The sequence below is a fragment of the Castanea sativa genome, chromosome 12, assembly GCF_040712315.1.
Source record: "Castanea sativa cultivar Marrone di Chiusa Pesio chromosome 12, ASM4071231v1".
In the NCBI taxonomy this organism is placed as follows: Eukaryota; Viridiplantae; Streptophyta; class Magnoliopsida; order Fagales; family Fagaceae; genus Castanea; species Castanea sativa.
The window spans coordinates 736,088-801,751 of NC_134024.1; the positions used below are offsets into that span (position 1 = coordinate 736,088).

Below are 65,664 nucleotides of genomic sequence, written 5' to 3' on the forward strand. Positions count from 1 at the left end.
TCAGTTTGAAGCTAACAGATAGGCACTTTTCAAGTCAAACTCACCCTTGGTAGAAAATTTCCAAGCCAACTTATCATTGCTCCTTGTCGCAATAGGGACTGGCACTACTTGAATATCTGCTTTAATCTCAGTAGGCAGCTTAAAGGGAAGCTTAGACCAATTCCAACCATAAGGGGCAATCAAATCTTTGATGGCGAGGTTGACCGAATCTTAAGGGAGGGGTCCTTGAATCCTCAATCTAATAGAGCCACGATCAGACCAACAATCAGACTAGAAGTTGAGGTTGCTCTCATGTCCTGGCATCCATTTAATCCCTTCCCTAAAAATAGCTTCACCTTTCTTCAATCCTTTCTAGATAGGAGAGCTTGAGAGCTTGGACTCACTTCTATTATTAACCCTTTGCTTGGTACAATACTTGAACCTGAGTACTTTCGCCCATTGAGCTTCCTTCTCGGTGTGAAATCTCCAATTCAGCTTAGCTAATAATGCCAAATTTCTTCCTTTTGCAGCTTGGAGACCCAACCCACCAGTTTCCTTGGGTTTATTCACTTCACCCTAGTTGACCCAATGCATTTTCCTTTTATGCTCTGAGGAACCCCACAGAAAATTTCTATTAACTCTATTAATGCCTTCCAATACCTTGTTGGGCAGCAAGTTACTTTGCATCACATAACTGGGGGTGGCCGAGGATGAAGCTTGGACGAGGACCATTCTGCCAACCATGGAGAGTAAGTTGGCCTTCCACAAAGTTGAAATCGTGTCTTTGCCTCCCTGAATGTTTTAAAAGGAAACCTAGATACTTGCTAAGGTTGGTGGTGGAGTTAAACCCCAGGATATCAGTGAGCGTTTTTCTTTGGTCCAAGTCAACATTAGGAGAAAAGAAGACACGGGACTTGGCTTCACTCACTTTTTTCCCTAATCTTGCACAAAAATCTTGGAGCACAGAATTAATGGCAGCACAATTTTCCAGATCTACCTTAGCAAAGAGTACTAGATCGTCTACAAAAAAGAGAAGGGAGAAGGCCAGGCCACTTCTAGACGCTTTGATAGGGATCCAAAGTTTGGCAGCACATCTTATCTCAATTAAATAACCCAAAAACTCCATGCAATGAAGAGATAAGGGGAAAGGGAATCGCCTTGTCTAATACCTCTTGAGGGCTTAAAGATTCAAAGCAGCCCCCGTTGAATAGAAGGGAGGTGGACACCGAGGTCACGTAGCTCATGATAATGTCAATGAGATCATCTGAGAAGTTGAAATTAATGAGAATTTCTCTGATGAAGCTCCACTCAATCCTGTCATAAGCCTTTTCAAGGTTGATCTTGATGGCCATGATTCCTTTTTTCCCCTTAGCTCTTCCAATTGTATAAATTAACTCTTGGACTAGAATAACATTGTCAACTCCTCTCCTTCTTGGAATAAAGGCCGTTTGGTAGGGCAAAACAAGAGTGTCCAAATGCAGTCTGATTCTGGCAACTATGATCTTGGTAATGATCTTATAGACTGAGTTGCAAAGACTAATAGGTTTATAGTTCCCGATAATTTTCGGTCCTTGGATCTTCGGGATGAGAACAATATGCGTTTTGCTGAGGTACTTCGAAATTTTCCTCTAAATGAAAACTCTTTCAACTTCCTCCCTCACCAAATCCCCCACAATGAGCCAAAATCTTTGGAAAAAACCTGCATGAAGCCCATCCGGACTTGGAGCCTTATAAGGTTTCATAGACCAAAGTGCCTCTTTAATTTCTTCTGTGGAGATCATAGCATCCAAGGACTGCTTTGCTTCATTTGAGAGATGCACATGCCATTGGTCAAAGCGAGGTGGTTTCCAAGAGACTTCCTCTTGTGTGGTGGTGTAGTAGTCTTTAAAAACCTTACCTAAAGTACTCCATAACTTCCCTTTCCTCTGTTATCTACATCTCCTTGTCATCTTTAACTGAGGCAATGTGGTTCCTTTTCCTATGGGCAAGAGTAGACATATGGTAAAAAGAGGTATTCAGATCCCCTTGGATCATCCAGTCCAGTCTAGATTTCAACATCCACAAGTCACGTTCTTAGTCCAAGATGATCTCTAGATCTTGTTGAAGATGATTTCCTAGGTTGATCAAAGAGCTACTTGGATTGTTAGATAATGCCTTTTGGACACCATAAATTCTGGTCATAATTCTTCTTTTTTATCTGGTGTATGTTGCTAAAATGGTTTCTATTCCATGTTGTTGCTTCCCTTGAGAAGCTTTCAACAACCTCAACTAAATTCCTATTTCTGCTCCAGACCTTAGAGACAATGGAGGGGAAGGATATGTTAGATAACCAAAACTCTTGGAATTTGAATGGCCTGGTGAGGTTCACTGATCTGGCAAGAAGGGCTTCCATAAGAACCGGGCAGTGATCAAAGTGGCATCTAGGGAGGTGAGTAACTCTAGCATCAGGGTAAAGGACACACCAACTCGGGTTCATAAAGAATCTGTATATTCTTTCCAAAATTAAATTGTTAATGTCTCTCTTATTAGTCCAAGTGAACCTCGGACCCGAAGACCCCATATCCACCATGCTGCATCTATCCAGACAATCCTTAAAAGCCAGAGACCTATTAACACTAATACCTCTACTCCCAAATTTATCTTCCTCAACTAGAGGCTCATTAAAATTTCCAGCCATTATCCACGGCAAGCTGTGTAGGTCCACAACTTTGGCTAGATTCTCCCACAGAATGCATCTCTCCTCACTCCTAGGACTAGCATATATAGCAGAGAAAATCCAAGAGAGGCTAGAGGATCGTACCTTGACTTCAATGTGAATTTCCTGCTCTGTTTTGGCCAACGATTCCACGTCCACTTTACATAAATTCCATAGTAACCATAATCCGCTAGAGTAACCAATGGTCTCTGTATGAATGGCCCCATCCATCGGTAACTTGTCAGTAATTGCCTTAGCTCTGTCACCACCTAGCTTGGTCTCCATCACCACAAAAATGGCTAGGTCGTGCTGTTGCACTAAATCACAGATATGCCCTTGAAAATTAGGCTTCAGGGCACCCCTGCTGTTCCAAATTAGCAAATTCATGACGAATTGGAGAAGTGAGGCGTGGAGCACACTTTAGAAGGATGGAAGGGCCCCACTTCCCTTTTCTAATACCATCTAGTCATCTTCAATGCTTTCCTCTTTACTGTCTGAGTGCAGTGAAGGGAACAAAGCTTCCATTTTTTCTTTGGCATCACCTTTGGTGGTACCACCTTTGTGCTTCCCTTTAAACATGATAAGGGTAAGCTCATTACACCTTCCATCCTAAGCTTAAATCGGTACCTCACTTACCTAAAGCAATTCCTTGTTGCCGAGATAGAGACCTTCGAAGCTCCGCTTTTCAGTCCTTCCATTCTTACTGATTTTCTCAGCTTTAGACGACGCTGAGAATTCAAAAGAGGGGTTGTTTGTTTGGTTGGAATCATGGACAGAAGAAAAAGGTGGAAAGGATGATAGGGAGGTGAGTTTTCAGCTAGACCTGAAAACCAAGAAGAAGCGGTGTGACTATTGGTAGTGGTTTTGGAATACTGGTATTCAGGTGGCGGAGAACTTGACCGAGTCCTGCCATTGAACTCGGCATGGCTGATGTCTTTAACCTCTTTATTGCTACGGGCTAGTTCGGCCTCCTCCTCTCTAGATGGCATGCATGGCTGCATGTCTAATGGAAATTATTATTTGACGACGGAAGCTTTGAGGATGTTTTATTTGTTACCTAAAAAATATTGATTTGTTAGATTTAAATCTTCTAGACATATGATTTTCGCTAATAGAAAATTTGATGACACTACCTTCGTTATATTTATACGTGTGTATTTTATGCCCCACTAATCATGTGTTGTACTGCTACACTGCTTTTTGAGAATTAGAATACCTTATGCATGCATTATATCCTCACCTCTGTTCTTTCTGTGTAGGATCGGTCAGTAACAAGTCAAAGCATTACACACACACTCTCTCTCTCTGGTGTGGTTAAAGTGGAAGAAGGGGAGCAAAAAACTTAGTGTCCAGACCAGAAAGGACTTTGAAGTTAAAAATGTACATAGCTGTATTGGAACTCTTAATTAGAAGTATCGCATTAACCCTTTCAACCCTTTCAACTGAAGCTTCGTTGTTATGGAAGGTTAGTAATGCTATTGAAGATGTCAAGAACGAGTTGATAATCATGCAATCTGTCTTAATAGATTCTGATAAAAAGGGGGCAGGCAGTGAAGGAGAGAAAGCTTGGTTGGCAACTGTGACAGACATAGCATATGATGTTGAAGACGTTATTGATAAGTTCATGTATCAAATCAGTAGAGAACGAATTGGTGGTCGATCTGCGAGGTTCCTATGCCACACCAATTACTTTCCAAAAAATCTATGGGAGAGGCATAAAACCGCCAGCAAGTTACAAATAATCAAGAACAAAATCCAGGCCATTCCGGATATAAAGCGATATGTTATTGATCATAATTTGGCGGGCTCAAGTTCTAACTATAATCACAGACCGAACTTGCATCATGCTGAAACACATCTTTTTCTTAAAGAAGATGAACTTGTAGGGATAAAGGATAAAAGAATTTTGTTAATGGGTCCATTGATGGATGGCAAGCCAGAACGAACTGTCATTTCAGTAGTTGGGATGGGAGGATCAGGCAAAACCACACTAGTTGCCAACATCTACAACAATGATGATGTAAAGAGACATTTTGACTGCTATGCATGGATCACTGTTTCCCAATTATATGACACAGAAGACTTGTTGAGGAGCATGATTAAAGAATTCGACACATCATGGAAGAATTCTAATCAAGTCTATCCAGAGGACTTGAGTTCCATTGAGTACAGAGCATTATCAGAAAGGTTGATAAGCTACTTAGAGAAGAAAAAGTATCTACTTGTGATAGATGATGTTTGGGACACAAACCTCTTAGATTTATTAAAGGCGCCACTTCCAGATGGTTGTCCTGGGAGCAGAATCATTGTTACGACTCGAAATGAAGATGTAGCTAGCTATCATTTTTGGGGTAAAATCCATATTCATCGTATTGAGTTGATTGAAAAGGAAGAGGCGTGGATACTCTTTTGCAAGAAAGCATTCTCAAGTAGTCCAAATGGATGTTGTCCACCGGAGTATGAATTGTTGGCTCAAGAACTTGTGGAGAGATGCGAAGGTCTACCTCTTGCAATAGTGGCTTTCGGAAGTCTTATGTACTCCAAGAATATTTCTCAATGGAATGAAATTCGCAACAGTTTGAATTGGAATCTTAGTAACAATCCTAAGCTACAAGGAGTGAATAGTATATTGTTACTTAGTTTCAAAGATTTGTCACATCATTTGAAGCATTGTTTCTTATATTGTTCCTTTTTCCCAGAAGATTATATGATTAGAAGAAAGAGGCTAATGAAGCTATGGTTTGCAGAAGGATTTATTGAACAAGTTGAAGGGTCTACTCCAGAAGAAGTAGCAGAGAGTTATCTTGAAAAACTTGTTTTCCGAAACATGCTTCAAGTTGTAAGGAGGAATGAATTTGGAAGGCCAAAAGCATTTAAGATGCATGATGTTATGCGGGATCTTGCTTTATCAATATCAAAAAAAGAAAACTTCGGTGTGGTACGTAACGGAGGAGAAGAAATGGCAGAATGCAAAGCACGCCGCATTTCAATTTACACTAATAAAGAACTCAGATCATTTTTTGGTGTGTCAAAGCTTCGTTCTTTTCTTGTTTTTAACAAGTTGAAAACATTACCTTCCGGAATTGAAATGCTTAGGGTCCTCGATTGGGCAGGTGCTGAAATTGATGAATTGCCTAATAAAGTAGTCAATTTATTCAACTTAAGGTACTTGAATTTAAAGGGAACTTCAATTAAAGAGCTTCCAAAATCTATATCCAGGCTCCTTAACCTTCAATCCTTGGACATCAGTGACACAAGGATAAAGGCCCTTCCTCGCAAAATAGGAAAGTTGAAGAACTTGCAATATCTAATTATGCATAGCCACAATAGAAATTCAAATGATTTCAGAATTGTTAATGGGGTGCAAGTACCATCAAAAATTTGTAGGCTAACGAATTTGCAATCTGTCTCTGTTATTGAAGCAAGAGATGACTTGATAAGACAGATTCGAAGCATGACCCAACTTACCAGCCTTGGTATTTCAAATGTGAAAGCAGCAGATGAGACAGATTTGTGTGATTCAATCCAAGGCATGACTCTACTTCGCCACTTGTTAATCATGGTAACGAATGAGGAGGAAACTCTTCGGATGGATGCACTCTCATCTCCTCCTCGCAACCTTCAATCTCTTGTTTTGGTTGGAAAATTAGAGAATGTGCCACAATGGTTTTCTTCACTTGAAAAACTTACATTTTTGTATCTACATTGGTCAAGGTTGGAAGAAGATGTACTCTCTCAGATTGCTGCTTTGCCAAATTTGGTACGTCTTTCACTTAACAATGCCTATAGTGGGAACCAAATGGTTTTCCATACAGGCTTTCCTAAGCTTACAAGTTTGACGATTCGTAATTTCCCTGAGTTGAATGAGATAATAATAAGAGAGAGTGTGATGCCAAAAGTGCAATCCCTATATATTGCTGACTGCATGGAGTTAGAGACAGTGCCTAAGGGCATTGAATACCTTGAAAATCTCCAAGAACTGATTTTGGAGTCAGTCTCAATGCAACTTAAAAATCGCATCAACTTGGGAGAAGGTAGTGTGGATTTTGCAAAGGTGCAGCACATCCCAAAGATCTATATGAGGTAGTATCTGGAGATGTTTCATGAAGGCTTGTCCTGAATCTCCTGATTCATTTAGAAAGGTAAAGCCTCTTAATTCTATTTGTTATTTCACTTTGTAATGGCTTAATTTTTTGGAACTGACATTAATCTTTCTAAGTCAAACTTTCACGAAATTTACCATATCTTTGTTTTTTTTTTTTCCCCTTTTTTACCCATGGCAGAATCATGCTGAGGAAATTATGAGTTTGCTTTGTTTGCTTCAAAAGGGTTCCATTTTCTATTTGGAGTTCTAATTCAACGTATTATTTAGAGCATTTGCTTATTGTTCAAATTAATACTCAAGACTTTGGTTGTTAATTGCTTGTAACAAAATGTAAAAGATTGAACTCAATGATGCCTAGTGGCAGATTGTTGGAAGATTGCCACTAGTTCATTCAAGGATTTGCTCATCCTCTTTGTGTTGTATGCAATTTAGCAGCTTATGTAAACAATGGACAATACATATTTCATCCCAATTAATTGTTTTCTATTGTTTCAGTTAGTTCTATACACACTAGCTCTTCAATTTACTTGCTATTTTTTCTTCTTCTTGCATAAACTTGTGTGAGTTATAAATTTTAACTGACTGAATGACCCTTATCTTAGAGAAATTATTAGGTTATTGGGAGGATTGCTGAAGTAGTCCTCCCAACTATTAAAACGTCGTCACCTATACAATGCCATTGCATAAGTATTATTGAGCTTATGGGGGTACATACACTCATGTTGCTGAACCCAAAATTGGGAACAAGGCAAAATTTTGGTATATTTCACTATATTAGGAGCTGGGGAAAATGGAATTGTTTCACTTGCTAACGATTCTAAATTCTGAAGCTAGCCAATTTTTATTATTCTTCCACAATGCTGACTTATTTCCATTCCGTGGCTTATGATACAGGATGTTTTAAAGGATTTTAAGTAGAACAAGATAAAGGATTTAGCTTTGCCCAATTAGTGGATAACGATTGAAATTGCATGAGCATCTGTCTTGTAAATTGTTATATGTTAATTAAATAAATAAAAAATAGTAATTTTTGATTTTTTTTTTTAATGTATCATCTATAAAATAGCACTACATGATAAAATAAAGAAGCGTAGATGGGTAGAAAAGCGATATTAATAATTGACTCAAATGAGAACAAATACAAATTTACTAATTGAACTGTTTTGAAAAAATTGTGTTTGTAGTATTACTCTTTTCATTTTCCCTCTTGAGGCATTTTGATGGGTCGATTGGTGTTAGAATTTTGATGTCATACAAATTTGGCAGTTATTCATTCTTTTCCAGTTTTGGCGCTTGAGTTCATATATTTCATTTTGACTTAAGGAATGGAAGGAATGACTAACTGCAATGAAACGCAGGCTTCTCAATATAAATTAAATTCTGAGGCACTTTGTTTCTTTTAGATCATGATCTTCCATTAATGAGGATGGTTTGTTATCAAATTCAATCTGATTGTCTGCCTATTAATTTTCCCTCCCTTCTGGTGATGTTTCAGCAAGAAGAATCTGATATTGGTTTTCCTGGAGGAAATGGTCCTGTCTAGGCACTAACCTATTATGTTTATGGTTCCTGTCCTAATTGCTCAATGCCAATAGGGTTAGTTTCATTATATTAATTAATAAATAAATAACTAACCAACTTTGTCACCAAGCCTATTAGCAAATTATATGCTTGTCCAACTACTAAATTTTAACTGCCCAAGCTACCATGCAGTAATGACCCTTATCTCATGGCTAAAATTCTTAGTCTCACCCTATCTTTTAATTAAGCAGTTTCTATTTCCATTTTAGATGCAATTTCTTTAAATAAATTTAGCAGATGCTAATCCATTTTCTCTATTTTTTTAATAAAAATAACAAATGAGGCTTTTTAATTGATTTATAGCAACATCGATATACATATCTTTTTATTGTAAATTTATACTAACGAAGTTTATAGCAAATAATATGCCATACCAAATGCCAAATGGTATGAATCATTATTTGTTTCTTCCTTTTTTCTTTTTCTTTTTCCTTTTCTTTCTATATATGATTAGTCTAAAATAATTTAAAACGTGTAAATAAATAACGGTAGATATGTAAGGAATTTAAGAATACTTAAATGGCATGGACCATTATTTGTTTCTTCTTCTACTTTTTTCCCTTCTATATCTAATTAATTAGTCTCTTTTTTTCTTTTCTTTTTTAAAGAAACTATATCTAGTTAGTCTAAAATTAAAAAATTAAAAAAAAATGTAGAATTTCGTTGGTCCTGATTGGAACACACCATGCATATCGGTTTTTTGATATTTTTCAAGATATTAGATTATGAAATGGGGTTTTAAGATTGTAAATTTCTTACCTGGTTTTTTTTTTTGGTCAAATTAGTAATTCAATAGGTATTTGTAATTTTGTTCTCTAGTTTGGGATGTTAATAGTGTGTGGAAGTGAAACTTGTGTGTTTGTTTTAATTATATTTTCAAAGCATAGACAAGACTCATTTGTGTTTGTGTTGTGGGAATGAAAGAGTCGAGTAGGAGTATTGGGCTGTGGGTCGTGCCCGAGAATGCAAAGGAGCCCGAGGATGCAAAGGAACCCGAGGATGATCGAATAGTAAGGTAATAAGGTAAGCATGTGGGTTAATGGACCGAGGACAAGGGTCAATAACAACGAACAAGTGATGTCTACCGAGGAGCCAAACTTCCTCGAGAGGCGTTGTGGGAAGCTGGAGCCCGGCCACATAGAGAATACTGTGTAAGAGGCAACCATACTTTGGAAAATAAGTTTCAGAGAAATGAGTCAACAATGAACTAAGAAATATATTAGAAGAAGGCTGCTACCACCACATTACATGTTTTGCACTTAACCAACTGGCCGCATTTATGTGGAAATGACGTCTGAACAGTAATATTCAACGTTACAGCTACACACAAAATTCCTAGGAAGGTTCTGATAGGACAAGCATCCAAGAGATCATCTACATAGTTAACAGGTGAAAGGCTGCGATTAAGAAGAATAGGACTATATAAGGAAAGGCCTCCATGAGAAATGGGGGCATAGAATGATAGAGAAAAAGAGAGAACTTTTTGTACTTAAAAGAAAAGCCTTGAGTTGATATAAGAATACTCCCTTCTCAGACTTGACCAAGGAGCATAATTCCATTCAAATTGTATTTTCTTATCTTTCTTATATGACTCCAATCTATCAAGACCTGTGTTTAACTTACTGAGTTTCTTCCCTATAAGATCCACTCTCTAACAAATGCATTGATTTGAGCTCGTTGGGCCATTATCCATACTCTCTAGGTTGAGGGTCTTACATAAGTCCTTACATGTGCTATTTTGTTTTGCTTAGCAATGTTGGGATTTGTTTAATTTTATTATTAGTGAACAAGTATCAATTTGTTTATTTGAACTCTTTTTGACATAGGTGAATCCAAATTAATGCATTCGACTCTAAGCAATTTGTTGCATGAGTTATCAAGTCGCAAATACATGTTTTCAAAAATTAAAAAAACATGTGAAAAATATGGGTCGACTTGCACCCAATATGATCCAACCCATAACCTGATTGAATCAACCCATTTCTAACATGTTTGCCACGTCAACTTATCATAAACCAATCGAATAGAGAGATGATATTGCCTAAGACCCATTTGCCATGTCTACTTATCATAAACTAATCGAATAGAGAGATAATACTGCCTAGACACTATTCAATGGCTAATACACATAGACACAATGAGACCTTATAAATATTAATTAGTAGGCTAAATTGCAAATTATACTCTTAAAGTTTGAAGGTATTTAAATTTTACACCCTGAAATTTGTTTAGATTTTACCTACTAAAGTTTTGGAATATTTGGATTTGACACCTTGACATTTCATAATTTGAATTTTACCGCTTAAAGTTTGGGGGTGCTTGGATTATACTCCTTAAAGTTTTAGAGTGTTTGAATTTCACACCCTAAAATTTCAAAATTTTTGAGTTTAAAATCTAAACACCCCCACACTTTAAGGACTAAAATCTAAATTCTGAAATTTCAGAATATAAAATTCAAATACCCTTAAACTTCAAGGGGTAAAATTCAAATTCTGAAACTTTAGAGTGTAAAATTCAAATACCATCAAACTTTAGGAGTTTAATTTGCAATTTAGCTTAATTAGTTATTATTGGTGGGTGGGTTGGAATCCTTTTTTTTTTTTTTTTTTTTTTTTTTAATTCATAGCTTAAAACTTTGTTTTTGTTTTATATATTTCATTTAGTGGTCCACCATATATATATATATATATATATATATATATATATATATATATATATATATATATTTTTTTTTTTTTTGCTCAACTTTGTGGTCAAAGTCTCCGTGTATAGAGCACTATGTCATTGACTCATTGTTAGGCTTACTAAAAAAATATTCCTCCCTTGTTTTTTCTTGTTTTTTTTATTTTGACTTTGACTTTGGTTTTTTTTTTCTTTTTTTTAATTAGCAATAATAATTAGTTTTTTTTTTTTGGTTAAAATAATTTCGTTTTTGACCCGAGCACCCGAGCTGTTTGTCTCCTTATCATAAACCAATCAAATAGAGAGATAATATTGCCTAGACATAGTTCAATGGCTAATACACATAGAGTCATGAACACAATGAGAACTTACAAATATATAATTAATCATTTATAGGTGGGTGGGTTGGAATCAGTATTTTTTAAATGGATAAATCTTATGCCATTTTTTGTGGCACAAGAAGGACTCTTTTTAAATACATAGCTTAAAATTTCATTTTATTTTATCTATTTCATTTAGTGGTCCACTAATTTTTTATTTTTTTTTGGTTCAAGTTTGTGATCTGTCTCAGTGCATTGAGCACTTGACATAAAACAAGATTATAATTTATTTATTTTTCATTTAAAGGGCACTTTGATTTCATAAGGAAATTATTGTGAAATTTTATTCAAAATCAATCTTAGATGATTCTTGAAATTCAAAAGGGCGTTAAGTTTCATTTTAATAGATAATAACATTACAATGCATTAGGAGACTATTTTGTTAATATTAAGTAGATGTTTGGCTCCAAACTAAAATGTCAGCTTATTTTACCATTTAGTTTATTTTTGCTATTATTCATGGATCTCACTGCACTTTTTAATACTATTTATGAGTACCACTGTACTATTTCAGCTAACTTTTACCTTTATTTACAGTACTTTTAGCAAAAAAATTTCAGTTTCAACAAAATAAGCGGATCCAAAACAAACCCTAAATGGATGTTTATTTTGACTTTCAAGACTTAATTGGTTCATACTTTACAACCCCCCCCCCCCCCCCCCCAATTGAAATCTTGGCTTCATCCCTGCATATATGCCTACTAAAATAACACTATGGTTGTAAAGCAACATGGATGATCATCCATGTTTCATGACCATATTATAGAAACCTATTTTGCAACTATAATTTAATCTTGGAAAAAGGCAAGATGAATACATGAGGCCAAGCAAGATAACACTATGGTTGTAAATCAAAAAGTTGGTTATTTCTTATTTTTTGTACAAATAAAAATAAGTGACAACTCCACAAATCAATAAACCCAAATAATATTCCACAAATCCTCTTTTGACTTTTGAGAGATCTAGACCGGGCCTCTCACACACATACATTAGCTAAAGATGCACTCCAACTGTAGGTTAACGTCTTCACACAATTTGCTCTCAATTTCTTAGTACGGTTAACATAAATAAGCAATAGTAGGACAATTAAGTCAATGCTGTTTCTATATTTTAGGCCATGACTTCCACATTCTTCAAATCTGACATGATGCCTCTCTCTAATGCACGGCTAGTTAGGTTTTATTTTTATTATATAAGATAAAAATTCTACCATAACCTAATTGAAGTATAAATGCATGTATGAAACTCATTCTTAGAGATTTGAACCACAACTATCACCCACATTTCACAAGAACTTTATACTTGTAGAATGATTATCACGACAAGACTGCACGATAGTCACGGTCAGTTAGTTAACAAAGCAATTGAACGGCCACTAAGATCATGACCTATTACTCTATTAGTGACAAGTAAGACTTACCAACAATCATCTTAGCCAAAAAAACTGACTATCACGACAAGACTGCACGAGGGTCACGGTCAGTTAGTTAACAAAGCAATTGAACGGCCACTAAGATCATGACCTATTACTCTATTAGTGACAAGTAAGACTTACTAACAATCATCTTAGCCAAAAAAATGATAAAATGGACTATCATTTAATGAGTTGAAAAAGATTCCTCTAAACTAATTTCTAGGATTATAATTTTCTACAGCCCGATTTGTAAGAAAATTAAGTTCTTCCACTCAATTATATGGCAATTGAAATAACCATCTATATAGAGCTAATCATCGGTTTGATATGATCATGTTACATATAACCCCATCACCTGAATTGATTAAGTCGGGTTGGGAAGTCAACACCCAACATGTATCGAAGTAGATCAAGTTACCGACCTTAGCTCATTTGTACTCGGCAATCAAATCCAGTATGTTTGGTCGTTTTGGGCTTGCACACCAAACCCTCCACAGACATAGAGCTCTGAAAGCCTGCCTCTATCTTCAAGTTTTGCCTTGTAAATTGCAGGTTAACATGTACTTACAGATCTAGCGCCAATATGCTATCTCTTTAAACAATTGCCACGGTTGCCATCTTTTTCCTCATCATTCCTTATTCATGACATGCTCACCAAGATTGTAACGGCTAATTCAGTAGACAGTAGCAATAATAAATGAGAAGGGTTATATCTCTCAAGTCTCGAGACTCTCAACACAATGACTAACTCGAGCTGTATAAAATTTTTATCAACTTTAAATCCAATCCCAACAGATCAGGTTTAAGATTTTGAAAACCAATCCGAATGAACCATGAGACAATATTGATGGAACTAATTTAGGTCCCAGGTTGCCGTAGTGGTCACCCGAATTGTAAATCCAAACAGCCTAGGTTCGACCTTTAGTTGGGGATTTATCCGGTCTCAAATGATGCACGGGTCAGTGCGATTGGCTCATGCATATGGGGATGAGGGTGGATCCAAAGCCCCTTCATCGGGTAAATCAGGCTTTTGAGTCGGTAATTGAATATTCACATGACCAATTTAGTTGATTTAATGGTCATGTGATCAAAACCACACACTAAAAGTCATAAAATCACCAGATCTCTCCAACCAAATATTCCATTCCTTCTATAAATGCCTCTCAATCCGTTTGAAGTAATTCATCCACAACTCCAAGCAATCTTCATCGTTTCGGAGTAAAAGTCATCCCTCACCCACCAACATAATAATGTCCCTTTCAAAAAAACTGCTCTTCAATCAATTCATTTCATCTCTCGTCTTCTTCCTCCTTGTTACCATCATCCTTGAATTGATTTGCTCATCCACTACTTTTGTCTCTTCCAAAGCTTCTCCCTCTGTTTACGCTAATAATAAGGCTAAGGTAGTAGAAGAAAGAAAGGAAGCGAAGGCTCTTCTAAAATGGAAAGCCAGCCTTCACAACAAAAGCCAGTATCTCTTGTCCTCTTGGGCTGGAAGCACTCCTTGCAATTGGGTTGGATTAAATTGCGACCAATCTAGGAGTGTCACCCATCTAAACCTTTCAAGATACGGTTTGAAAGGTACGCTTCACAATCTCAGCTTTCAATCCTTCCCTAATCTACTTAGTCTTGACCTCTCTTACAACTCACTATTTGGAACCATCCCCTCAAGTATTGGTCACCTCTCTAAACTCTCTGTTCTTTACCTTTCTGATAATCAACTCACTGAGAGAATTCCATTTGAAATAGGAGAGTTAAGTACTCTTAGAGAACTTTATTTATCATCCAACAATCTCATAGGTGTCATCCCTACTTCTCTTGGAAAGTTAAGCAATCTAACCATTCTATATCTTTATGGTAACCAACTTTCTGGTTCCATCCCTCAAGAATTAGGAATGCTAAGTTCTTTGAATGACCTTGAGTTATCGTCAAACAATCTCATTGGTGTCATCCCTGGGTTTCTTGGAAACTTAAGCAAACTAACCACTCTATATCTTGATGAGAACCAATTTTTTGGTCCCATCTCTCAAGAATTAGGAATGCTAAGTTCTCTGAGTGACCTTGCTTTATCATCAAACAATCTCACAGGTGTCATCCCTACATTTCTTGGAAACTTAAGCAAACTAACCGCTCTATATCTTTATGAAAACCAACTATCTGGTCCCATCCCAAAAAAATTAGGAATGCTAAGTTCTCTAAGTGACCTTGAGTTATCATCAAATAATCTAATTGGTCCCATCCCTACTTTTATTGGAAACTTAAGCAAACTAACCAATCTATATCTTGATAAGAACCAACTTTCTGGTCTCATCCCTCAAGAATTAGGAAAGCTAAGTTTTCTAAGTGATCTTCAGTTATCATCAAACTATCTCATAGATGGCATCCCTCCTTTTCTTGGAAACTTAAGCAACCTAACCATTCTGCATCTTGATGAGAACCAGCTTTTGGGACCCATTCCTCAAGAATTAGCAATGCTAAGTTCCTTGAGTCGCCTTAAGTTATCATTAAACAATCTCATTGGTGTCATCCCTACTTCTCTTGGAAACTTAAGCAGTCTAACCATTCTACATCTTGACCAGAACCAACTTTCTGGTTCCATCCCTCAAGAATTAGGAATGATTGCTTCTTTGAGTATCCTTGACTTATCATCAAACAATCTTACAAGTACCATCCCAACTTCTTTTGAAAACTTAGCCAAACTAACTACTTTAAAATTGTTCATGAATAAGTTAAGTGGTCCTATTCTTTTTGAAATGAACAACCTCACACAATTGAAGAATTTAGCTTTATCGAACAATCAATTGACGGGTCATTTGCCAGAAAATGTGTGCGCTAATGGATTGCTTGAGAATTTCACCGCAAATGATAATCATTTTAATGGTCCAATACCAAAATCCTTGAGAAACTGCTCTAGCCTTGTCAGAGTCCGACTTCAAGCAAATCAACTTACTGGAAATATAGGAGAAAGCTTTGGTGTATACCCCCGCTTAGTATACATGGAGTTGAGCTATAACAAATTTTTTGGTGAGCTTTCAACTAATTGGGGGCAATGTCAAAACTTGACAAGTTTGAAAATCTCTAACAATATATTTCAGGTAGAATATCTCCAAAGCTTGGAGAAGCAACTCAATTACATGTGCTCAACCTCTCCTCAAATAAACTAGATGGAGAGATCCCTAAGGAATTGGGTAAGCTAATGCTTTTGGTAGACCTTTATCTAGACAATAACAAACTTTCTGGGCACATCCCTTACAATTTTGGGATGCTATCAAATCTAGAGCGGCTTAATCTTGCTAAAAATAGTCTAAGTGGCTTAATTCCCGAACTAGGGAATTGTAAAAAATTGTGGGTCTTGAATTTGAGCGACAATCACTTAAGAAAATGTATTCCACTTCAAATTGGCAATTTGCAATTTCTCCAATATCTTGATCTTAGCCAAAATTTTCTAATGGGAGAGATACCACAACAACTTGGAAATTTGAAAACATTAGAAATTTTGAATCTTTCCCACAATGTGCTTTCTGGCTTTATTCCATCCAGTTTTGATCAAATGTTAAGTTTGACTTCCATTGATTTGTCCTATAATCAACTAGGGGGTCCTATTCCAAATACTAAAGCATTTCATGAGGCTCCTGTAGAAGCATTTAGAAATAACAAGGACTTGTGTGGCAATGCCATTGGTTTGAAGGCTTGCCCCTCTACATCCAACCACAATCCTTATGTTAAAAAATGGACAAAAGTTATGGAACTGGTCTTAGTTCTTTCAGGTGTTGTCTATCTTATATTTATCGTTGTTGGAATTACATCATCTTTTCACTCAAGAAGAGCAAAGATAGAAAATAAGCCAAAGGAAGCAGAACATCAAAATATGTTTGCAGTATGGAGTTATGATGGGAAAATGGTTTATCAAAGCATTATTGAAGCAACAGAGGATTTTGATGACAAACATTGTATTGGTGTAGGTGGATATGGAATTGTTTATAAGGCAGAATTGCCTACAGGTCAAGTTGTTGCTGTGAAGAAATTTCATCCACTATCAGAAGATAATGGGGCCAATCTAAAAGCATTCACCAGTGAGATACTTAGTTTAACTGAAATGCGACACCGCAACATTGTGAAGCTTCATGGTTTTTGCTCACATCCACGACACTTGCTTTTAGTGTATGAGTTCTTGGAAGGTGGGAGCTTGGAAAAGATTCTAAACAATGATGAATTAGCAGTGGACTTCGATTGGGTTAAAAGGGTAAATGTTATTAAAGGTATGGCAAGTGCTATATCTTATATGCATCATGACTGTTCAAGTCCAATAATTCATCGTGACATATCAAGCAAGAATGTTCTACTAGATTCAGAATATGAAGCTCATGTCTCTGACTTTGGCACAACTAGAATTCTGAGTTTTAACACATCTTATTGGACTTCATTCGCTGGCAGCTTTGGATACACTGCTCCAGGTATATTTGTTATATATTTAAGTAATGCTATGGGTATTAAATTTTTAACAACGTTTTCCCACAATTGCTAACATGGCAAGTTGTGATTAATATCACTCTTACATGGATCTGCTGACATCACTTTTATTAGCACCAATCACAATATTTTACTTCAACAATTGTGAAAAATGTTTCTTTAATCTTATTGATGCTATTTTAGTTTGCATCGTTTTCCTTGAAAGAGCGTTTATTAAAATTTGCCTTTTAGAGTTATTATATTTCTATATGAATATATATGTTAGCCTATATTACAAATGTGCATCATAAAGTTAAGAAGTAGTACATGGACCACACTCAAAAGATTATGTGGAAAGTCGAATCATATGTTTAAAAATATCTTTAAATTTCAGAGCATGCATACACAATGAAAGTAAGTGAAAAGTGCGACGTTTACAGCTTTGGAGTAGTCACCTTAGAAGTGATTATGGGAAAGCATCCAAGTGATTTGATCTCATCTTTTCTATCATCACCATTTGCATCATTGGCCCATGATGTCCTCCTAGAAGATGTTTTGGATCAACGCCTTGCTCATCCTACAAATCGAGTTGCAGAGAAGGTGGTTTTACTTGCAAAGATAGCACTGGCATGTTTGAACACCATTCCAAAATCTCGTCCGACCATGGAACAAGTTTATCATAAGCTTTCAAATTGGAAATTCTCTTTGCCAAAGCCTTTGCACATGATCACATTAAGAGAGCTTGTTGATCTATGCAATATGAATTAAGCTTCATAAATGTATATGTATTCTCATGTAATTTTTTTTTTCAAGTAATGCTAAAGTGAAAAATCTGGCGTAATGAGAAGAAAAAACTTAGTAGGTTTTTGACAAATTTTCCAAGTAACTTAGTAGGTCTTTCGATTTCTTACGTACCAAACGGAGATTAGCTTCTTTTTTATTCTGTAACTAATTTTATATATATTCTAGCTAAGAAATAAAGAAAATTATAAATTTAAGTGTTACAATTTTGAGGTAAGTCAAAATCTAAACAGACTTCTTTAATATTATTAAACTTTCTCACACTATTTTTTTATGAAAAAAAAAAAAAAAACTTTCATTTTTAGCCAGTGCCAGTGGTTGACCTTTATGGAAATTTCAATGGCTTTGAGGCTTTCATAGCTAAAGCAAATCTATTTGATGGAAAGAAAATCGGTCTTTATTTATTTACCTTCATGTGGGTCCGAGATTGTAATGTACTTCTTATTTGCTGACTTCTTAAGCTCAATTTACATGTTTAGAAACTTCACTTCAATCCATGGACGAATGAATTATTAGTGGAATTTTCATCTTTAATTGTATGATGTATGAAATTCTGTGGATTTGAAGCTGATCAATGTGAACTGCTTTAAAGTTTAAACATTTAAGGTAGCCGTCACTTATATGTGTTTTTGAAATGGAGGGAACTCTAAGAGGTTGTTCTAATGGTTCTTAAGGTTTCATGATATCCAAGAGATCTTAAGTTCGAAATCTTTTTCCAGCATTTTCTTTTTGTAATAATCTAGTGTGTGTAATAAAAGAACTACATACATTCCAGAAAATAGTCAAATATTTAAGGAGGTCTAAAAACCCTTGATTGTCAAAAAAACAAATAAATGGAGGGAGTGTGTGGCAATGATTTTTGTTTTATTACTGTAGGTGGTAGTGGAGTTTGTATAATGAGCAACACATATATGGAAAGATGAACAACAACCATCTTTCCGTGACTCCGTCTCAACTTTATCCTAATTGCTTTCCCCCAGTCTTTGCATTTTACTTAATTGCTTGTCTTATATGTTAAACCAGGTCATCACTAAAATAAAAAAAAATTTGAGTAAACAGTAATACTTATTAGAACAAAAAAAAAAAAATAATAATAATAATAGTAATGTTTTAAACCAGGTTTATAATATATTACATAAGCATAGTACAATTACAAAATTGTTTAACATTTGTAGTTGTAGACTGAGATTATAAATAGCGGATACTAAATACACTCAATTGGGTGGTTTTGTTTGTATGGCTTTATTTTTAACTTTGGGGGCTTATCGGTGGCATTCATATTTGTGACAATTTTGGATTTTAAAAAAATGCATCTTAGCAATGTTAAGTAGGTAACTAGACTATCGTGCTTTTTGAGTGACTCTTACTTGGTGTAATGTTTAATTAATCTGATTCATTTTGTGAGAGTCCTGAAACTGAAGGCACAATTTGCACATCTATATGATGTTGTCATCCTCCCAACCATGGAACAAAATGGACCGCACTGGACTTAAGTAGACCAAATTGGACTGAAATAGATCAAATATAACGAAATAGACCTCTTCAGGCTGAAATGAACTGAATTAAACCGAACTGGACCAACGTGGACCAAACTGACTGAAATGGTGGACCGAATGTAATTAGATATAATAGAAGGGGAAAAAAAATAAACAAATGAATACTGATTCATGCCATTCGAGTATTCTTAAATTTCTTACCTACCTTCCATTATCCGCTTACAAGTTTTAAATATTTGTTTAAATCGTTTTTAATTATTTTAGACTAATCATATATAGAAGGAAAAGAAAAATGAAGAAACAAATAATGTTCCATACCATTTGGCATTTTGTATGACATATTATTTGTTGTCATCTCCGTTAGTAAAATTTTACAAATAAATACATGCATATCAATATTGCTATAGATCAATAAAAAGACCTCATTTGTCATTTTAAAAAATATAGAGAAAATGACCTTGAGTTATCGTCAAACAATCTCATTGGTGTTATCCCTGGGTTTCTTGGAAACTTAAGCAAACTAACCACTCTATATCTTGATGAGAACCAATTTTTTGGTCCCATCTCTCAAGAATTTGGAATGCTAAGTTCTCTGAGTGACCTTGCTTTATCATCAAACAATCTCACAGGTGTCATCCCTACATTTCTTGGAAACTTAAGCAAACTAACCGCTCTATATCTTTATGAAAACTAACTATCTGGTCCCATCCCAAAAAAATTAGGAATGCTAAGTTCTCTAAGTGACCTTGAGTTATCATCAAATAATCTAATTGGTCCCATCCCTACTTTTATTGGAAACTTAAGCAAACTAACCAATCTATATCTTGATAAGAACCAACTTTCTGGTCTCATCCCTCAAGAATTAGGAAAGCTAAGTTTTCTAAGTAATCTTTAGTTATCATCAAACTATCTCATAGATGGCATCCCTCCTTTTCTTGGAAACTTAAGCAACCTAACCATTCTGCATCTTGATGAGAACCAGCTTTTGGGACCCATTCCTCAAGAATTAGGAATGCTAAGTTCCTTGAGTCGCCTTAAGTTATCATTAAACAATCTCATTGGTGTCATCCCTACTTCTCTTGGAAACTTAAGCAGTCTAACCATTCTACATCTTGACCAGAACCAACTTTCTGGTTCCATCCCTCAAGAATTAGGAATGATTGCTTCTTTGAGTATCCTTGACTTATCATCAAACAATCTTACAAGTACCATCCCAACTTCTTTTGAAAACTTAGCCAAACTAACTACTTTAAAATTGTTCATGAATAAGTTAAGTGGTCCTATTCTTTTTGAAATGAACAACCTCACACAATTGAAGAATTTAGCTTTATCGAACAATCAATTGACGGGTCATTTGCCAGAAAATGTGTGCGCTAACGGATTGCTTGAGAATTTCACCGCAAATGATAATCATTTTAATGGTCCAATACCAAAATCCTTGAGAAACTGCTCTAGCCTTGTCAGAGTCCGACTTCAAGCAAATCAACTTACTGGAAATATAGGAGAAAGCTTTGGTGTATACCCCCGCTTAGTATACATGGAGTTGAGTTATAACAAATTTTTTGGTGAGCTTTCAACTAATTGGGGGCAATGTCAAAACTTGACAAGTTTGAAAATCTCTAACAATGATATTTCAGGTAGAATATCTCCAAAGCTTGGAGAAGCAACTCAATTACATGTGCTCAACCTCTCCTCAAATAAACTAGATGGAGAGATCCCTAAGGAATTGGGTAAGCTAATGCTTTTGGTAGACCTTTATCTAGACAATAACAAACTTTCTGGGCACATCCCTTACAATTTTGGGATGCTATCAAATCTAGAGCGGCTTAATCTTGCTAAAAATAGTCTAAGTGGCTTAATTCCCGAACTAGGGAATTGTAAAAAATTGTGGGTCTTGAATTTGAGCGACAATCACTTAAGAAAATGTATCCCACTTCAAATTGGCAATTTGCAATTTCTCCAATATCTTGATCTTAGCCAAAATTTTCTAATGGGAGAGATACCACAACAACTTGGAAATTTGAAAACATTAGAAATTTTGAATCTTTCCCACAATGTGCTTTATGGCTTTATTCCATCCAGTTTTGATCAAATGTTAAGTTTGACTTCCATTGATTTGTCCTACAATCAACTAGGGGGTCCTATTCCAAATACTAAAGCATTTCATGAGGCTCCTGTAGAAGCATTTAGAAATAACAAGGACTTGTGTGGCAATGCCATTGGTTTGAAGGCTTGCCCCTCTACATCCAACCACAATCCTTATGTTAAAAAATGGACTAAAGTTATGGAACTGGTCTTAGTTCTTTCAGGTGTTGTCTATCTTATATTTATCGTTGTTGGAATTACATCATCTTTTCACTCAAGAAGAGCAAAGATAGAAAATAAGCCAAAGGAAGCAGAGCATCAAAATATGTTTGCAGTATGGAGTTATGATGGGAAAATGGTTTATCAAAGCATTATTGAAGCAACAGAGGATTTTGATGACAAACATTGTATTGGTGTAGGTGGATATGGAATTGTTTATAAGGCAGAATTGCCTACAGGTCAAGTTGTTGCTGTGAAGAAATTTCATCCACTATCAGAAGATAATGGGGCCAATCTAAAAGCATTCACCAGTGAGATACTTAGTTTAACTGAAATGCGACACCGCAACATTGTGAAGCTTCATGGTTTTTGCTCACATCCACGACACTTGCTTTTAGTGTATGAGTTCTTGGAAGGTGGGAGCTTGGAAAAGATTCTAAACAATGATGAATTAGCAGTGGACTTCGATTGGGTTAAAAGGGTAAATGTTATTAAAGGTATGGCAAGGGCTATATCTTATATGCATCATGACTGTTCAAGTCCAATAATTCATCGTGACATATCAAGCAAGAATGTTCTACTAGATTCAGAATATGAAGCTCATGTCTCTGACTTTGGCACAACTAGAATTCTGAGTTTTAACACATCTTATTGGACTTCATTCGCTGGCAGCTTTGGATACACTGCTCCAGGTATATTTGTTATTTAAGTAATGCTATGGGTATTAAATTTTTAACAACGTTTTCCCACAATTGCTAACATGGCAAGTTGTGATTAATATCACTCTTACATGGATCTGCTGACATCACTTTTATTAGCACCAATCACAATATTTTACTTCAACAATTGTGAAAAATGTTTCTTTAATCTTATTGATGCTATTTTAGTTTGCATCGTTTTCCTTGAAAGAGCGTTTATTAAAATTTGCCTTTTAGAGTTATTTCTATATGAATATATATGTTAGCCTATATTACAAATGTGCATCATAAAGTTAAGAAGTAGTACATGGACCACACTCAAAAGATTATGTGGAAAGTCGAATCATATGTTTAAAAATATCTTTAAATTTCAGAGCATGCATACACAATGAAAGTAAGTGAAAAGTGCGACGTTTACAGCTTTGGAGTAGTCACCTTAGAAGTGATTATGGGAAAGCATCCAAGTGATTTGATCTCATCTTTTCAATCATCACCATTTGCATCATTGGCCCATGATGTCCTCCTAGAAGATGTATTGGATCAAGGCCTTGCTCCTCCTACAAATCGAGTTGCAGAGAAGGTAGTTTTACTTGCAAAGATAGCACTGGCATGTTTGAACACCATTCCAAAATCTCGTCCGACCATGGAACAAGTTTATCATAAGCTTTCAAATTGGAAATTCTCTTTGCCAAAGCCTTTGCACATGATCACATTAAGAGAGCTTGTTGATCTATGCAATATGAATTAAGCTTCATAAATGTATATGTATTCTCATGTAATTTTTTTTTTCGAGTAATGCTAAAGTGAAAAATCTGGCGTAATGAGAAGAAAAAACTCAGTAGGTTTTTGACAAATTTTCCAAGTAACTTAGTCGGTTTTTCGATTTCTTAGGTACCAAACGGAGATTGGCTTCTTTTTTATTCTGTAACTAATTTTATATATATTCTAGCTAAGAAATAAAGAAAATTATAAATTTAAGTGTTACAATTTTGAGGTAAGTCAAAATCTAAACAGACTTCTTTAATATTATTAAATTTTCTCACACTATTTTTTTATGAAAAAAAAAAAAACTTTCATTTTTAGCCAGTGCCAGTGGTTGACCTTTATGGAAATTTCAATGGCTTTGAGGCTTTCATAGCTAAAGCAAATCTATTTGATGGAAATAAAATCGGTCTTTATTTATTTACCTTCATGTGTGTCCGAGATTGTAATGTACTTCTTATTTGCTGTCTTCTTAAGCTCAATTCACATGTTTAGAAACTTCACTTCAATCCATGGACGAATGAATTATTAGTGGAATTTTCATCTTTAATTGTATGATGTATGAAATTCTGTGGATTTGAAGCTGATCAATGTGAACTGCTTTAAAGTTTAAACATTTAAGGTAGCGGTCACTTATATGTGTTTTTGAAATGGAGGGAACTCTAAGAGGTTGTTCTAATGGTTCTTAAGGTCTCATGATATCCAAGGGGTCTTAGGTTCGAAATCTTTTTTCAGCATCTCCTTTTTGTAATAATTTATTGTGTGTAGAATAGAGGAACTGCATACACCCGAGAAAATAGTCAAATATTCAAGGAGGTCTAAAAACCCTTGATTGTCAAAAAAAAAAAAATGGAGGGAGTGTGTGGCAATGATTTTTGTTTTATTACTGTAGGTGGTAGTGGAGTTTGTATAATGAGCAACACATATATGGAAAGATGAACAACAACCATCTTTCCGTGACTCCGTCTCAACTTTATCCTAATTGCTTTTCCCCAGTCTTTGCATTTTACTTAATTGCTTGTCTTATATGTTAAATCAGGTCATCACTAAAAAAAAAAAATTGAGTAAATAGCAATACTTATTAGAACAAAAAAAAATAGTAATACTAATGTTTTAAACCGAGTTTATAATATATTACGTAGTCATAGTACAACTACAAATGTTAAGTAGACTGGGATTATAAACAGCGGACACTAGATACACTCAATTGGGTGGTTTTGTTTGTATGGCTTTTTTTTCAACTTTGGGGGCTTATCGGTGGCATTCATATTTGTGACAATTTTGGATTTCAAAAAAAATGCATCTTAGCAATGTTAAGCAGGTAACTAGACTATCGTGCTTTTTGAGTGACTCTTACTTGGTGTAATGTTTAATTAATCTGATTCATTTTGTGAGAGTCCTGAAACTGAAGGCACAATTTGCACATCTATATGATGTTGTCATCCTCCCAACCCTGGGACAAAATGGACCACACTGGACTTAAGTAGACCAAATTGGACTGAAATAGATCAAATATAATGAAATGGACCTCTTCAGGCTGAAATGAACCGAATTAAACCGAACTGGACCAATGTGGACCAAACTGACTGAAATGGTGGACCTATCTTCCATATAATAGAAGGGGAAAAAAAATAAACAAATGAATACTGATTCATGCCATTCGAGTATTCTTAAATTTCTTACCTACCTTCCATTATCCGCTTACAAGTTTTAAATATTTGTTTAAATCGTTTTTAATTATTTTAGACTAATCATATATAGAGAGGGTTTGGATACCACGTCTGTGTCTGCGTCTAAATCTTTCCGCGTTTTTTTTTTTTTTTTTTTTTTAAAAGACCAGGGCTTAGTGCACTGTTCATGGGACATGAACAGTGCACTAAGGCATATGAACAGTAAAAAAAAGAGTAAACAGTAATTTTTTACACATTTAAAAATTATTTTGCTACAGTGTTTTCAGTTTTCAGTTTTCAGCAATAAGTTCTATCCAAACAGACCCATAGAAGGAAAAGAAAAATGAAGAAACAAATAATGTTCCATACCATTTGGCATTTTGTATGACATATTATTTGTTGTCATCTCCGTTAGTAAAATTTTACAAATAAATACATGCATATCAATATTGCTATAGATCAATAAAAAGACCTCATTTGTCATTTTAAAAAATATAGAGAAAATGATTTGCATTTGTTATGAATTCATCTAAAGAAATTGTATCTAAAGTAGAAATATAATTTTTATTTCATGAGTAACGTATAATTCATAGAAAAAAACAATTTGATAAAAATATTGAGGATAAGACAACATGATTTGTTGAAGAATTTTTTAGAATTGATTATCATTTTACAAGGATTACATATTGTTCTTCAGTCACTAGTAATATAAAAAGGAAAAAAAAATCATTCAAAAATAACTGGCAATTCCGTAAATAAAATGAAAGCATAGGATTCGTATTTATAAGTTCTAAAAACAACCATTTGAATTCACAAACCATAAAAGCTCCTTTTCCCGCTTCTCTCAATTCTCTCTCTCTCTCTCTCTCTCTCTCTCGCTTGAGCAGTTGAGCTTCACAAAAATGGCGAATCTGGAAGCAAGATACAGAGATCCAACGGCTCAAAATCCATCCAAGGCCACAACCTCAGGTTCTCTTGCCCTTGCCCTCACATTTCACTATTTCTCCGTTTTCTCTTTTCATTTGTTTAAATTTTTATTTCATTTGTTTTGGTTTTTCTCCTCACAAAACCTAGAACCAGAAAAAAAAAAAAAAAAAAAACTATATATATTAGCTATATATAGGTTTTCGAATTCAAAAGTCAGAGCATTACCTTCCGTTTGGTTTCTGAGAAAATTGGCATAATGAGAAGAAAATGAAATTTATTTGAATTGTAGTAATTGTGCTTGATAAATTTACCAAGTAACTTATTAGGTTGTTCAATTTCTTAGGAACCAAACGGAGACTTGTTTCTTTTTGATTCTGTAACTAATTTTTCGCGGAATATTCAAACTTAAAATTATATTTCAGTATCTGAAAATTGTAAATAAATAAATGAATAATAGCTGGATAAAATTTTATTGCATTTGCTTTAGGTTTTCTCCTTACAAGCCCTAGAACCAGAGAAAAACTGTATGTATGAAAGAAAGAACAAAATAGCTATAGGTTTTCGAATTTGAAACTTCAGTTCATTCTAGATTTGGTTTTCTCAGCTACCAAACAGATAATTATCTTTTGGTTGGTTTCTGAGAAAATTGGCGTAATGAGAAGAAGATGAAGTTTATTTGAATCGCAGTAATTGTGCTTGACAAATTTTCCAAGTAATTTATTAGTTTGTTGAATTTCTTAGGAACCAAACGGAGATTTGTTTCTTAGTGATTCTGTAACTAATTTTTCACAGAATATTCGCACTTTAATAGGTTTAAATATCCGTAAATTGTGTGCGTGTGTGTGTATATATATATATATATATATATATATATAATTTTCAGAACTTGATCATAATTTTCTTCATGATTGCCTAGAAATAAAGTGACTCTTAATGTGTGTGTGTGTGTGTGTGTGTGTTCTAGCTAAATAATAAAGAAAATTATAAATTTGAGTATTACAATTTTGGTTGAAGTCAAAATCTAAAGAGGCTTCTGTAATAATAGTAAATTTCTCACATTTTTTATAAAATTCTTTCACTTTACCTAATGGTTAACCTTTCTGAAAATTTCAATGCCTTTCATAGCTAAAGCATTCTAGGAAAATGATCTATTTCATGTAAGTAATCTGTATTTATTTATTTAATTACCTTCATCTGTGTTTTAGATGGTGATATACTTCTTAAGCTCAATTTCGTCTATATATAATTAATTGATTTTAGAAGCTTCGTTTCAATTCATGGAGGATCAATATTTTTTGTAAATATCATCTTTAGATGTATGAATGCATGGAGATTCTGGCAATTTGAAGCTGATCACTGTGATATGCTTTAAACATTTCAATGTCATTGTATGAATGTTTGAGATCATGATACTTCTTATTTGCTGACTTCTTAAGCTCAATATCATTACTGTATGTGTATATATATATATTAGAAACTTTGATTCAATTCATTGAGGATCAATTATTGTTGTAAACATCATCTTTACTTGTATGAATGTATAGAGATTCTGGGGATTTGAAGCTGATCACTGTGAAGTGTGAACTGCTTTAAACATTTAAGGTGGCATTTACTTATGTGTTTTTGAAATGGGGAGCGTGAGGCAATGATTTTTGCTTCATTACTACAGGTGGTAGTGGGGTTTGTATGATGAGCACCACTTGGAGAGATGAACAACACCCGTCTTTCATCAATTTTATCTCCTCCTTCCTCAGTGCAAATTCTTTCCGTCTCAACTTTGTCCCAATTGCTCCAGTATGTGCATTCTACTTAATTGCTTGCCCTCTATGTTAAGTTGGGTCTTCACTCAATTGGGTGGTTTTGTTTGAAGGATTTTATTTTCAACTGTGGGGGTTTGTCAGTGGCATTCATATTTGTGACAAACTTGGATTGCAAATGCATCTCACCAATGTTCAGCAGGTAACCAAACTGTCGTCTTTTTTGAGTAACTCTCTTACTGGGTGCAATTTTTTATCTGATTCATTTTTTGCAGAGTCCAGAAACTGAAGGGGCAATTTGCACATCTCTATGTTGTTGTCGTCCTCCCAACCAAGGAACAAAATGAATTGTTTGTTCACTCCTATTTCAAGTGAGTCATATGAAACTTATGTCCAAATTTACGTTTTGGATGTTTGAGTGATATGAAAGAGCTTGTTGCCTCACTTTGTGATAGATACGGAATGGAGCTTGGTAAGCCAACATTTGTGCCAGTAGAAGACTTAGAGATGGGCTTTGAGAAGATTGTCAAGATAGCTATCTCTCGTGGGGGTAAGAGCTTATTCTCTAATGATCACTTCAATGGATTCTTCTAAGTAGTTTCCCTAAGTAACCATCTGAATTGCAGTATGCAAACGACAGGATGTCATACCAAAATTAAAGGCTGAGGTCAGTTGATTAGAATTATTTACATGCTTTAATTTTGTGCTTAAAAATTCAGTATGAATATTAACAATATTAATTCTTAAGAATTGTATAAGTGCTTATCTTTTCTTGTTTGTAAAGAGGAAACAATCAGTGCAGGCAATGGACGTTTTCCTCCAAGTGCTTACATCCATACCAGGCATAGAAAATCATGATGCAAATGCGGTAATTCTGTACCCTATACAAAACAATCGGTTCAATTCTGTTGTTTTTCCCCCCTCTTACTTGCATCCATGCATTGTTCTGTGAGATTTCAAAGTTATAATCTTATTGGATCATGTAAGGTTTTTTACAATTCTTAACAATTAATATGTTAATTTGTTCACATTTTCAGTTTTTACCCAAAAAAAAAAAAAATGATACAGTTATGTACATGATACATCTGTCCTGTCATACACTACACTATGCTAATTGTCTCAAAATACTGGAAATGTTTTGAACTCTTAACTATTTTTTATTATATTGTGGACTAATCTGAATAGTTTGATATTTATAATGGAATTGTTCACCATAAATCTATTAATTGTCTAATGGGTGTGGACATGGCCCTTACCCGATATTCTTGCAAACTGCTTTGCATAAGCACTGGCAACCAAATCTGATCAAATCGTGTTTAAGAAACTTGAAAATACATTGGCTCTAGAAACTAAACGTAGTCTCTTGACAACTAAGCCTACCTTTCTGTTTAATTGATTCACATAGCATCTCCACTATGAGACCTTGATTTCACATCAAGTGGTCAGTAAAAGAAATTATGGTTAATGACCCATAAAAGTCCATACAGCTTATTAAAGGATTTTGTCAGGCTAATTCCTGCAATATGGCCTGGCATATGATGGGCCTGACATTATCTAAGAATATCATGCATTGATTTAGTCATTTGATTTGATCATTGAGGTTTTTAAGACATTGTCATTTTGACATTTCTCTTCAGCTTAATCAAGCTATTGGTTCCATTGAGGCAATTGCGAAGGCATCAAAGGAATACATTCTGCAAAATACAGATCTTTCAGCTGACAAGGCAGAAATCATTTCTAGGTTTTTCAGAGATCCAAACTTTTACATGAGCCCCAAGATCAATAGATCAGAGAAACAGGTGATTTAAATGAAATTTTAAAATGTTTTGTGAAGCAGACTTGAGTTGATAATTTTTTAACCTTGAATGGATCACTGAGATTTCTATCATAAGAATCTTTCCAAACTAAAACCATTGCAAGTAGAGGAGCATCAAAGATTGCTGTTTGAGTGACAATGATTGGTTATATCAGTAGCTTTGTTAGCTCTCTCTCTCTCTCTCTCTCTCTCTCTCTCTCATGTGTATTTGGAGCTCTAGCATTGTTGAATATCGTAATTTAAGGCATGGGCTCTACGTACGTTCTTCTCATAGCCACACGTTGTGCCAACAACTAATTAAGTTAGCACCTACCGTAATATGTGTCATCTAGTAGGCTTGCCCAAAGTAAAACGTTAAGACCACACAAATTGCACAAAATGACATGGACATGGAGCTAGGAAGCAATAATGTGTGCAATAATGTGTTCAGACAATTATAAAAAGTAAAAACCACTCAAACTACAAGCAGTGTCAATAGGAGGGTCACAGAGAGAAGTGACAATATTAAGTGAATCCAAAAACCTAAAGTTGATCATGGAACAGTGTCCTACTGCCCATGTACTAATCTTTCCCTTTCCGGCGCAGGGACATGTAAACTCCATGCTCAAGCTAGCTGATTTCATCCACGATTGCCTTGTCCACTACACAGATATCGAAACCTGTTTTAGTTGCTATCCAGGGTTCCAATTCAAGACCGTCTCTGATGGCCTTTCAGCTGACCACCCACGATCTCTTGACAAGTTCATGGAACTGGATGACTCGTTAAATTCGAAAACCAAGCCTCTTCTTAGGGAGATGTTGGTTTCAAATCAACTTGGCTCCAACACTAGGCCTTCCTTGACTTGCATCATAGTAGATGGACTCATTAGCATATTTACCAGCGATATGCCAATAACTCTCATCTATTATTTTCATTTTTCACTTAATAAACAAATAAACTATCAAATTTTTCCACAGGCAATGGGCGAATCTGCAACTAGTCATTATTAAAGTCTGTAGCATGTGCAAATGCCCATCACTTCAGCTGAATTATTAATTCACATTTTACAGTTGTTTAGGAAACAAAGATGGTTTTCCTAGTCAAAAGTTTACAATAAAATTGGACAAGATATTTTGTCACAAAGTGACAATACTTAAAACTTAAAATTACAACATAAGATATCCAGTGAAACTCTTGTAGACCCTTCAAATTCCCCAAACCAAATAAGTCCAAAACTCTTGCAATACGGTGTCACTGAGATTGGAAGACAAATGATTCTAGTTTAGAAATATGACTAACCAAGCTGTCCAAGTTTTGGAGTGAAGAACCACCTTGTTGCAGGCAAAATTTTGCCTTGTCCTTCAACTTTGAAATTCTGTCTCTAATCTCCTCCCCTTCTTTCTCCACCATCAATCTTCTAATGCACCTCTCTATCATTAATCTATCCGATCCATTCTCTAGCTGCAGACCAACCTTCCAAACTTGGCTAACATACTTGGCATTTACCTTTTGGTCAGTGAAACAAGGCATACAAATCATAGGGAGCCCCTCACATATACTCTCCAATGTTGAATTCCAACCATTGCTAGTCCAAAATGCACCTACAGCTGGGTGGGCCAGCACTTCCAGCTGAGGAGCCCATTTTATAATATGAGCCCTTCCATTCAACGTCTCAAGGAACCCACTTGGCAATGGTTCGAGCCATTCTGAGCCACGGATTAATCCAGGTCGAACCACCCACAAGAAAGGCTGATTGCTATTGGCTAGCCCCCAAGCAATCTCCAAAAATTGGGCTTCACTTAAGGCTGCTAAGCTCCCAAAGCTTGCATAGATTACAGATTTAGGAGCTTGTTTGTCTAGCCAAGAAATGGAACTTTGGTCTTGGGCTAATAAGCTACTTGAAGAAGAGGTTAGATGGTATTTGTGAAATGGGCCTATTGGGAAGATTGGATTGGGAAATTCTTGGCGTAATGTGTCAAGTTCAGACTGCTCAAGCTCTTCAAAGGAGTTCCAAATGATTCCTGCAGAGGCTTTGCTTTCATTGACCATGCCAGCTATAATTTCATAATATGAATCAGGGTCCACATTGTCTATCACTGGGAGATCTTTGACTTTGAGAGGTGGAAGCTCTACCACTGGCTCCTCTAATTGAGAATCTGATAACAAAAAAAGTGACATATGCAGTAGGGATTTAGAATAATGCTAATACAACATTTTTTACAACTTATTTGACAAGTTATTGATCCTCAAATCAACCCATTAATGAAACTACTTTATTGTTTACTACTCTTAACTTGCTGGAAGCAATGATAGAATGGTGATTAGTTGAAAAAATTATCGTATGAGACAATTTCATAGAGCATCCTCTCACAATATGTGAGTTTTATAACTGTGTGGAGTGAGTCCACCAAATGTATAAGAAAGACGCTACGTGTTACATCTCATGAGATACTTTCTTAATCCATTGAACTCACTCATTAAGTGATACTTACCTAGCAGCTCTTTTTTATAATTGAACCATGTCCTTTTCAATCTTGAGCTAAGAAAAAACCGTAAAAATTTGTGCTATAACCTCTCGATCAATTTCATTTAGAAAAAAAAAATTACCGTTTTCAGTGTGAATGAACAATTTGCACTCAATAACATTTTGTCAATACCTTAAATTATTTTAGTTTTGAAACATCCATCAGTCTTAACAATTGCAATCTAAGCTAATTTGAATTTGACGTCATTCTCTCATGTTAGAGTCTTATGTTAAAGGATAATATCGCTGCCAACAAAATTTTGGTTGCCTAACAATTTGTGTGCTAATGATGAAAGATATACTTCGAGTCAGCATTGAGGTTATTACTTTTGGGTTAAAATATACTTTTTATTCGTTCTAAAAAATATATATATACTTTTTAATTTTATACCTAATATATATTCTAATTTCTCTTTTAGTCGTTAAAATTTTTAGTGTTCTATTTCTATCCTGGAATTTTAAAAATGTTTTAATTTTCATCCATCCATCCGCTTTTATTAAGCTTAGAGACAAAAAATAAAACTAGGATTATATTCCAGAGACAAAAATAGAACCACAATAATATCGTTTTTGTTTCTAAAATATATATTTTTAGTGCTTTTTTTAAAATTATTATTTATAGTATTTATTATGTGAGACACATCAACAAAAAGTTTAATTAAAGTACAAAATAATAAGTGGGGGACATTTTAAGTTTTTATAGGGAAAAATATAATTTTTAAATTTCTAAAAACAAGAATGAATCATCCATTATATATCAAGGATTTAAATTATATTGTTTCTCCTCTTTTACCTTATTTTTATTAGTAATAACTAATAACAATATAAGCACACTCTCTAAGAAATGAAAGTATTATTTGGATCCGGTTAACAGATATCCCTAAAACATTTCTTAATAAACTATATTATGAAAATTCTGATTCTATTCTTATGAAAAAAAGAAAAAATTATTAGAAAATTTGTCCTTTTTTTTTTGGGACATACCCCATAATAACTTTCGTAAAACTAAAAAATCATCCGATGACAAATAAACAACTAAGCAACCAAAAGCGATTCCTCTAAGACAGTGTTATTGATCGCACTAGCCAATGGATCATGTTCAAACTAGCATTGGATTGGATCCATCTAGACCTCATTCCTAGTTTTCCTCTGTATCCTACACATAAATGATAAATGAGAAGGAACAACATACCTTGTATAGGGAGGTAACCCCTTTCCCTTAGCAGTGGAAATGCAACAAAAACAACAAAAGAGGAAAGACCACCAGTCCTCAAAACAACCCTCGGGAGCTTAAGACTGTCAGCAACAGCTTGTGAGAAGTAAAAGAAGGCATCTGAGATTAAACAAGAAATAGGTTCCTCTGAGACATCAGACAAGAGCTTAACCATGCAATCCCGGAAAGGCTCTACACATTTGGTGTTGAGGAGTTTAGCAAGAAATACAACATCTTTTGAAGAGGCTTCAGATTCCGAGAAGCCATCTGGTATGGAGTGGAATGTAAAGTTCGGAAAGTTTGAAGGGTTGGGAGAGTTGAAGTTTGTGTGTATTATGGTGATGGAGAAGCCTTTGGAGTGAAGAATAGTTGCAAGTAGTAGCATAGGGTTTATATGGCCTTGGAATGGCAATGGAAAGAGTACCAATCTGCGGCCCTTCCTTTGCTCCATTTGGGTGTCTATTTGGTTCTCCATATGATTGTTGCTTCTATGTTGTTAAAGACTTATCAAGAGGAGTTCAAGATTGACTGCCTTCAATGCCCACTTGCCAATTGTACCCGAAATTTAATTCTATTTAAAAGGAGAAAAGTTAATGCAACAGTAAGAGGTTCTATCAGGATCGGAACTTGTACATATTTGTCCATATTGGACATGTGATTTAAGAATAAAATATGTCGAAAGAATCAAGAATTGAAACAATAAATTTATAATGTACAGGGCACATGTTAGAAAATACAAAGAACCTTGATAGAAAAAGTGGTTTACATAGGTAGCAAGGGACATGAATTTGTACAACTGACAGCACTTAAATGATTAGATAAAACAATGCCAGAGGAGTAAGATGTTCCTGAACATGTGAAAAAGAAAGATTAAAGCATATATAATATATAATAATACCGGATTGCAGAGAAGGAGCCGCACAGATTACGTACACAAATTTATAGATTCCCAGCCAAGCAGAAAGACAAACAAACTTAACATTAAATAGATTATAATATTATTTTACAAAAGATATTTAGGAGAGAAAGAGTACTACATACAGTGTTTCTTATCAATACAATCCTGCAAATATATATATTGCTCAGTCAAAAAATTAAGGAAAACAAATATCTCAATATAATATATTATAAAACAACTCTCCTTCAAAATCAATGCGGCATACACAGACCCAAATCAAAGCCAGTCAATCAAGAATTCATATAAGACAAGAAACTCTAATAAAAGATTATAGAAAAGAAAGAAGGAAATAACTCTACAAATTTCAGAGAATCACGTAACCCACGTTATCAAAATATCCAAGTACGCGATAAGACCAGTTTTTTAAGTTTCGTGCAGTGTATCTATCCAAATATCCAAGTACGCGATAAGACTAGTTTTTTAAGTTTCGTGCAGTGTATCTGTTGTTACTGATTAGTGTTTTAAAACAAACACAAATTTTTTTCACCGTAAAATTATAAAAATAAATTAAAATATATTTTAAAATTTTACTTTAAGACTATTGGTAATATTTTAACAATTTATTTTTATGATAATGCAAAAGGTACAATACACCGATTTTAAAAAAAAGCAATAACACAAATAGATGTATAAGACAACAGTAATAAACAAATATTGAATATATATATAAAGAAAAATTTGTAAATAATTAAAAATTCACAGACCAGATACGTGAAGGATGAACAAATTAGATCATACAATTACTGTGGTGCTTTGAGACTCACGAACGTCTACCTCTTAAGATAAAAATGAATGCACAAAAAATTCTCACTACTTAGAGATTGTGTTACTGAACAAGCACTCTGTTTCAGTAATAATTGCTGTATAGCCACTCTGTTTCAATAATAACGACTGTGCATAGACTAACTGACTCAAAAATTAAAATAAAATATTATTATTTGAAAAAGTAGGCCTAGTCCTCATATGCCTAAAGCCCAACCCAATGTCCAACTTATGAGCATATAAAATCATATATTATTATTTTTTTTTTTTTACGTAAGACTCAAAATTTTTACCACTTTTAATAGTTTCTTCTAATGAACGTTAAAATATCAATTTCTTATTCACTGCCGTGCTACTTTTCCAACAGCAAATGCATCCCACCAATGTTGAGCAGGTAACCAAACTGTCGTCGTTTTTGAGTGACCCTCTTACTTGGTGTGATTTTTAATCTGATTCATTTTTTGCAGAGTCCAGAAACTGAAGGGGCAGTTTGCACATATCTATGTTGTTGTCCTCCTCCCAACCAAGGAACAAAATGAATTGTTTGTTCACTCCTATTTCAAGTGAGTCATATGAAACTTATGTCCAAATTTACTTTTTGGATGTTTGAGTGATATGAAAGAGCTTGTTGCCTCACTTTGTGATAGATACGGAATGGAGCTTGGTAAGCCAACATTTGTGCCAGGAGAAGACTTAGAGATGGGCTTTGAGAAGATTGTCAAGATAGCTATCTCTCGTGGGGGTAAGAGCTTATTCTCTAATGATCACTTCAATGGATTCTTCTAAGTAGTTTCCCTAAGTAACCATATGAATTGCAGTATGCAAACGACAGGATGTCATAACAAAATTAAAGGCTGAGGGCAGTTGATTAGAATTATTTACATGCTTTAATTTCGTGCTTATAAATTCAGTATGAATATTAACAATATTAATTACTATTTTATTCAAATGCTCCTGTGTATATGTGCTTATCTTTTCTTGTTTGTAAAGAGGAAACAATCAGTGCAGGCAATGGACGTTTTCCCCAGAGTGCTTACATCCATACCAGGCATAGAAAATCATGATGCAAATGCGGTAATTCTGTACCCTATACAAAACAATCAGTTCAATTCTGTTGTTTTTCCCCCCCTCTTACTTGCATCCATGCATTGTTCTGTGAGAACTTCAAAGTTATAATCTTGTTGGATCATGTAAGGTGTTTTACAATTCTTAACAATTAATATGTTAATTTGTTCATATTTTCAGTTTTTACAACAAAAAAAAAATGATACAGTTACGTACATGATACATCTGTCCTGTCATACACTACACTATGCTAATTGTCTCAAATACTGGAAATGTTTTGAACTCTAATAATTTTTTATTATATTGTGGACTAATCTGAATAGTTTCAATTTATAATGGAATTGTTCATCATAAATATATTAAGTGTCTAATGGGTGGGGACTTGGCCCTTACCCCATATTCTTGCAAACTGCTTTGCATAAGCACTGGCAACCAAATCTGATCAAATCGTGTTTAAGAAACTTGAAAATACATTGGTTCTAGAAACTAAACGTAGTCTCTTGACAACTAAGCCTACCTTTCTGTTTAATTGATTCACATAGCATCTCCACTATGAGACCTTGACTTCACATCAAGTGGTCAGTAAAAGAAATTATGGTTAATGACCCATAAAAGTCCATACAGCTTATTAAAGGATTTTGTCAGGCTAATTCCTGCAATATAGCCTGGCATATGATGGGCCTGACATTATCTAAGAATATCTTGCATTGATTTAGTCATATGATTTGATCATTGAGGTTTTTAAAACATTGTCATTCTGACAATTCTCTTCAGCTTAATCAAGCTATTGGTTCAATTGAGGCAATTGCGAAGGCATCAAAGGAGTACATTCTGCAAAATACAGATCTTTCAGCTGACAAGGCAGAAATCATTTCTAGGTTTTTCAGAGATCCAAACATTTACATGAGACCCAAGATCAATAGATCAGAGAAACAGGTGATTTAAATGAAATTTTAAAATGTTTTGTGAAGCAGACTTGAGTTGATAATTTTTTAACCTTGAATGGATCACTGAGATTTCTATCATAAGAATCTTTCCAAACTAAAACCATTGCAACTAGAGGAGCATCAAAGATTGCTGTTTGACTGACAATGATTGGTTCTATCAGTAGCTTTGTTCGCTCTCTCTCTCTCTCTCTCTCTCTCGTGTGTATAAGGAACTCTAGCATTGTTGAATATCGTAACTTCAGGCAACACTAAAATTTAAGCAAGGTCTTCTTTTTATTTCAACAATGAACTCTTGGTATGTGGTCCTGGTTTAATGTGATTAATTTGATTGTGCTGAAGTTTCTCTTGATTTTAGGGCTTCTGACTTGTGGTGCACTACTCATTATTTGGAAAGCTTAGTTGTGTCTGTGATGTAACTTAAGAACATGCACTTAACCAGTAGCAATTTCTAATGGAATTCTATGGCAATGACACGTTCTATAGATTTACCAATTGTGTTTTGCCTTTTCCCTTTATATTTCATTAGCTTGTGAAAATTATCATTTGGATGAGCATCCAGTTTGTGCCGGTTCAAACTGTTCAGGCTAGTCAAATTTTATTGGTATACTAGTCATAAACCCCTATGGGAAAGTGTAATATAATTATTTTATAAAAATATAATATAAAATTTGTAGGTTATTAGGGTTTGTTATTCAAAAGTATTTTCTATTTTTATGAGTTTTATATAATGTATTTTGCATTTAACAATAATACATAGTGATATATATATATATATATATATATATATATATATATATATGAAAATTGTAATTTAATATAAAAAAATTACATAATTATAATATTATTATAAATGGAGATGTTAAAAAGATTTTTTTACATATACCATAATTGGTTGACTAATTTGAAAATATCTAAGAATATTAAAAAAATATGTACACCCTTATTTCATGAAACACTAAATTGTTATATAAGTTTAGAATTGTAGTTTTTTTTTTTTCTAAAAATAAGTGTATAATGCATATATTATTGAAACCTGAATTTTTTATTGCCTTTTAAGGTCATATTTCTAATTTCTAATGCTTAGTTTTTTTTTGTAATTTTTTAGTCCAAAATTCAAATAAAATAAAATTTCATTCTTTTCTGTCCAAAAATGAAGAAAATAAAATTTTAATCGAAAAACTAAAAGGCAACCTACAAAACAAATCAAGGTCCAATTAGTTCAAAATAGACTGCATTAGACTAAAATAAATCAAAATGCTATACTAATATGACTCAATAAAAGCGTAATTTTCATTTTTTTTTTTTAAACGTAATAACAATAAATACTACGTTGTAGTTTTTAAATATTATATAGATTTAGATATATTTTTCAATTAGCACTGCAAATCAACCAGAGTGACCAAAAGTTATAGAAAGCACACATGATGGCCAAATCCATTTTGATTTATCATGTTGTCAAATTCTCATGGACATCGACAACAATCAAGCTTTATTCCCAACTTTGGGCCAAGCTATAAATTCTCAACAAACTAGTAAGGATCCCAATTATGAATACGTTACAAACTCTAGAACCCAAAAAGAGCAGTCACCGCACCTATTTCTTAAAACTACACTTACTTTCCAATAGCAATAATGCTTTCCTACGGTTATACCTCAGGTTTCAAAGCCGCTTCACTGATCAACCTAGATTGCTACCATACAAAAAAACTATAAACTACAAGAACATGCCCGCGTAAAAGTACAGCCTGAAAGACCTAAGAAACAGTACAAATGGATCAGAGCTTGTGAGTGGTGTTCCTATGATGGTGCACCAAGGTAAGAGGCAAGCCGCAATAAGTCACTGAATATTCCACCGGCTGTGACTTGGGCCCCAGCACCCGGTCCTCGGACTATCAAAGGCTGCTTTTGATATCTTGTTGTCGTAAAAGCAATAATGTTATCTGATCCAGAGAGTTGTGCAAATGGGTGATCTTTCTTGTATCGTCGCAGTTCCACTACACCTGTCTGCTTAACCACATCCACAACCCCTACGTACCTCAAGACCTTCAAATATATCACAAGCTCATCAGAAACGGGAAAACACCGAAAGCAAGAAAGCAAAACTACAATAAATAAAATGAAGAATATTAAAAGTCCTATGAAGCAGACATCCCATGTAAATAGAGACTAATTATAGAGACTAATTACATCTATAAATTATACTGTCTATCATTTAAAATAGCCGGTTAGTTTAGCAATAACATCAGGCTACCCTTTCAAATAGTTCAAACTAGTTGCAGTGTCTAGAGATACTCACTTCTCCTGCATCCTCTGCATCCTGTAGTTTCTTACTCATTTCCTGATCAAATTGTGGCAGCTTTTGCATAAATTCCTCAGCTGAAGCACTAGCCTGCAACAAATTATTGACATCCGCATTATAAGGCTGTTTATGTTCGTAGCAAATCGCCCTCTGATTGACTAAATTAGTTCTTACTCTTAATGGTTCTGGCACAAGACTTTTCTCAGGAATATCAGATAGTTCCAGCTTTAAACCAGACTCCCTAGCAAGGATTATCACCTGCAACATGGCATCAGCCTTATTCGTGTAATTTTATTTAAAAGCAATAATGTGAATAGAAATAAGACGGTTGAGGGCTAAGTACGGAAATGTTGGCTTTAATAAATATTATTATTATGCAGCAAAAAACAGCAGATGTAGTCAACAACCAGCCTATTCCAGCCAGCTGCCATAAATTTGTATTCAATACAATGGGTAAATACCAGCCACCTGGCTAGCTCAAGCTCACTCATGGAACCAAATAGAAATAGCAGCAGCAGACACAGGTCAACACAAGTTAAGCATTTGTCTCAGAAAAGACGCATTACAATTACATTGTTAGGTAAACTAAGTGGCTTCATATTGCACACAATTGCTTTTCATAGACACCCCAACCTGTCAGGCTTCTCTTAGATGGCTATTCAAGGAATATTGTACAGATAAAATGCACTTTTAAATAGTTACCAATATGTGGTGGATGACATACAAAATATGATGACACTCTATTCCCACTTATATTGTAGATGACAACAAATTAAACACATAATACCTTTCTACGAACATCTGCTCCGGATAGATCATCCCTTGGATCTGGCTCTGTAAAACCAGCTTGTTTTGCTTTGGTCACCACCTCACTGAAAGCTACTTTACCCATAAAGTTGTTGAAGATGTAACTCAAAGTTCCACTGCAAGAGCAAATAAAAGATAAGTACATGGTACACAGTTTGTAAGACATAACTCAAGTCCCACTGCAACAGCAAATAAAAGATAAGTATATGGTATACAGTTTTTTTCCCCTTTTTTCTTTTGTTAATCATATTTACAGGAGTAAACATAAATAATTTGTCTTAAAAGGACCATTTGGCGTCACTTTCTCTTCTTCTTTTTGCTTTGGCCAGGGGAAGGGTGGGTGGGAGTGCTCAATATTGTTCATACAAAAACCCCACCCTCAAAAATCCAGAAGACAAAGAAAAGGAAAAAACATCAAGGTTTCTACATAACAGAACCTGAAGATGCCTTCAATCTGCAATATTTTGTCCCCAGTTTCGAGGAGACCTCTTAAAGTGCTAATGATTGGAAGACCAGCTCCAACAGTAGCTTCATAGAAGTAATGTGTATATGACTGCCGTTGAAGAGCTCTCAACTTCAAGTACTGGAATTGGACAGTAAAGATATCACAAAATACCCAATATGAGTAACTATAAGGAAACATACAGAATGTATTACTCTAGTAATTGTCATTTTCTCTAATCTTGTATTAAAAATCTCAGTCACATTGGTTTACCCTTGTGAATCCATTTGAATTGGAATTTGGTTATTTACCAAGTATGAGGACATCTGCAGAGCATTTACTGCTAATTTGTTATAGCACACAACTCACAATTTGCAAGTTCATAGCTTTATATTGTTGATGCACATATGAATCTATTGATCTTCAAAGTATATCACATCAAAGTAACAGTGGTACCTGATCAAGTGGTCCGGAATTTGCCTTTTTATTGGGGGTGATTACATGAATTCCTTTCCGCAACCAATCATAATAATTGCTCGCAATAGCAGAGTCAGCTGTGCAGTCTACCAAGACAGTATTTGGAATAAAATGATTGCCATGCACATGTTGAACAAACTTCTGTAAATCAGCCGCTTCTCCTTTTTCCTTTTGAAGTTCTTTCCAACTAGATAAGTCAATACCCCTGGAACCAAAGATGATAAAGATTCAAGGTTCATGAGAAAAGACCACTTAAAAATAAGGGGAAAAATGTTTATCAGAAGACAGTGACAGCTGAGAAGCTAAATATGCCCTGAAAGACTAATTTGAAAGAACACCGTGCAAATTGCTATAAAAACCCATAAATGTCTCACAACAACAGATTCTGCGTTAACTAAGTTCAAGGAAACCAATAAAATGCTTTGGGCAACAAAAAACATGAGATACACCTTCCCTTGTCTGCAATGATGCCCATAATGACAATCCAGGGTTTCAATATTTTATGGCAACATGTTTTCCAACAAAAGATTTGGATTTACCTTTTTGTTTTCTACATCAAACATTTGGATGCACCATATCTATTTTCAGAACTTCAATAATGTAAAGCAGAAGCCTTGGAACAAAACTGTTTGTGATCCAAATGATAGCTAACTATATAGCAGAGGAAGCTTAATGATAGGTTTGCGTGTGTTTTGTTAATCAGCCTTTATGGGTTATGGCGTACTTCAAAATCAAAATTTATGAAGCATATGCCTTTCGCCTCACACTTAAAAACCTAAATATCCTATTTTACCTCTCAAGCCCAAGCCTTTGAAAACATTAGGCATCTGTGATCATCATGCATAAATCCGTAAGTATAGATGGGCTAACATTCATGTATTGATGGACTAACACAATGTCCATGCAAAAAGAAAAAATAAATAAAATTTCAGAGAAACTAGAACATGTATAGGGTAAGGAAGTCCAAAGCAAAAGCAGCTCAGTTAATCTCCGCTAAAAATTCCTTCCAAGTTATGGAAGTCACTTAATGAAAGTCGAAGAGAGGCCTAAAAATTTCTGGGCAAAAATTCTTAGTAGTAACATTAATACTATTTACTCACCAGCATGTGTGTGTGTGTGTGTGTGTGTGTGTGTGGGCGTGTGTGTGTGTAGTTTAGCTTCAATGTCCATTCCTTTGGACATTGTAGTGAGCAATGCCATTGAACTGAGGTGACAGGACAAAGGCTTTTAAGAGGAAGCAAGACCAAGGAAAACTTATGGGGTAAGAATGCTAACATATGATCCAGAAATTAGAACTGATGCAATCAAGTTTGAGTCACCATAGTAATTCAGCTCACATTGACTAAAAACTAAAATTCTACAAAAAGAAGGGTTCTTTCATTTGACTATTTTTTATAGAACAGGGAGTCTTTGCAAGCGGAATCATCAGGTGTTCAGATATTTCTTACGAGGTATCATTTATCATATCGTAAGCTGATTCGGATGAGCTTCTCAAAAAAGGAATATGTTTTTGCAAAACAGTGGAAGCAAATGGGCCATGCCACAGCCCACAATGCACTGTCTGATCAACCAATTCAGTTTTCTAATTACACAATACCAAGCTGTTGAAAATAACATGTTTACATTGAATGATTTAACTTACGATTCACTCAAAAGCATTGTCCTTGAACCAGTGATTCCCATGACACGCAGATCAATATTAAATTCTTCCTTAAGGACTGCTGCCTGCACAAACGTTATGGCATATTCAGGTTCAACAATTCAACAGCATGAAAATTTATCTTTTAAAATCCAAAAACACTTGATAAACATCAGCAATATATAACTTGTCGCTTACACAGAGGGAAAAAAGGGGCAGGGGAGGGAGGTGGGGGGGAATAAAGCAGAAACATTATCATGCCAAGAGTTGACACTTAATGTTGAAGCAATGAGGTTAAAAATGATATATGAATAATAAAAAATTATAGCTATATCTATGAGATCATACCATAAATGTGAGCTGATTTAATGTTTGTAGGATGTGATATTGAACAAATATATATATAGATATATATATATATATATAATGAATCACAGTGATTGTTCATGTCCAATATATGGCATTAAATGATGCATTGTAAATAAGTGAGAAATGGAAGAACTAGAATCAAGATGATATATCCCCCCCTAAAAATAAAAATAAAAAGCACCTGATCCTTCAGTTGCTCTAGTAATGTACTGCCAATCAAGCCAGGCCCAATTATGCCCACTGCTATCGTAGTTCTTGATAAGTAAAATCTAGAGTGGACAGCTTTTAGGGCCTTTATACAATCTTCTCGTTTAACAACCACGGTGATATTGAACTCAGAACATCCTTGAGCAATAGCACGAACATTAATATTTGCCTGCAATAATGAATTATAGATATAGAGTTGAGCTGTCTCTTTTAATTGTAAGAAAATTGAAATGATGAACAAGTCTTGTCGCTAATGGAAATGAGAACACCAAACAAGAACACACACAGAGGACAGCCCAAAACCATTGTCCATTTTGTCAATAAGTTTTCAGAAATCCGTTTAACACATAGAATCAAATACTTTCCAAGTTTCCTCTCTCAAAAAAAAATCCCAAGTTAAAAGTATGACAAAGTTATTGAATAACAATTTTAAATCAAGACCATTGTCATATTGATTTATGCAAATACAGATATTTCCCTAACCTTTGCCAGTGCACTGAAAAGAGTGGCGCTAACACCAGGAGTACTTGCCATTTTCTGGCCAACAGCTGCCAAAATGCTACAGTTTGGAATGATCGCAACCTGCACAAGGTAATTGAAGAAAATTAAACTCAAAAAATTAGAAACAAATACAATCAACAATATAAGCATTCATATCATATCAAAGAGACCAAAAAAGCTTAACAACTATTATCATTTTAGCTGTACAAAATTTTTAATTATAATATAAAGACAGCACAAAATTGTACCAAATCTTACAGTAGGTCCAAGGTAGTATGAATTTGCTCAGCCAGAAAAAAGAACAGAAAGAAAAAGAAAGGTATGTTCAAGTTGAAATTGTCTTAGACACTGACCCAAGGTGGAAGCTTCAGGAAACAACAGTCCAACTAGCACCACTAATAGCCAAACATATAATATGTCTTCAAACTACCACTCCCTAAAAGATCTATCCTTAACTCAATCAGAATGTCCGAAGCAACAGCAAGAGCAAAAGCATTAGTCCCTAATAAATCAGATTATTTGGAATTTACTTATCCAATCAAAATGATAGATGCGAATAGTTTACATAACCTTCCAAGCCTTGAAAATCCTTAACAATATACTAAAAATTACTTTCCAGGGAAAAATCCAATGAACCAAGATGCACCCAAACAAGCACAATAAAGTTGTTTCAAGTGAATTATAATTTTTTTTATGCATGAAGTCTATTGTAAGGCCAAGAATACGAATATATGAAGTTGACCATACCTGAGATAGACGTCCAGCGTCCAAAGCTTGACGAAATCTAGACTTTAATGCCTCTGCAACAGCTTTTACTTCCTTCTCAGGCACAGCAAAACACACAGAATGTTCACTACTAGCCTACACACCCAATTAAAGACCATCATCAATGTTGTGTCATTTCAAAATACCATAAACTCAAGAAGGCTTTAGAAGAAGAAAAAAAGACTCAGGGCACCTGAGATATCATAATAACATTGGCTCCCACATCTTTTACAGCACCAAAAATAGCATGAGCTGTGCCTGGAACACCAGCCATTCCAGTTCTAGCAACAATAAATACAAGAATAGTTAGTTGGAATGTTATAAATGGAGGTAAAAAGTAAATACAAGACCTTGTCCCTTTTTTTTCAGAATGAATAAATTCAAGGCACTTGTACATAATGAGAACAGCAGTACCAATCACTGCAATCCATGGCTCACCCCTCAACATTTACAAGGGCCAAGTTGTCTATTGTTGCAAATCCTTTGACAAGAGACTCCACAGTTTGGTTTTCTTCTTTGTCACTTATTATAGGGTGGCAAATCTTCGTTCCAGGAGCAGAGAGGTTAAAAATATTCCTTATTATAATTGGAATGTTATATCGCATCACTGGGATTATGGTGCGGGGGTGTAACACATTTGCCCCAAAGTATGACTGCAAATTTTTAAAGTTCATGTTAAAAAAGTGCAATTAGCAATCCACGATAACATTATTTTATAGATAGAAATCCTCAATAATGTTGAGAGAGACGCATGGTCAAGCTCACCATTTCCCAAGCCTCCTGATAAGAAAGTGTCTTGAGAATCACTGCCTCGTTAACTGTAGAAGATATAATCCTTAGTTGAATCAAAACCCACATTAACGTTGTCTTAGAACATTCAAGAAACGGATCTTCTGGTTATTAGAATGATTTTGCTGACAACATATGTAGAGGTAGATCCCTTATATATTGTTATGAAAATCAATAATTTTTTCAACTACAAATCCAAGTATATATGCAATTCGTAATATGACTTTTAGCAGAAAAGCATCAAGTAAGAACCAGTACAAACCTTTTCTGGGATCTGCACTGTAGACACCATCAACATCTGTCCAGATTGTGACTTGACCGGCCCTGCATAGCGCACCCATGATAGCTGCAGAGAAGTCACTTCCATCTCTCTTCAAGGTAGTAGGAATATTTTGCGGTGTGCTAGCAATAAAACCAGTTGCTATGATTATCTGAGATGGATTCTTGGAATACCAATTTTCAAGTCTTTTTTCCGATTCCAGGTAATCAGGATCAACTTGATCAGCACTAGTAGGATTTACAATAAGGACTTCCCTTGTATCCATCCATTTGCAATCGATCCCATTCTGCAAGAGATTTTTTTTTTTTTTTTAAATGCACCATACTACAATTGTAAATAAGATAATTGGGAAAGTTACATTCTGATTTAGTAGACACTTTAAATAATGACTTAACAATCACTGTACCTTTCTAACAACTGCCGATAACATTTGAGCAGACCAAAGCTCTCCATGTCCAACAACAAAATCTGTAAAAGATTCTGTTGCATGACCAGCTGCAAGACACAAAGCATTTAATTCAATATCATATGTAGAATCCCTAATTTAGAAGCTTAATGAAAATGAACTGGAAATCAATAAAAGTATGGTAGAAGTTTGCATGCAGATGAGTAAATGAAATCAGCAAAATGACATATAAGAAGGTATCGTTCACAAGCAGCTAAAATTTCAGCAAAAGAACATTATCAAGCAATTATTGCCATGGTAGTCTCCATCTAATGCCACGTCAGTTGATGAGCATGACACACCAACTGATGAGTGTGCCATGTCATAGAAAACATGCCACCTAGGAAAATTTTGTAACCTCAATTGCACTCCTGTCAAGAATAGGGCTAAATTGTAACAATTTTTGATGATTTGATAGTTGAGGGTAGGGGGATTTGAAGCATGGACATCTCCATTAGAAACATCAGGAGATGCCAGTTGAGCTATTAGCCTACAAGGCTCTTGGCGACTATATTGTAACAATTTTAAAATAAATAAATAAATTATTTGATTAAAAAATCAACTAGAAACTACTAACATACTAGAGGGCTTTTTTTTAACTGCTAGGTAATTAACTCATGCACTAAACAATATTTTTGAACCCGCAAAAGCCCTAAAAGATATTTTTGGTTTACCCTTTTGTGCACTTAATGATTCCAAATATATAACAGAGATAGAAATCAAACTAGCTTGAAAAGAGAAACAATGAAAATAGAGGAAATATATTTTCCCTGGCTAACACACATCATGTTAAGCATATTAGACATTTATAAACATGAACTATCAAATTATTGCTCGTCACTTCTATGAAACTTTACAGTGAATAGAAAAAGGATTAGACAGCCACCAAATCCAGATGTTAACATGCCAGATGCAGTTATTTGATAGGTAAAAATAATTTTATTGAAATGAGACTACCTCATGAAAATAGACACAAAGTAACGTAAAGAATTGTAATACCTATGTGTATATATATATATATACATATATATATATATATATATATATAGAGAGAGAGAGAGAGAGAGAGAGAGAGAGAGAGAAAGAGAAAATTGTAATACCTATGTATATTGCCCGAAGCATCGCTTTAAGGTTATTGACATCATGATGCAACTGTGACAAGAAACTACCAAGATCATCCCCATCTAGTAGATCAAGTGCGGTCGATCTATGCTTCTCTAAAACAGCATCCAGTGCAGATATATACGATTCATCCCGTGATTGAGCTCTATTAATGAGGTCATACATCATATCTGTGACCTTCGACATTGCAGAGACAACCACCAACTTCCTTTCTGAATCATCATTCAGAATTATATTCCCAACACTCTTGATTCTTTCGGCACTTCCCACACATGTGCCTCCAAATTTATGAACTGACCATGTGTCACCTTGGGGAAGCTGAACCTTTTCCGCAGATTCATCCAGTAATACACCTACCAGTGAATTGAGATGAATATATAAATAGACAGCACTATTCAACTAAGTTCTACAAGATTTTAAGCATGAATTCAAACATATTGCAAGAATAGAGGGAAGAAGATAAACCTTTAACTGAAGTAAATACACGGGTATTTGATGCCTCTTTACTGCCCCCCTGGGATACAAAACCCAATCTGAAAATAACAAATTTATTAAAAGTACTTCATAATTAGATAAATAACATAACATAACACTGAGAGCCATAACATTTCACAACAAATTCAAGTAAAGTAACCTTTCTTGCTATTGTATGGTTCCCAAAAACACTAATCATTCTGAAAATTCATAATCCAACAAATAATTTCTCAAAGCCTTTGCACTCTTAATTTTATCAAACCATTTCTATGTCACAACAAATTCAAGTAAAGTAACCTTTCCTAGTTCCTGCTACTATATGGCTCCAAAACATATTAAGCATTCTGAAAATTCCTAATCCAGCTAATAATTTCTCCAATCCTTCACAACTTTAATATTATTAAGCCATTTCTATGATTAATAAAAATAAATAAATTTAAAACTACTTTGCATAGTATCAAAATGTGCCTCATGGAATCACAATGAACTAAAAACAATAATAACAACCTAAAACAACTTCAATACCATTTGGTTAGTGAGAAAATGCGGGAAAATGAAACCAACACAGAAACATAAGATCTTAGCTCAGCTCAGCTCATCACTAGGAAGGCCAGAAATTCAACTAATGCCAAGGTTAACTAAGAAACCGAAAATGAATTTACATGTCAGTTCCAATTATTCCAACTTTCTCAAGAAACAAACAGAAAAATAATGAAGGACAAGTGAAGTGAAATGAAGCCTCATGGAATCACAACTAACTAACAACAAACTACAACAACTTCAATACTGTTTTGGTTGGTGAGAAAATGCAGGAAAATGTAATTAAAACAGAAACCTAAGATCTTAACTCAGCTGTTAGCACTAAGAAAGCCAGAAATTCAACCAATGCCGAAAGGAAAACGAACACGAATTTATAATGTTGATAATTTCTCAAAGTCTTTACAATTTTAATTTTATTAATATAATTTTTACGATTAATAAAAAAGCTACAACTACTTTGTATAGTGTGAAAACCTGTTTCATGGAATCACAACGAACTAAAAACAATAACAACAGCCTAAAACAACTTGAATACTGTTTGATTAGTGAGAAAATGCTGGAAAATGAAACTAAAACAGAAACGCAAAAACTTAGCTCAGCAGTCAGCAATAAAATATCCAGAAATTCAACTAATGCCAAAAGGTACTGAGAAAACGGATACAGATTCATATGTTGATTCCAATTTTTTCAAATTTCTCGCGAAACAAACAAACGAACAGAAAATAATAATGAAGGAAAATTGAAGCGAAATGAAGCTTCATGGAATCACAACGAACCCAACAACAACCTAAAACAAGTTCAATACCGATTGGTTAGTGAGAAAATGCGAGAAAATGAAAGTAACACAGAAACATTAGATCTTAGCACAGTTCAGCACTAAGAAAGCCAGAAATTCAACTAAATGCCTAAAGGAACCGAGAAGTGAGAAAAAACGAAGACAGATTTATAAATTGATTCCTTCAACTTTCTCGAGAAACAAACGGAAAAAATAAATAATGAAGGAAAAGCGAAGTGTACCGGCAAATAGGTGACCGGTGAGGAAGAGGAAGAGTGCGGCATTGCGATTGGTGGATCTTCTTCGGCTTCGTGTTGTGAGCCAATGCGACGTGCGAAGAAGAGTGTGAGATCGCTGCTGAGAGAGAAGCCATGGCTGCGCCGCCGAAGCTAAGAGAGAGAGAGAGAGAGAGTTAAGTTTTGTTTGGCAGCTTTGTGAAATGTTTGGCAGCCTTTGGTTATTTATAGTAGACTAAGATATATAGTGCCTGTTTTGGTCATTGATTTGAATCATTGAATGGAATCACAGTGTATTTAGCAAACAAAAATAGAATGGAATAGTGAATCACAGTGTAAATAAATACTAATTTAAAGTGGTTGAGTTGTTGTGTGCAGGGACGGACCTCGGTTTGAGACTGACCTTTTGAATCCAAGCCAACCGGATTCTAATTCATAAAAATTATTATTAATAATAAATTTGGCTCTTCCTTTAGCAATTTTAAACCTATTATACAGCACATCTTCTGTGTGACAGCAGCTTCATAAGTATAATTAAAGCTCTTAAGTATAATTAACGCTCTGTTTGCTTCAGCATAAATATTTTCTAGGAAATGGTTCATTTTTTAAAGAATATTTTCTAAAAAACTATATCGTTTTTCAGTGTTTGGTAACGATCTCGAAAATGAGCTTGAGAATGTTTTCTAGTATTTGGTATGCAAATTTTTATTTTTATTTTTTATATTTCTTATGTAATTTAAAACATGTGTATTATGAAAATCAACTAATGTAATCAATATAAATAAAATAACCAAGAATGAATTTGGTTTTCGTCTTTTACTTCATTCATTCTTTCTTCTCTTTTTTATTTTATATATTTTTTAGCAATTTTATGTGCAAAAAAGAACTACCTAAAATCCATCAAACCAAAAATTTCTTAGAGAAAAAAATAAAATCAAGTTTGAAATTCAAAGTAAAGAATTGGGATTTTGGTAGAGATGAATGAAATAATTACCGTTGCAAATATGTTCTCCTTTGCAAGTTGGTAGAGAGAAATGAAATAATTACTGAGCAATGAGGGGAAAAAAAATCTAATCAGAGAACTGTGTTATAAAGGGGAAGAGAAACATGGAGAGAGAGAGAGAGAGAGAGAGAGAGAGAGAGAGAGAGAGAGAGAGATCTATAGAAGAGGGGAGACCAGAGTTAGTGATAGTGAGGGTGTGAGGAAAGAAAAAGAAAAGGGAAGAGAGAAAGAGTAAGAGAGTGTATCGTGAGAGAGATTGTTTTCCAAAAAAAAATTTTTTGAAAAACAATCTATAGAAAACAAGCCTTATTTTTATTAGGATTTTCCATTGACTAAAGACAGTTTTCCGTTGACTAGTTTTTTTTGTGCTACCAAATACAGGAAAATGTGGAAAACTATCTTTATAGAAGGTTTTTCAGCGAAACAAATAGAGCGTTGGGTTTAAGTCTGCAAGAAGGTGTTTTACACACATATTCACTTAGGCTCCGTTTGGGAGTTCACAAGGGAAGAGAATGGAATGGAAATGGAATGTATTTAAGTAAGGGAAATGAATGGAATGGAATAAAATTAAGTAACCTTGATTGATTAGAGTAGAATTCTATCTTGTAAAAAATAAAAAAAAAAACCTATTATTCAATAAATAAATAATTACTATAATTTAGGGTCAATTGATTTTTTTTTTTTTTTTAAGCCCATCGGTTGAATTCGATCAGGCTATGTTCTTGGATGCTTTTTTATGAGAAACTATGTTCTTGGATGCTTAATCTAATGAAAATTTTAATCTTTTATAAATACATAATAATAATAAATTATATTTTGTATAATTAGCCTAATATTTCAATTCCATCCAAATATTTCAATGGCATTTTATTCATTTTTTTTATTTACTTTTTTTATTTTATGAACAATGGCTATTCTTAGAGTTTAGGGTTGTTTTCATTTTAATCGTTTATATTTTAAAATTTCATTTTGATACCTCATGCTTGATCTCGTTTTTATATTAAACTTACTGTCCATTTCTTTTAATAATGTAATCATTCAAAATATACTTTTCTATTTACAATAATGAAATTCTTATATTCCACAGCTTTTTAGAGTTGGTATTTTCAAGAAATAGTAATTAGTAAACATGAAAAGTACTTGGAAGTTAGATTACTAACGAAAAATGAATTACATAACAAATATGAAAACAATGTCAAGCATAAAGGGTTAAGATGAAAATTTAAAAAGTAGAGGACAAAAATAAAAACAAACCCAAACATTACAATATGAGTGGCATCTTTGGCATAACCCACGAACATGACATGTTTTTAACTTGTTTAATAAATCAAAATGTGTAATTTTTAGTATATTTGAATCAAAAAATTATACCAAATGCATTGTAACTGAATTGGAACCTCCTCATGCACAAAATGGTTGGGAGTTTAGGAGGAATGAGTTCGAGTTGCAGGATTAGTAACATATTGTAATTATCTTTTAAAAAAAATCAAAAAATTATAATTAAAAAAAAACAGTTTAACTCAAAGTACTTCAAGACAATACAATTTTTTGTCAATTAGTGTTTAATTCTCTTATCATAGCACAAATGTGACTGGTTAACACCAATTGCGATCCCTACTTTAAATGTCAAAAAGTATAATTTAGTATATTTCAATTACTCATTTACTTAGGACTCAAAAACAAAAAAACAATAGAAATAAATAAAGATGCTCAATTTTATAGTCACATGATTCACATCTGAATTGTGGTGGTCTCCAAATCAGAAAACATTTTGTTTGGTTTTGATGAATATTGGACCACCCAATTCAGGCTTTGACAGACATGTGAAACATGCGTGGCTTCCACTGATTCTTTTCTCTATTTTGGACCCCACTGAAAGCCAGGCCTTGGCTAATTGTCCAATCTTAGCCCATATTAGGTGGAACCAAATCCAGACAAGGCTGGCTTCGGCCTACTCAGCTTCAATTGGATTGATTATATTCTTAGCATTAGTCCAAACACTTTTTCAGGGCTTCAAAATAGGAGCACCTATTTTCAATTCAACTTTTTCCTAAACAAAAAAATAGCCTCTTTTTTTTTTAAACCTTCCAAATTTAAACTCTAGATTTATTCAACTTTAAATCATGAATTTGAATCGAAAATGATCTAAATCCATATCATATATACATATTATTTGTCCTCTTCTTTTTGGTTTATTAGGCTAATATGTATTTATATTCTTGTTGTTATCCAAAAAAAAAAACCCCCCTTTACCGTATCAAATTCTCTTATTATAATCAATTAGAAAAGAAAAGTCTTTGATCACAGTCAGTCATGAATTATTCAAGCAAAGATACAGTTTAGTAGTAACATTCAATGCAGAGGAAGCTTTTAGAATCCACTGATTTAAGACCTGTCGTTTTTTGTGTTAATTATATAACCTAATTAGTAGTTAGTAGTAGTACATTGTTGCTAGTTCATCTGTGCATATACATCTACACCAACATTCTTGCGGGCCTTGTCAACTACGTTGGCTATTATAATCAGATTAATTAATTAGTTGTATCTTTCGTTGTCTTCCATTGCAAACTGATAAAAAAGTGATCGACAATGAATGGATTATTATTAATTATATTGATTGAATTAAGTGACGTGTTTTGGAAGAAATTCTATTCAGAATAAAAATTGTTTCCTTGCTAATGTAAAAATACAGTGATAATGAACGTACAATTAGTTAATTTTTGCACACAGAATGATTCCTAACGTGTTCACAAACTTTTTCGTTGTGATTAAGATATGGGTCTTGTACAAGTTAAAACATACTAATATTCTTTTCCAAAGAATAAAAACGCTAAAAACTGTTAATAATATTAATTAACATTAATTGTTACATATGCGTAAGTCTATAAATTCAATGTGGTTGTCTGTATTTTTCTTCATATATGTGGACTATTTTATTTTATTTTTTGAAAATCCTATAAAAAAATCACTTAATAGAATATTAAATAAAAAATTGATTTAATTATAAAAATCATGCAAACAGGCGTGAAAATAAAAAAAATGCAATTGATGTTGTAGTACTAATTTTTTTTAATGATTGACTATTCATCAATTTATATATATTATTTATTTTTATTTATTTATTTTACCTTTTTACGTAAGTTTATAAGGGGACAAAATTGATAACCAAGTCAACAATGTTTTGCAGTCAAATTTAGTGAATTTACTATTGCAAAAGCAAAACCAAATTACAATTAAAAAAAATTTTGGACTTTTTCCAGAACAAAAACTAAAACTGGGTGTCACCACTGACCACTTCCTTGGCATTGAAAGTTTCAATACCCCCAAAATTGCTGCCTCATAAAAACAGTGTCTTTGTCCTACCGTTTGGATAAAGTCTTTCCCTTTGACCCGTCAATCATTTCATCATTATCTCTTTTGCCTTCATATAAGGACCTCTTCACCTCAATCAATTGTGTGAAAACAAAAGCCTTTTCTTCGACAAATACATATATATACATCATCATCCGACTCTTTTTTTAGGATCCACACAAAAAAGTTATCACTTTTAGCACACAAAGTTTTACACATATGAAAGATTTGCAAGAATTTCTTTGGGGTTTTTATATTATATTTCTTGTTCTATACTTTCTTCAAGACCTCAAAAAATACATTAATCTCATGTCTATAACCTTTACGCCTACTCTTTCATTAGTCGGCAATCTTTTTGTCGGTCCCAAAGGAGGGTCGGCTTTAGTCTTTGAAAATTTGAATCCCGAGGGTTCAAAAAGCAAGGCTTTCCTTCATGACGAAGAAAGTCCTCTAGAGAAATATTCTTCATGTGTTACATGCCAGGAAAATAAGAGTACTATTACGCCACAAGATTGTATAATCGGTGAAGTAGTGGACGACGCAGCAAATTTTTACGTTGAAAAATCGCATGAAACATGTGGTATTTTGATGGGTGATATAGCATGGCATGAAGAGGAAATCATGCAAGAAAAAATGCATCATAAAGTGCTTCAAAAGGGCATGCATGAATATGATGATCAAAATTGCACCATTATAGAGAATATAAAGGGTGGTGGTGTTTTGGTGAACGATATTATTCAAGGCTCGGATTCGTTAGGAATGGTGAAGTTGGGAGGGGAGGATAATCAGCAAGGCCTTCTCAAGTTGCGAAAGAGGCCGGCTAAGCTGGTTGTGCCAGAACATTGCGCGGTGTCGGAATTTGATGAAATGTGTAGGAAGTTGGAGCATAAGGAATTTGAGGTTGAAGGAAGAGATTTCGTTTTGGCAAGCAAGAAAGGTAGAAGAAAGGTTATGGAAGATGGGTATGGGGTTATGGTTGATATTCTTGGAGATCCCAAGCAGGTAGGCAACATATATATTATATGTTCTTATATTTTCTCTCTCTGATTTTGATAGTATTTGTTCAGACTAGATCTTAATAAAGGCCTGCACAAAGTTCCCATCTAAAAACTATGAATGCTGACTATTATAATGTCTCACAAATTAATCAAGAGAAAATATATATATAATCTGCGTTTACATTTTTTTTTTTTTTGGGTAGCTAAAAAATATTCTAATTTTAATTCGTGTACATACTATATATGCTCATATCAATAAATTCCAAATTTGCTATCATCAATTTCTTCCTGATGAATATATGAGTTAATTTTTTTTTTTTGGTTATATCCAACTTCATTTATTTTATAAGGCAGTTTGTTTTTTGGATTTGTCCTAGCTATTTTGTAATGAAAGGAAAAAAGTTGAATGACACTCATAGATATATATTTGTTATCACCAGGCATTTTTTGCTGTGATCGATGGCCATGGAGGTCAAGCTGCGACAGATTTTGTTGCAGAAAATTTAGGAAGGAACATTACAAAAGCTCTGGAATGTGTTGGAGGAGAAGAAGGTCAGTTAGAGCAGGCTATTCGTAGTGGCTACATGGTCACAGACAAGGATTTTCTTCGTCAGGTAGTTGTAATGGACCTTCACATATATTATAATCGCATGTACATTTGAATGTTTCCATCCTATATATGCCTTCATAAACTATTAAAAAAATTTCTCTTAAAAAAGACTACTAAATTATTTGACTTCTTATAAATCATAGAATTCATGCATGGTTGTTGACATTAAACATTCCAAATTGGAATATATATTTGCTTACATCTTTGTTTTTTTAAATGATTGAAGAGATTCACCCTTCCCTTTCAAAAAATAAAGATTATTAGAGCATATGTGATAGTATTGAAGTGCACACTAGTTTGTGGCATGCCCTTAATTATATTAGGAATGATCAAACTTGTCGTATCCGTGTCGTATACGTGTCATAATGGTATTTGATCTACCGTATCATATTTTAATTTTTCAAAAATTGCTATGCCCGCTTATCGTACCCGTATCTGTATCTGTATTCATGTCCGTGTTCATGTATCCTATTTTGAGAATATAAATTAATCCATTCTCCTAATTTAGTTTATAAAATCTTAAACACCGCACATTAACATAATAGAAGGCATATTGTTTACTAACAACAACAACCTAGCATTAATTAAGATTGTTTATGAACTCTCAATAAACTAGTTAGCTTTCGCAAGGTATATTGTATACTAAAATGAACTTTTACTTGCAGGGTGTAAGTAGTGGAGCTTGTACATCTAGTGTGCTATTGAAGGATGGAGAGTTACATGTAGCTAATGTTGGTGATTGTAGAGTAGTTTTGAGTAGAAAAGGAGTAGCTATAGCATTGACAAATGACCATCGTCTTACTAGGGAAGATGAGCGTCTTCGAATTGAAAACACCGTAAGTCAAGTTGTTCCATTTCTTTATATGTAGAACTTAATACTATTCTCTCTATCTCTCTTTGAGTCAAAGAGTATTGAAATAACTTATAACATATTGCAGGGTGGTTTTGTGCATTGCCAAAATGGAATTTGGAGGGCTCAAGGGTTGCTTTCAGTTTCTAGAGCCATTGGAGACCTGCATTTGAAAGAATGGATTATATCCGAACCGGAGATTCTTAGGCTTCGTTTAACTTCAGATTGCCAGTTCTTGATAATGGCTTCGGATGGATTGTGGGACAAGGTATAACGCCTATGTGTATAGTTGGCAAAAAAAATTAATAGAAAAGAGTACATCAAAACAAGAACCTACAATAAGATCAAAGAAAAAAAAAATGTAGGGTCTATTTCATAATTCTTATATGAGACCCTAATTTGGGACACAAGACAAACATGTGACTATCTAGCATAACAACGTGAACCGAGGCAGGAATTGTGCCTCTTCTATTGAAGTCAAACCAAAAAAATAAATAAAAAATTTCAAAGAAAACTAAAACAGTTTTATATGAACATTAATTTGTTATTAAGTCCATCTGTGCTTGTCAGTGGAATTACATGCATTTTGGCCTTAAAAAGAGTTTATTCTGATATATGCATTTGCATTGTGTCAATCAGGTAAATGACCAGGAGGCAGTTGATGTGGTTTTGAGAGAGAAGAATTTGATGATGTCCTGCAAAAAGCTTGTAGATATGTCTTTTAGCCGAGGCAGCATGGATGACATAACTGTTATGGTGATCGATCTTCTAAATTTTGTTGTAACCAGTTAATTGTTAATGATCAAGGCAAGTGGCCTCAAATGGTGCAGACACAAACACAATATGCATAATGTCCATCTACGTATATCACAGAAGGAAAGTAGGAATATAGGTTGCTAGACCTGGCCATATAGCAACAGAACAGTTGTATATGTATATGAGATACATTAGAAAGAATGTAATGAAAAATAGGAATAGCAGTCTTGTTGGGTTGTAAATAAATACTTTTCGTGAGAGAAAATGTGAAGTGTTCAAATTTGTACAATTCTCGTATTTATTTCTTCGAAATCAGTTTATTTATTCTTTTACCTTCTTATCTCATATCCATTATAGGCTTATAGCTACCTATACATGTGCAGATGCTCATGTGAATAGTGTGTTTGACAATCGTATGGAAGATATAAGAGTCTCTCTCTCACTTTTTTTTTTTCATCAAATTAAGCATTTGGTAATCATTCGCAATCCCCATGTGAGTTTTGACAAAGCATGAGTACATGATTTACCAAACCGTGTGCATTCACTTTTTTTCAACATGGCCGACATTTTTAAAAATATTTGAATATAACACGGATTTATCGACATAGCAATAAAGTCATTTGTGTTCCACAACATTCGATCGTTTTGGTTTAATTTCTATCATCTAGCCAAAAAAGAAATAAAAGAGATTTTCTAAGCGTGTACGTATAAAGTATAAACAAACATTAGCCCCCCAACCCACACCCAACAATCAAAAGGGCTTCGTATCTTTCAATGGGCATCGATCTATAAAAACTAATCATTAAACGGTCCTCGGCTCCTCGCCCAAGGTTGCGAAGTGGCCCAGCGGGATCTGATGCATCTAAAACCATAATATATGAGATATCAAATTAGAGAAATAATAATAATAATAATATTAATATTAATATTAAATTATTAAAATATATCATCTATATATATATATATATATATATATAACCAAACTATCTGAAACTCCCACAATTTTTCACGTCAGCACAATATTTAAATAAAATTATTTTTTTTAGTCCAAACTTAACAAGGAGTGAAACACTATCTTTCTAACAAATCTAACTTAAACTCAAATTCATTATTTTTTTGAAACAAAATTATTTTTGTTTAGTCTAAACTTAATAAGGAATAAAACTCTATTTTACAAGTTCAACTTAAACTCAAACTCATAATTTTTTTAAAACCAAATTATTTTGTTTAATCTAAACTTAACAAGGAGTGAAACTCTAGCTCTCTAACAAGTCCAACTTAAACTCAAACTCAAACATTGATAATATTTCATTAATATTTTTTGGTCTTTTAAAGTTTAATATCTGAATTTTTGAATTATTTTTTTGCAGTATCTGAAATTGTTTAACAAATTTTTTGTAAGCTATTACACGTTCAAGTAATGGTTTCTTCATCAATTTGTAACACAAATTAAAATTATACAAGAGCAAATCATGTAATTTCTTAATCAACTTAAAATTTTATAAAATTATTTTAGTCTACCTCACAAATAGATCAGTTCTCATGCATAGCACGGGTTAGCGATTAGTATACTATATAATAAAATTTGAGCTTAGAAGTCGTGGCTGCATCAAGTGGCTGCACCAAATTGCAGAAAAAATTTTAGAATTTTTAAAAAAAAAAATAGATATAATTTTTTTGTGTTTATCTTCTTCACTTATAATTTTTAAGTTGATAAAAATCTTAATTTGATCACAAATATATTATTCTTATCAACTTTCATCTACCAATCTTTTTTTGATAGACACAAAATTTTAATTTTTCTCATCAACATTTTCTCTATTTAGTTTTGGATAGACACAAAAGCTTAATGTTGACATCAACATTTTTTTTACTGCAAATGTTTGTAACACGGTGGGAAGTTTAATTTTTAAGAGTTTGAGTTTGAGATAAAGAGTTTAATTAGAATTGATTTTACTTTTTTTAATGGCAGGAGATGTATTCACAAGGCTAAGAGATTTTTTGGATAAATACAAGACAACTTTTTTTTTAAAATACACGGTTACATGGCTAAGAGATTCCTTATATTAAATACAACTATCTTGAAAATAAACTCTATTAGCTTAGCTTTAGAAGATATAAAATTCTATTTCAACTAATTCTAACCTAAACCAAAAGTTTCATTTTATATATATATATATATATATATATATATATATATATATGTATATATATATATATATATGTATATAAATTTAATTTGTTCATATATATAATATTATAATTCTTGCCTCTTCTATTATTTCCAAGCTCTTTTTTTTATACATATAATTAATTTGTTCATCATTTGATTTATTGAGATTCATAAATATTTAATTTTTCATATTCATAAAGGGTTCTATGAAACCAAACATGCGGAGCATAAAATACAAGGTTGTTTCTATATTTTCTTTATTGAGTATGTCATATGCATGTCTTTTTTTTTCCCCAACGTTTTGGTGAATTTTACTTCTTTGATCATTAGAAGTTAGGAGTAAAAGATGTAGCTGAGACCCGATTGACATGACAATAAATAATAAGGTTAGATTCATGATTTTTTTATTAATATATATTTTAAACGTCCAAGTATCTAGCATTTTTTAGGGTTATTTCTTTTTTTTTTTCCTCTCAAATTCAGTCCCTCTTTGCTTCAAAAAATAAATTCCCAATTTTTTTTTTTCATTATTCATGTTTTTTAAAAATATTTTTTCAGGAAGTTTCCTTGAGGTTTCGAAACGCTTGATCAAACAATACTCTTGGTATTGAGTTTTTCTCAAAAAAATTTCTTGAAGTTTATATTTATACATTTGATTTTGATAGGGTGAATTTGGTGCCTCCTCCCTCACTTTCAAAGAAAAAAAAATTAAATTCTTATGTAAGTTTATCTACTTTATTTTTTAATGTTTAGCAATTTGGGTTGTCCATAATTCTTAACTATTACATTGAGGTTACCACTTAAATATGCTTTTAATTATTTTTTTTGAAAATGATTGAATTCAAGGTTTTTCATTTAAATATGCAGACTCCCTTTATAATCCATTCAATTAATTTTGGACTTAAATATGATTTTTTTAACATAAAAACTTTTTTTTTTTTTGAGAATAGACGATAGTAGATTTTATTCAATATCATGTTGTACAATGGGAAAGAGAAATGAGGGGCATTCTTCTATCCAAACAATGGCCTCCTCATTTTCTTTTGCAATACAAGCAAGAGCTAGAGCAGCACGATTACATTTTAAAGGAACATAAACAAAAGATATATCAACAAAATGTTCACAAATCAGCTTAATATCCTCCAAAATCCAAGCTACTTCAAGGGAGCAAGTCCTATTTGAGTTAAGAAGATCCACCAATTCAGCAAAGTTGCTTTCAATAGTGATCTTGGTGAAGCTGATATTTTGGCAAAAAAGAAGTGCAATCCGTACCACAGAAGCTGTTGTCCAGAGAGCATTCAGCTCTTTCCTTGCTTGTTCACATGCTGCTGCCATCACCTCCCCCTTTAAATTTCAAATAAGCAGCCCCACACCAACAGAAGAAGAAGACTTAGACTGAGAAATAGCAATATTCAGCTGGAACACTGAATCAATGGAAGGAGGAGACCACCTACAGACCGGTGCTGCTGAAGAGACCAAATGTTTCTTGTTTGCCTCCATAAATTCTAGCGTATAAATAGAAGCTTTATTTTTTCAAAATTTTTTCCTTCATTATATAACTTAAAATAAAATGTTAATTATTGAGATCTCAAAGCTCATTATATAAATTAATTTTTTCCTCCAAACATTTTACTTAATCTTACACAATATGCATTCATTATATAACTTAAAGTAAAATGTTAATTTATTTATAAAAAAATTAGAGTAAAAGATTACTTTATTTTTATTATCTATTTAATTTTAATTAAAATAATTTTTTTTCATAAATTTACACATGATTCTTAATTAAGCCATGCATCGTAGGCATAATACTAGTATATATATAAAGGAAATTACATTTAAAAAGCCCACCTTTATACTATCTTTAGCATTAATTAGGTCTAAGCTTTTAATTCTGTTAACAGAATTAAGCTTTTTATTTTTATTTTTTCTTAGTAGATCTCATAAATCTGGGATTAGTGTGTATTGTTGTTGTTGTTGTTGTTGGGAGAGGAGGGATATTAACCTTGGATATCTTAGATGAAATTTCCAATAGGTATCGGCTGAGTTATAAGACTCTTAATAAGTAAAATTTCAAATTTATGAAAGGTTTTTTTTCCCCTTTTGAAGCATTGAAGCACTCGTTTTGGTTTAATTTCTATCATCTAGCAAAAAAAGAAATAAAAGAGATTTTCTAAGCATGTATGTATAAAGTATAAACAAACATTAGCGCCCCAACCCACACCCAACAATAAAAAGGGCTTCATATCTTTCAATGGGCATCAATATATAAAAACCAATAATCATTCAACGGTCCTCGCCCAAGGTTGCGAAATGGCCAAGCGGGCGCTGATTCATCTAAAACCATAATATATGAGATATAAAATTAGAGAAACAATAATAATAATTGTGGGGGGTAAAAAGATCCTGATGGGAACATGGGCCTTTTGGGCCGTGTTAAGGAAGGCCGACCTGACCCTGGGTTTAGAAGTTGTTAATACTATGGGTCGGCCCATGCGCCGAGGATCCGAGGACCCAGCCGAGGGTGAACTTACCCTCGGATGAGCAACGAAGAACTCGGGATTTCATAGTAAAGGTTAGGGGATGGCACAGTTAAGGCCAATGGTTAAGAGGGGGAAACCCTAGAACGCCCCAGAAGCACCGGTGTTGAAGAAATGTCAAAGATAAAGGCTGCTACCTCCACATTAAAGACCCTGCACCTACCACCCTGGCCGCATTAATGAGGAAGTGACACATTAAACAGTGGAAGGGAAGCTTCTAGTTACTGTTCAAAGGCACTAAGAAAAGAAATATCTAGGCTAAGGGAGGAAATGGGGCAACACGTGTATAAAGTATTAGAAAGAGGAGTATTTAAGGGAGGACCTGAGACAGAAAAGGGGAGAGACCTCTTTGTAACCTAAAAAGAAAAGAAACAAAGAAAGATATAATATAAGAACAGCCCTTGGCTCACGTCCGAGGAGGCCAATTTTTGCAATATTCCTTGTTGTTTCCAATTATTTACCACCCTTAGTTTGTTGTTTGGTTCCCACCCATTTCTAATCTAGGTTTCAAGACCACACTCTACAAATTCGTATTGTTTAAGGCTCATTGGGCCTGAGCCCATAACTGTTCTTGGGTCCAGGTGCAATTGTGCACTTACAATAATAATATCAAATTATTAAAATATATATATATATATATATGTGGGGCGTAAGAGTTATTAAATAAACAAATGGGCTTTGGGCTTGATCAATTGGTACCAGTTTGTTTTTGTTATTGGACCCCTAAGCCCACGAGTCAGCCTATACTGCAGAGGTCCGAGGAGTTGTCAGAGGATGAAGGCCTCCTCGGACAGGTCCGCCAAAGACCTTGGGATTTGCCAAGAAGGTTATGGACAGAATCCTGGAAAAACTGATGGGTAAGAGGGTGATCCAAGCACCCTCTAAGATGCAAGGATATAAGATAAATATTTAAGGAAAAGGCTGCGACCTCCACATCAAAGACCCTGCATCTACCTTACTGGCCGCATTAATGGAAAAGTGACCCCTGAACAGTAGAATTCAGCTCTCTGGCTATGGTTCGAAGACTTTAAGAAGGTGGCGGATGGGACAAGTATCTAAGGGGAAGATTTGTATGACACGTGGAGGAGCCAGTGTAGGAGAAGCATATAAGGAGGCAAGAGAGAGAGAGAAAGGGATCGGCATTTTTCTTCTGTTAAACAAAAATAGGAACTAAGGATTGTAAACTTTAACCTAGAAAGAGAATATTTATACAAACCATTCTCGGCTTACGTCCGAGGAGATCTATTTGTTATATTCATTCATCATTTGTATGAATCGTAACATTCCAACATGTTAGTCGAACTTCCAACATCTCAAACCTAGATTTCAAACCCATACTCTACAAATTTTATTGTACAAGGCTCATTGGCCTTGAGCCCAGCATTCGTTTTTGGATTCGGGTACAATTGTGCACTTACAATATATATATATAAAGGAAATTACCTAAAAAAAGCCCACCTTTATACTATCTTTAGCATTAGGTCTAAGCTTTTAATTCTGTTAACAAAATTAAGCTTTTTATTTTTTCATAGCAGATCTCATAAATCTGGGATTAGTGTGTATTGTTGTTGTTGGGAGAGGAGGGATATTAACCTTGGAAATCTTAGATGAAATTTCCAATAAGTATCGGCTAAGTTATAAGACTCTTAATAAGTAAAATTTCAAATTTATGAAAGGCTTTTTTTTTCCCTCCTTTTGAAGCATTTGTTCATTCTTGTATTCAAATGTTATTCTATTCAATAAAACAAACATAAAAAAATCAATAAATTAAATCATTGATTAAACTTTATGTTAAGTTTATAAACAATCCATCATGTTTAGAGTTTCTTTTTTTTTCCTGTTGTTGAGGAAAATGCCAACTTGGTAACTTAATTAATACTTAAAAGAGTTAGAAACATAACAATTGTAAAGATCAAGTGGAACAGACTCCATCCAGCCAGACTTGTAACAGAAAAGAAAATCCCACTTTCTTGGTTAAAGCATGTGCTAGAATATTGCCGTGCCTAAGAGTGTGTGAGAAAGAGTAGTTTTGAAGAGTTACAAGGTTTAACTTATAAGATATATTCCGTAAAAAAAAAAAAAAAAACTTATAAATATATCATACGTAAGGTATAATAAATAATACATATAAAGGGGCATAAATACTATTCTTTTTAGCTGAGAGGGGGCATAAATACTTAAATTGTGAAGTTAATACTATATATATAAATATTATAAAGTATAAACTTCAATGATCTTGTACGTGGTGTGCAATATTGAATACTTTCTTGGGTGGCTCCAATATACATTAATACATATATTTCTTCCTTCAATTTTTTGTTGAAAATCGTTGTTATTAGATATAGAGACAGAGAGATTAACAGCAAAAATAAAGTTACGTTATGGTTTTTGTTTACCGGTTAGGTTGGCAGTTTTTTCAAGTGTGACTGTGTGAGTGTGGGCATTGCTTTGAAGCATCTGTATATATACTTGTATTTGTAAATAACGAAAGCTCCGCCTTCTTCTTCTTCAATCTCATTTAACAAAGCTCTGTCTTCTTCTTCAATCTCACTTAACCATTTTTTCCCACTGTGCTTTACCTATGGTAGCCAAAATCAAACATGGTGTAAAAACTAAAAACGAAAATGTTGTAGAATGAATCCTAAGAAAAAAAAAGTAAATAAACAAATAAACAAAACAAAACAATTACTTTAAGAAATAACCTGTTGTTCTACGCATGAGACTAAAAGTGGGAGAAGACAAAGGAGGATGAAAATAACGTAGAATCTCTTCATTGTGTTGCTGAAATGTATAATGAAATTTCTGCCTTAACACTATCCTCCAATATGATAAAACAACCATTACAAAGCACCCAATGATTAAATCATTAAACCATTGAAGCCATTATGAGGCCAAAAGTTCTGTATCCAGAGGCTGTGGAGTCAAGAGTTTGCTATGGTTTGTGTATACTATACAATAGGGCTTTGTGCATGGCTTTGTAGTAGAGTAAAGGATGGACACTGTAGAATAAGTAAAATTCTTTTTTTATAGGCAATCAAGGAGTTTTCTTATTTGTGGACTCCAAACTTAATTTACACCTTTTCTTTCTCCTCAAAGGATTAATTAAGATGAACAAAGATTAATTAAAAGAAACCCTTCAAACTTATCATATATCTTTTTTTTAGGTATGAATTTTGAAAATATAATTGTTGAATTTCATGTTCCTTATGTTCTTAACATGCATATCAAATTTCGGTCAAATCGGATTTTATTTACTATTTGATCAATGAACTTATTTTTTATATACAATTTTAGATTACAAAAACTTGAAATTTTAACATTTGTTTGATGACATAGCAATTGATTTTTGATTTTCTTGAAATTTTGTAACCATGAATAATATAATAAGAACATGCAATCCAACGGTTAGATTTTTAAATTTCACACTCAATATAAAAATATTTGATAAGTTTGAAGGGTTTCTCTCCAAACTAGTTTGGAGAAAAACTTTTTCCAATTAAGATTGAAAAAAAATTAAGTAGCAAGGATTGGGTTCAGTGCTTAGCTCCTATGTATTGGACCAGTCTAGAAATATGAAATCACTACATAGAAACATTGAACCCAGCAAACCGATTCCAAAATTTAGATAATCTAGAATTTACACCGTTAGAAAATTATGAAGAGAAAAAAAAAACACTCAAGCTTCTGTCTCCATCTAAAAAAAAAAAGCTTTATTCTACATCTGACTCTTCCAAAAAAAAAAAAAAGAATTTTGTCTTTTTAGCCAATGATATTTTTATAAGGACTTTATCCAATTCTATCCAAAGAAAAAAAAAATTTGAGAATAATTCTATCCAAAGAATTAATGTAGTAGAGAAGATTTGATAGGTACAGAACAATTAATTTTTTTTATAAAGAAATTGATGTAATTTGGTGTAGCTACTTGGCGCAACTATGACGTTTAATCTCAAATTTTATTATATAGTATAGTATATGATATGATATAATATTTATCATCTATTTCACTTTTAAAATATAGAATAATGCTAAGGACACATTCGATTGCACCCAAACTCACAACATGCATCATTTACTCATAAAGTCTTTTGTCGTCGAATAAAAGATATGAAGTTTGATTCTCACATTGATAAAAAAAAAAAAAAATCAATATGTGTCTTGGTCTAATGATCAAGAATATATGTCCATTTCAAAAAAAAAAAAAAAAGGAATACATGTCATATATATGTTGAAACTATATTATATCTATATAAA

The 65,664-nt window shown here is 33.8% G+C and overlaps 7 protein-coding genes and 1 pseudogene across 7 annotated transcripts; 6 read left to right on the forward strand and 2 right to left on the reverse strand.

Annotated features, from left to right (window-relative positions):
- The first annotated feature begins 4,052 nt into the window (after nt 1-4,052).
- LOC142619429 (disease resistance protein RPM1-like) lies at nt 4,053-6,761 on the forward strand. The gene has a single exon (XM_075792525.1). The coding sequence runs from the start codon at nt 4,053-4,055 to the stop codon at nt 6,759-6,761; it is 2,709 nt and encodes a 902-aa protein (XP_075648640.1).
- A 7,325-nt stretch (nt 6,762-14,086) lies between these two features.
- On the forward strand, nt 14,087-18,053 carry LOC142618627 (uncharacterized; annotated as a pseudogene).
- Nucleotides 18,054-20,306: 2,253 nt separating this feature from the next.
- On the forward strand, nt 20,307-23,332 carry LOC142618539 (uncharacterized). The gene is made up of 3 exons (XM_075791490.1): nt 20,307-20,427; nt 20,500-22,578; nt 22,959-23,332. Exons 1-3 carry the CDS (start codon nt 20,307-20,309, stop codon nt 23,330-23,332), a joined length of 2,574 nt encoding a protein of 857 aa, XP_075647605.1.
- A 2,514-nt stretch (nt 23,333-25,846) lies between these two features.
- Nucleotides 25,847-30,506, forward strand: LOC142619791 (protein PARTING DANCERS homolog). The gene is made up of 9 exons (XM_075793075.1): nt 25,847-25,985; nt 27,613-27,737; nt 27,814-27,902; nt 27,976-28,071; nt 28,156-28,250; nt 28,327-28,367; nt 28,503-28,568; nt 29,338-29,499; nt 30,102-30,506. Exons 1-9 carry the CDS (start codon nt 25,919-25,921, stop codon nt 30,504-30,506), a joined length of 1,146 nt encoding a protein of 381 aa, XP_075649190.1. The 5' UTR covers nt 25,847-25,918.
- On the reverse strand, nt 30,500-34,183 carry LOC142619790 (UDP-glycosyltransferase 76B1-like). Its single transcript, XM_075793074.1, has 2 exons — nt 33,213-34,183; nt 30,500-31,652 (listed from the first exon to the last, which is right to left on the reverse strand). The coding sequence occupies exons 1-2, from the start codon at nt 33,706-33,708 to the stop codon at nt 30,748-30,750; spliced, it is 1,401 nt and encodes a 466-aa protein (XP_075649189.1). The 5' UTR covers nt 33,709-34,183; the 3' UTR covers nt 30,500-30,747.
- Nucleotides 34,184-35,308: 1,125 nt separating this feature from the next.
- Nucleotides 35,309-37,250, forward strand: LOC142619291 (protein PARTING DANCERS-like). Its single transcript, XM_075792351.1, has 5 exons — nt 35,309-35,347; nt 35,421-35,516; nt 35,601-35,695; nt 35,944-36,027; nt 36,793-37,250. Exons 1-4 carry the CDS (start codon nt 35,337-35,339, stop codon nt 36,015-36,017), a joined length of 276 nt encoding a protein of 91 aa, XP_075648466.1. The 5' UTR covers nt 35,309-35,336; the 3' UTR covers nt 36,018-36,027; nt 36,793-37,250.
- A 1,140-nt stretch (nt 37,251-38,390) lies between these two features.
- LOC142619290 (bifunctional aspartokinase/homoserine dehydrogenase, chloroplastic-like) lies at nt 38,391-49,344 on the reverse strand. The gene is made up of 18 exons (XM_075792350.1): nt 49,139-49,344; nt 47,573-47,640; nt 47,086-47,460; nt 45,947-46,035; nt 45,523-45,826; nt 45,237-45,289; nt 44,910-45,124; nt 44,665-44,752; nt 44,454-44,567; nt 43,689-43,787; nt 43,180-43,374; nt 42,633-42,715; nt 40,970-41,195; nt 40,509-40,654; nt 40,052-40,187; nt 39,439-39,522; nt 39,262-39,354; nt 38,391-39,008 (listed from the first exon to the last, which is right to left on the reverse strand). The coding sequence occupies exons 1-18, from the start codon at nt 49,267-49,269 to the stop codon at nt 38,763-38,765; spliced, it is 2,745 nt and encodes a 914-aa protein (XP_075648465.1). The 5' UTR covers nt 49,270-49,344; the 3' UTR covers nt 38,391-38,762.
- A 4,311-nt stretch (nt 49,345-53,655) lies between these two features.
- LOC142620024 (putative protein phosphatase 2C 2) lies at nt 53,656-57,092 on the forward strand. The gene is made up of 5 exons (XM_075793463.1): nt 53,656-54,488; nt 54,925-55,098; nt 55,760-55,930; nt 56,033-56,212; nt 56,584-57,092. Exons 1-5 carry the CDS (start codon nt 53,706-53,708, stop codon nt 56,734-56,736), a joined length of 1,461 nt encoding a protein of 486 aa, XP_075649578.1. The 5' UTR covers nt 53,656-53,705; the 3' UTR covers nt 56,737-57,092.
- Nucleotides 57,093-65,664: the final 8,572 nt, after the last annotated feature.

Coding starts and splice junctions, on each gene's coding strand:
- LOC142619429 (XM_075792525.1), top strand. CDS start 4,053: ATGTACATAGCTGTATTGGAACTCTTAATTAGAAGTATCGCATTAACC.
- LOC142618539 (XM_075791490.1), top strand. CDS start 20,307: ATGCTAAGTTCTCTAAGTGACCTTGAGTTATCATCAAATAATCTAATT. Junction 20,428..20,499: donor TGATAAGAACCAACTTTCTG/GTCTCATCCCTC, acceptor ACTATCTCATAG/ATGGCATCCCTCCTTTTCTT. Junction 22,579..22,958: donor CTTTGGATACACTGCTCCAG/GTATATTTGTTA, acceptor TTTAAATTTCAG/AGCATGCATACACAATGAAA.
- LOC142619791 (XM_075793075.1), top strand. CDS start 25,919: ATGGCGAATCTGGAAGCAAGATACAGAGATCCAACGGCTCAAAATCCA. Junction 25,986..27,612: donor ATCCAAGGCCACAACCTCAG/GTTCTCTTGCCC, acceptor TCATTACTACAG/GTGGTAGTGGGGTTTGTATG. Junction 27,738..27,813: donor ACTTTGTCCCAATTGCTCCA/GTATGTGCATTC, acceptor TTTTGTTTGAAG/GATTTTATTTTCAACTGTGG.
- LOC142619790 (XM_075793074.1), bottom strand. CDS start 33,708: ATGGAGAACCAAATAGACACCCAAATGGAGCAAAGGAAGGGCCGCAGA. Junction 31,653..33,212: donor GGGTTACCTCCCTATACAAG/GTATGTTGTTCC, acceptor TTTTGTTATCAG/ATTCTCAATTAGAGGAGCCA.
- LOC142619291 (XM_075792351.1), top strand. Junction 35,517..35,600: donor TTTGTTCACTCCTATTTCAA/GTGAGTCATATG, acceptor ACTTTGTGATAG/ATACGGAATGGAGCTTGGTA. Junction 35,696..35,943: donor GATAGCTATCTCTCGTGGGG/GTAAGAGCTTAT, acceptor TTGTTTGTAAAG/AGGAAACAATCAGTGCAGGC.
- LOC142619290 (XM_075792350.1), bottom strand. CDS start 49,269: ATGGCTTCTCTCTCAGCAGCGATCTCACACTCTTCTTCGCACGTCGCA. Junction 46,036..47,085: donor GCTTCGGGCAATATACATAG/GTATTACAATTT, acceptor TGTGTCTTGCAG/CTGGTCATGCAACAGAATCT. Junction 40,655..40,969: donor ATTCCGGACCACTTGATCAG/GTACCACTGTTA, acceptor GTCCAATTCCAG/TACTTGAAGTTGAGAGCTCT.
- LOC142620024 (XM_075793463.1), top strand. CDS start 53,706: ATGAAAGATTTGCAAGAATTTCTTTGGGGTTTTTATATTATATTTCTT. Junction 55,931..56,032: donor GTCTTCGAATTGAAAACACC/GTAAGTCAAGTT, acceptor AACATATTGCAG/GGTGGTTTTGTGCATTGCCA. Junction 56,213..56,583: donor CGGATGGATTGTGGGACAAG/GTATAACGCCTA, acceptor TGTGTCAATCAG/GTAAATGACCAGGAGGCAGT.